The 72,089-nt window shown below is 38.5% G+C and overlaps 1 protein-coding gene across 2 annotated transcripts; it reads right to left on the reverse strand.

Moving 5' to 3' along the window:
* Nucleotides 1-19,549: 19,549 nt before the first annotated feature.
* On the reverse strand, nt 19,550-54,275 carry LOC127656235 (histone deacetylase 9-B). Of its 2 annotated transcripts, none has more exons than XM_052144447.1 (11): nt 54,037-54,275; nt 43,378-43,619; nt 42,865-43,015; nt 41,749-41,872; nt 41,306-41,427; nt 34,740-34,871; nt 34,277-34,392; nt 30,626-30,748; nt 29,395-29,590; nt 25,782-25,993; nt 19,550-21,366 (listed from the first exon to the last, which is right to left on the reverse strand). In XM_052144447.1, the coding sequence occupies exons 1-11, from the start codon at nt 54,146-54,148 to the stop codon at nt 21,037-21,039; spliced, it is 1,860 nt and encodes a 619-aa protein (XP_052000407.1). In that variant the 5' UTR covers nt 54,149-54,275; the 3' UTR covers nt 19,550-21,036. The 2 variants fall into 2 exon arrangements, with proteins under 2 accessions (XP_052000407.1, XP_052000408.1); XM_052144448.1 differs by lacking the exon at nt 54,037-54,275 and adding an exon at nt 46,124-46,314.
* Nucleotides 54,276-72,089: the final 17,814 nt, after the last annotated feature.

Here is a 72,089-nt window from a genome sequence, read left to right on the forward strand (position 1 = left end):
ATATGTTATATTTAATTAAATTTGTTTTTAAGTGTAGTTACATATACCAACATGCCATGTCAAAATTAAATAATTAATCATTCCTATAGGTTCTTTGCTATTGTAAACTTTTACTTTTATTACTTTTAAGTTATTATTAATGTTTTAATGAATCAGGTAAAATAATTTTACAGTCAAAGGATTCATTTGAATTGAATATTTATTTAATATGATTTATGTACATTCAAAAGTATAGTCCTCTTTTAATCTGTGCTGTTTGGCCATACAGCTTAAACAGTCCAAAAATAGCCTTCTCTGAAATGCTTTAACACCCAACATTATAATTATCCCATTTGTTTTACCTTCATTTTGTCATGAGGCCAAAGTATTTTGAATTACTGTATAGTTTTTCAGAGCATTGTTTTAGCCACATGGCTAAATCTTTTATCACTTGCCAAAAAGAATGAGGGCAAATAATTGCGTCCAGATGTGAGGCGCATTGATAGCAGCCTTCATTTCCTGCCTCTGCTTTTTCCGACAACCTATTACACCTCAGAGGGAACTGCTGTTAAAATATACCGTCGTCTTGTAAATCAACACTAACTTTGTGCAAGTGTCATTTAGGAACATTTAAACACATGCCACGCACATCTCTTCGTCTGTTATATTTCACAGCAAGTTTTATTAGAGTTACTGAGAGCGCTGTTTACGATCAGTCAAATATGTGATAAGTCAGCCATACCATCAGGATGTGCTAATCAGACCTCATTAATTAGAGCTGATTAATAATTGGGTTTGCTGTACAAAGACCTGGAAGCTTAGCATGCCTTATTTCCATCCTTAGCAGCTGTATTTATGAAATCGATCTAGCAGTTTTTATTTCTTCCTTCTGGATATTCTTATATCTTTTTTGGAACATGAACATTTGGAAATATGCAAATGCATGCCAAATAAATGCATACTGAGTTTGTCTCTCAAATCAATCTAAATAAATGTATAATTTCATTCTCAGTTTGAGCATGTTGATGCCTGTGTACTCACGTTCTAATTTGCCATCTGTTTAAAATTTGATTAGTTATGTTCCAAATGTTTTAATCAGAAGAGAAGGTTTTAAGGAGGTGCACAGTCAGCATTTGTTCATATCAAAAGGAATTAAGCAGGGACCAAAAACTCAATGGTTTTCGTTTCAATTCGTTCTGAGCAGAAACTGTATTTTTTCATTCCGGTACCAGCATTCCGCTACCTCCTCTCCCATTTGTAACCAGTTAAAATTAAAGTAAAGACTGGTTCTCTGTTTAGGAGGCCTAGGTAGCTCAGCGAGTATTGATGCTGACAACCACCCCTGGAGTCGTGAGTTCGAATCCAGGGTGTGCTGAGTGACTCCAAACTGGTCTCCTGAGCAGCCAAATTGGCCTGGTTGCTAGGGAGGGTAGAGTCACATTTGGTAGCTTCCTCGGGGTCGCTATAATGTGTGGTTCTCGTTCTCATTGAGGCCCGTGGTGAGTTGTGTGTGGATGTCACAGAGAATAGTGTGGTCCTCCACAAGCACTACGTCTCTGCGGAAACGCGCTCAACAAGTCACGTGATAATATGTGCAGATTGACATCTCAGACGTGTAGGCAACTGAGATTCGACCTCCGCCACCCAGATTGAGGCAAGTAACTACGCCACCACAAGGACTTAGGGCACATTTGGAATTGGGCATTCCAAATTGGGGAGAAAAGGGAGAAGTAAAATGTATAATAAATAAATTACGTTCTTTGTTTTAAATGACAGTACAGTGTGGGTGATGTACCAGTTGCAGTGTCACCAGATCTCAAGAAAAAAAAGGACCTGGTCTGTGACAATACGCTCAAAATAAGGAACTTGCCTCAACCAAAATAAGAGATAAGCATTTATTTTATTCCCCATGTGGGAGAAAAGATAGTATAGGAATCATAACAAGCAATGTGTAAAGTAGCATTTATAAAATAACAACATTTCAATAAATGTATTTTTTTATATTAAAAATATCCTCAAAAATATTTCAAAAATACATCTGGCCATCTAAAGTAAATTAATTACCAAAATCTCTCCTGCATGTATGCACATACTGCTTGGGCTTGTTTGGACTAAACGTCATCTTATGCGGGCTGAATTATTTCATTTTAAACGTGTAATAATTATTTAATTGTTTTTATTTTAATAATTTTATTGAATTACAGATCTGCTTTCCATCTAGTATCTGACTAAATAAAATTTGAATCAATAAATAATATCTAACAATAATTCAGTGAAGACTAGGAAACAATTAAGAAATGTACTTTTTACCCCAATATTTTTCCTTGTGTCTGGCTAAAACGTTGTGGTGATGGGGGCGCCGGTTTGTGAATGGAGAGTGAGACCAGAAGATGAGAATGGTAAGGATCATCACCTGGCAATGATTGTCTAACAGCTGTTTGTCATTGCAGTGAGAGTGGAGACAGGCTTTAAAAGTGAGCCAGATGCCAGTCAGAGGGAGAGAGAGTTGCAACCAGCAGTGGGTTGATATGTGATCATCATTTCTTGTTATATGCTGAAAAGCATTATTTAAGTTTTGTGAAGCAGTGAACAGTGTTGGAAAATAAAGACTCTTTTGAGTTGGATCTTGTCATCTCTAACTTCCTCCTTTTCCCTAACGGTGAACATTGTTACAACCGTACTATTACTATACATAGTCATTTTATGTAGTTGTCTAAAAGGTCTTCAGCATGTTACAGAAGGCTACATCCACATGAATATTCATGCAAAAAAAATGTGATTTAGCAGTTTCCTTAAAATATCCTTATGATGTTCAAATAAAAAAAGCGAGGCGCCTAATATTTTGGGCAATAGGAAGTGAAGAAATTCCGAAAATGTACTGTAATAAACCATTTAGACTTTTTTAAATGAAAAAATTATAATATTGGAACGAAATAAACCGGTTATTAACCGGTTACCAACATTTAAAATTAAGGTTTTCACTTCAGAACAATTGAAAGGGACTTTGTTATATATATATATATATATATATATATATATATATATATATATAACTATGATTTTACCACAAAATATCATTGTGATGCTATGGTTACTGTACTTAACCCATGGTACATTTTTGTAAGGTAAGGTTAGAGTAAGGTTTAGGGGTAGGGGTTGGTGTAGGGTGTCTGCAGGACTCTAAATAAACATAATATACATGCTGCATTGATGCCCCTATACTGTATGTTAGTATTAAATCTGCAATACAGAAGTAGCATTTTTCTCTATATATATACATTTGGGGTTTGGGTTGGGGGTTACAATTTATAAATTCAGCTGTACAGCTAATATCAACTCGCTTCAAAACTTCCGTGGACATTTCACACAGAAAATGGAACTAATACGTACCCAAACCGTAGTGTTTTGAATTTCAGTAAGCACAGACCAATTTTAAGAAACGTCAACCTACTACTCCGATTTCACTGTGAGATCAGTCTGGTTGTTTCAAACTCGTATTACTGTTTTTCTCTTCCTTAGAAAAGAAAAGGAGAATGTTCAGTCTTAGTCACATCATTCACTTTCATTATGTGGAAAAAGGCTGCAATAAAAGCGAATGGAGACTGAAGCTTATATTCTGTCCAATATCTTTTTTTTGTGCTGCAAGAAAGTAAGAATTACATTTTTTTATTATTTATTTTTTTGGCTTTGAAACAACATGTAGTAAATGATGATAGATTTTTCATTTTAATGTGAACCATACCTTTAACCTACGCACCTATAAAACTGTATTTATCGGTATTTGTATATACTGTCCAATTTCAAGAAATGCCAGTTTTTATTCTCAAAAATAAACTGCCCAGAGGCAAAATTCCATCTTAGACTGATGTCAAGAATGTTTGGAAGCAAAAGTAAACAGTGGGGCTGCCTATTGACTCAGATGTCATGCTTCGACTGTGATTAGTCTTCACAAAATGAGAATTCCTGACAGAGGTTCTGAGACTGCATGGCATGATAAAATAAACGCACAACTGCACTGTTACAAGACAAGTTCCACAGACCATAAACCTTTTAATCCATAGTCCTGCCTGCCATGCACTCATTGTCTAAACGGGTGGTCGTCCACCTCTTCCTTTCCGTCTCACTCATTTTCGTCTTTTTAGCATGTATATATATATACTCTCCATCTTTCCACCTTCTTTGCTTATTTCCTTCTCTTTCCTCACTCTCTTTCTCCCTTCACACCCCTTCTCTCCATCAGCGTTCATCCTCTATATGGATTGTATTTGTATTGCAGCTTCCTGCTTCTCTCCCACTCACTGTAGAGTGTCTGGGAGCTTACCTTCCCTGCGTGACACAACTTTTGGCCGTGCACTGGGAGATGGTGGAGCATGCTTCACTTCTAACTGTCACTATCCACCTGAGCAAACACACTCTGCCGTTACAAGGGAGAGAGCAAGAGGAATGAAAGAAAAAGAGAGCGACGGCTTGAGGGACTCTTGGTGGAGGGCTGGCAATGGTGCAGCCAATATATCAAAACATTAGTCTTGTGCCTGGACCAGCTGAGATCTCTTTTTGGACTTGGTTCTGCCTAGACTTCACTTTTCTTTTTCTACTTTTCCTTGTTTTCCTTCTTTCCTTTGTATTTCTTTCAAGTAGCTCTCTCCAATAATAACACATACTTGTCATGCCTCGGTGCTGCCTCTTGTTTGTATTTCTCATTACATACAGCATTACGTTTGCATGGCTCAAGGCTGGCCAATGTACACCAATCAATTGGTAGTGGTAATGGTATGTTCAGTTTGGTCCAGGGAATCCTGGTTTGGATAAGGAAAGAGAGATGAAAGACACAGAAGCCTCCAATCTCTCACACTAAGGAGACTGTGTTTTACAGCGGTTTTACCATGGGTAAGGCAAACGCAACATTATGAAAGACACCTAATTATCAACTAGATAGGTGAAATATGTAATGCATGATTTACATATTTATTTCAGCAAGTACAAAGAATAAATGCCGACAAAACTGTTTCGTCCAGGCCTGCAATTCTCTTTGCCAGGAGGTTAGTAATTTCACACTTGAATCACTAAAATCTCTGTTGTGGATTGACTAGTAATCCTGATTCCAGGTTATGTTATAATTCAATATCTTTGCATCTAGAAAACATGGGAAAACACAAAACATTTTCAAGGAGCAAATCACAACATTGAACTGATATAAAGAGATAAGATTGAAGAATTGTTTCAGTTTCTCAACTTGTGAGTATTTGGTGTTTTAGTAATATTGTCATGTAAAAAAATATGATAATTATGTATTTGTTTTTATTGAAGAACATGGATTATCAAAGACCTTCATCTAACTCTGATGTTCTGGACATCAACATCATTGGAGCCATGACAAGTGGAAGTCAAAAGGAACATTTGACTTCAAAACAATGACATAAACAATGTCATAAAAGGTACATATTTTTCTATGAATTCTCAATAGTTTGCATTGCATCAAGGATTTATGATACTAAATAATGGTTCATTTCTGCAGTGGCTCCAGATTGCAGCATTAGTTTGACCATCTTCATACAGATAAAACACAACACTCATGTTCATGTTAGTTTTAAGATTACATTTAGAGAGATGCCAATTTCTTTGTTTTTAATTATTCTGCATACTGACAGTAGGTCTATTTCATGTTTCTCTTACTTACAGAGAGCATTTCATCAAAATGTTGGGGGGGACAATAAACAGAACAATTCTCAAGAGCAATTTTTTAAGGGGACACCAAGGGTTTTTTTGTTGTTGCCCCGTTTGCATTTGTATTATTTTATTTCTTAAACAATTATTTTAAGAATATATCATTATATTATTTACAATACACCTATTTTAATGATATTTTAGGGGGGGGACAACCCTCAGATTTGGACCTGTGGACCCCTAGAATCACTGCCACCTTTCACCCCACTAGCTACGGCCCTGGTTCACGATATACTAATTCACGACATATGGAGCTAGGGAACTGATTGAGATACATCCCAAATGGTTGCATGTTGCGAACCCCTAAAAGGTTCTATATAGAAACTTTCCACCTGGCTCAAAGTTCTTTTGATAGAACCTGTAAAAAGTGTTTTATACTGTATAGAATTTTTTAGGGATTCCAAATATGAAGCAAGAAATAGCACCATTTAGGGTTCTAAATGGAACCTTTTCTTCTAAGAGTGTTTGATTTTAAAGATGCATTCAGTAATTTTTGGTTAATGTTGCAATCGACTTATAGCCCCTACTGACACCCAGTGGCACGGATGCAGCATCAAGCAAAAGTAAATGTTTTTAGTTACCAGTGTTATTGTAGAAGTGTGCTACAAAAGTTACCCATGATTAATTTATTCAGCAAGCAAAAGTTTTTGATAATAGTAGGATTAGCCAGATAAAGCGGTATTTGGCTGGTCATGTGAGGCAACAAAGCAGCATTTAAAAGAAAACAAATTTCATTAGGCCACTGATATGACTTGATTCTTCATTTGAATGTAATGATTTAATTCATGAAACATATTTCTGAAACGTAGTTACTATTCATGTCATTAGGGGTAAAACTTTTTTAAGAAAGAAAACAATATACTGGATGCATCAATAATCATGTTGCATCAACTGTTTCAATGACACAAAGTTTCAATCCCATTTTATTCTCTGGCCTTTAAATCTCAAGCACTTACTACCCTCCTTAAATAAATTAAAAATACGTATACCCAGTTTCAACTTGAAGTTAAAGCTGCATTTCTGACAGGAAGACACTATCTCTGGTGAGGCTGGTGATGTATACCAGTCATAACATGGAGAGAGATCACTCTTTATTGACGGGGATCAACGGATTTGAGTTGTTGAATCCCACAGTTCTCAATGTACTGCAGTTAACACTAGCCTTATTTACATTTTGAAACTCAGCTGGCACTGCCAACTCATACGTCCCGAGGGTACTCTGCCATGACAAATTGTACCTAAAGCCAAGAACTCTGGGAATTGGCAAGAGAACAGGTGCTTTCCTCTACAGCTGCCCTCTATATGGTCAGAGTTCAAATGAGCGTTCTATACATATGAATGGAGGACTGACATTCTTCTGATTGGAATTTTGTTTAGGCCTCATAGGCATGTTGAATGAATGCCTGACATTTCACACATTACATTGCCAACACATCCCACTCTGTCTCTGGTCATGCTCTGGTACATTTGCATTATTTTTTTACACACTTGCCTCAAAATATTAATGATTTAAATTGTAAAATTTTTCCACACATACATTAATAAATAAAAGTAAAAACTTTCTCCAAGGAAAATAATGTAGGATTTACTGATTTCATGTCAACTGAGTGACAGATGTTTTCTCCATTTACTTTATATAATCTCTGTGAAAAATGGACAGAAATGGAGGCCGCAAACTAAGAATAGTTCCCCAATCTCTACCTCCACACATGCTTAAACTTTCACCTGAGCAAAAAAAAAAAAAAAAAAAGACATCACCATATTGCTTTTTTTAGAGAATGTTCTCATCGTAACTTCAAAAGACCTCAGGCACGTTTGTTATCGTTTATTTCTTGGACCGAATCATGTAATTTTCCCTGGATACACAGCCTTAAATTGATAACAGATTGCTTGGGATCCTGTCCTGTGCCGAGAAAGGGAAGGTACTCTATCTCACCACAGCTAATGTGTAACTCTCTCTCTCTATCTCTCTCTCTCTCTCTCTCTCACACACACACACACACACAAGATCGATAAATATCTGTTTGTTTTTCGGCAGTCTTGTTACAGAGATTACACATTAAACCTAGGAAATAACTTCTATTTCACCCTTTCCAAGAATGTTTTTTTATTGGAGTTAAATGTTAGTCCACCTAAAATGATAATTCTGTCATATTTTTTCACCCTCATGTCTTTCCAAACCTTTATGACTTACTTTCTTCTGTGCAACACAAAAGGAGATAATTTAATGAATGTTTGTGTTAGACAGTGGCTTACTTTAACGGTTAATAAAGCAACCAAAAGTGTCATAAAATTAGTCTGATCATCATTCTGAAGATATAAGTTCATTTTATATTTCACACAGACTTTATTTTAACTCATTATACTCTCTGTGGTTAAAACCATTAAAAACCACTGAGTCAGAGGATTGAACATTAGAACCAAATCAGTCGACTCTAGACTGTTCTTTTCAATAAACCACTTAATCCAGGTTCACTCCAGTTCTTAAATTTAGCTCAATGACTCAATGATCTAACCAATCCTTTATAAGTTGCTGACAGAACGCTTCCATGACTTTAAAAGTGTTGTTTGGTGTGATATACCTATATTTTGCATTTGTGGCAGAAAACACCATGAGACAGCCTTTTTAAAACACTTTACAGGTAATTTAACTAGAGGTGCTGGACATATGGTGAGAACAGCAGCGCTTAGTCAGCTCTGTCAATTCATGAAACAGATGTGAACACTCTTTGCTCACACTTTTTATTTCTAAATGGGCTTGACTTTCACTTCCACAACAGTAGATTGATCATGATTTACTTGGTTGCTCTTTGAATTGCTCTTCATCATTGGAAACCCAATCTTTGGCGCTCTGGGTAAAAGCTTCTGCATCTTTGGCAGGCCTCGTAATGTTGTAATGGAGAACTGCATATTCTAATGTCACTCCATATCCATCTAACCAGGTTAGTCTCCAAAAAGCCCTTATCTAAGATCTGCTTCCTTTGGCTATATAATCATATTAACTTGTATGGAACTGCAAAAACAAAATAGGAGAGACCAGGGCTAGTTGTCACATGGGGAAGTTGTCGCAAGGGCTCAGTAACTACTGTATAAGGTTTTAAGTCAAAAGTCCAGCTGCAGTTTTCTCTTTCTTATTTTATTTTTTTCTCTAGTAGTGGCTTTATATTTTGGTCTATATAACTGTATAATTAAGGTAACTTTACGGTATATGTGTATAGAAATGGACTTTCAAAAAAAAAAAAAAAAATGCACTGAGAAATTCACTACACTAGCCTCTTCAACTCTGTAGACCTGCCGATTCTCCAGATACAAATGTTAGGCAAGTGTGATATCGTATGAAAGCTTCGAATCTGAACTTTTCAGAGATAACCATAATTTCTGCATTTATGCTACATAAAATAACAAAATAAGGTCTGAAAACATCCATGTTGCAAATCAGCGCCACCTAGAGCTCATGTGGTAGAAATAAGAATATGAATATAAAAGTATTTTAAATAGAACTATAAATAGACATTTCATATATCAAATGAAAGCGCTCATTCTCAGGAATGTGACTGTATAGTATTTTGTTGCCATAATACCACAGTTCAAAAGATTGTCAAAATATGATTTTTGTAAGACATCAATACAAAAGATCTCTTTATGTGCTGATCAAATAGCAGAAAACGTTGTATCTGCTTTTGTGGAAAAACGTTACTACTTGTCTTTTAGCTTGCTTGTGTAAATAATACAATATAATATATTAGATCTCCAGAACAAAATATGTGGTCCAGGAGAAAAATAATGCTTAACAAATCATCATAAATATATGTTATCTACTCTTGATGATAAAATGTTATAGATCATCATAAATGGGAGGAGCTTTCTAATGACACCTAGACCAAGCTTCTAGTCCACTCAGAGGCCGAGATATTCGATAAAGCTATATAGGTGGTGAAAATTAGACTGAATGTCTATGGACAAGCACATCTGTGATGGCTAAATTGTGTTAGAGCACAACCTGCATTTCAGATCTGCATTTTGTGATGGAATGTGATAGAGAAAAAAAAAATTCCTAGTACTTCCTAGACTTTTGGAGGGAGATAGAGTGAACCGAACCAGAATTACAAGGTTACAAATTTAGGACAACACTTTTTTTTTTTTGGTAACATTTCTATTCATTATAAGATTGTAAAGATAGAAAATATTATTTTATTTTTAATTTATGGAGTTGGGTTAGTTAGAGATTAGCAATTAGACAACAGTATGTGTAAATGGTGAGCGTTTAAATTTGAGTGTAAAAATATAAAGTTAGATCCCTATATCAGACATTTTGTCAATTTTTAAATGCCAAATATATGAATGGACACAATCTCACTATAAACTGTGATGCAGGTACACAGCATATCCCTTTTTATTTTGTGTGGAAAAAGTATGATGTTTGATACTGAGTTAAACAGTATATACATTCTTGATAATATGTTCTAAATTATACAAATTATTTTCTAGAAAAAGCTAAAAAAAAAATATATATTGATTAAATGAACTACTGGACAAATAGATTCATCTATAAATAAAAAAGAAACTGCCTCTTTCACTGTTATTTACATCCAGATCATAAGCATAACTTCAAATCTACATCGTAAATAGCATTATATGCTTAGCTGACACAATACAAAGTTTCATGTGTCTGCAGTCTGCTCCATAGGTGTGAAGACAAATTTAATTGCTTTGTCCCGGAAATACTTATGTTGGGTTTGCCTCTTTATATTGCACATTTGATTTGATGTCCAGCCATTACAGCTGTGTACTAAAAATTTCCTCTCTGCCAATTTTGCCCCACAGAGTGAGGCAAACCTGTTACATTTAATATAAGCTATAGCCAGAGGCATGAGAACACAAACTTTACGGGGGCTTTTATGGTCCCCCAGACTCATGCAGTAACTTAAATACTATGGCTCTGTGGTGCTATCACAACTTTGCTCTGTATATTTTAGTGGCCTGACCAGGCAGTCATAGCGACGTTGGCTTAACAAATCGTTTTAGTTTGGGGAGGTCTGTTTGTTTGACCAATGGTAGACAGAGGGATTACTCGGTAATGCCAATTGCACAGAAATTACACACTTCACCTTTAAAGTCTTCTTTGCTAGGTTGATCCTAGGGTTTCCACCTTATCTCCCCAACTTCTCCTCTGACATAGAGTGGATAATGAACACTCTCCTTTCTGCAGCAAACAAAGGGAGTCATATAGGACCTTGTCATTCTGTTCCTGCTATGCAAAATTTCAGGTAAAATGTATGTGGTATTGCCAGATATCATTGCTCAAACACAACAGAACTTGACAACTCTATTCATCACATTCCAACCTACATTTCCAAAACCTTTGGGCAAATACGTTTTTGATGCTTTAAGTGTGTGAATCTGGCAAAACAGCTAGATTCTTTTCAATTTGGTCTTTTTTCCGTGCTAAACGTCTAGCAGCATGCAGTTCAAGCTGGATTACAGTAAGCTGTTTTGGTACTGGTCTATCTGGTAGCCTTCGCAATACTTTGTTTTTGAAGCTAAGTAGTTTCCCATAGAACTACATAATTTACTGCTTAACCACCTGTAAAGGGGTTCAGGATGGGCAAGGAGGAGGCAGGAACAGTCAGCATAACTTTAATGACCAATCAACTTTAACAAACATAAACACACAGACACTCTAACACAGCGGCTGCTGTGTGTCTCTCTCTCTCCCGAACTGGCGTCCCTGGCTCGTCTTTATCCCTCTCCTGCTGATTGGGCTGATTCAGTGTCGGGCGTCCATCGTTATGGTCCAGCCACACCGTCCTCCTCGCCACACTCCTCTGCCGCCCATTTAGGCCAAAGAAACCTCAGGCATGACATACTCCCCTCCCCTTCCTTCCTAGAGGGGAGGTGTTGCCCTTCTGGCCGTCCTTCTGTTGGCAGGTCTTCCCCGCCTCTCTGGAGCCGTGGGAGATACAAAGGGATGGTGAGGGGAGAGGGAAAGAGAAAGGGGGAGAGAGAGAGTGAGAGAGAGAGAGAGGAGAGAAACAGAGAGAAAAACTTGCTCGCTGTTCCCTGGACATGCCGTCACCTGGTCATTAGCCACTTCTCCACCCTCTGGCAAATGACTGCGAGTACTCTGACCCCTGGTGGATGGTAACGGCTACTCCGCCTCCTGGCAGATGACAGCAGTTCCTCCGCTCCTGGTGGCTGGCCGCAGCGAGGACTCCACAACAGCGCATCCCTCCTTCTTCCTGAGTTTCGTCACCAATGTAAAGGGGTTCAGGATGGGCAAGGAAGAGGCGGGAACTGGCAGAACAGTCAACATAACTTTAATGACATAAATCAAACATAAACACACAGACACACACACAGCATCCACGTGTCTCTCTCTCTCTCTTGAAATGTCATCCCTGGCTCCTCTTTATCCCTCTCCTTCTGATTGGGCTGACTCAACACCGGGCATCCATCATTAAGGCCCGGCCACACCCTCCTCCTCGTCACACCACCATAGCATGATGCATCATTGGAGAAATTTACTAGCTAGTCAACTTTTTCCTGAAACTGTAGTAACTATGTCGCACGTGCATAATTTTAACCACATTGGTTCAATGATACAGAGTTGTCTTTAATGACATTAAACAGGGGGTGGAATAATAACTTCTAACAAATATATCAAACTACAATAGCTAATTTACACGTACTCCAGAAAGATGTTTCATGTGCGAAAGCTGCTGAAGACATGGAAGCTGCATACAATATGTAAATGTGACAGATGCATTGCGCCGACGCACTTGAACATACCCACATGCACACTCTTCAAAAACCTATAAAAACACAACTTATGCATTAACATGATCACATATGCAGTGTGTTTGTGTTAAAGTGCTTTCTCTTAACAGCCTTTAATCCTTTAAATGACAGCATTCGTGTTTACGTGACATTTGAACGGCACTTTCTGCAAAATCCCGGAATAAGCCGTTTCCTTAAGTGATGGTAAATGTGGTGAAATTCAACAAACTAACAAGGAACTATGATTCTAATTACAGATGGAAAGCTGTAGTTACAATCACACAACTTTGTGATGCCGTTTGTGACTGTTTGTTGGAACTATGGTTTCAGGAAATACCAAATCATTTTTTCAGATAACACGTGTACATCTCCAAGATGTCTGTTTTAGATCTTTTCATCTGGAAAGAATCACAATCTAATTAACTTCTGCTAAACAGCTTAAAAAAATCAGATGTGAAAACACTCTAAATCATAAACGTCTCAAAGACATCTGCCGAATGTCTTTTTGACATCCAAGACATATGTCTTGTAGCTGAGGAAACAATGTAAAAAATACATCTTCCAGATGTAAACACACACATCAAATAGACATCTGGGTGATGTAAGTGTGCTATCCGGAATGTCGATTTCCTATGTGATCACAACACACACACACAAAATATTCAACAGATAAAATATGTTAGCATTGCTAGCAGCACACTCTACCAGAAGAGTGTATCACAGTGATTAAAATTATTGTGACATCATTCCCCACTTTTTCAATATCGTCAAGAGTAACAGTGTCACACTGGAATGACAGCACACCTGCCGGGCTTGCTCATAAGTATCATATTTTTTTTATAACATAAGCTCAAGAGCACCAATAAGACTGTTCCCTCAAACATAATTATAGCAGTATTATGATTAGTTCTGAACTCAGAATGGAATAATTTCCCATTTTAATAGTCTGTACTGTCTGCACCCCCACTGCTCCATGATCACACAAGCTGTAAATGGCATGTATAGAATTGAGCTGGAAACTGGATGAAGTTTACATCCCCAGCAACAAGCAGAAATCACAGTCTTAAGAGTCCACCGGGTGCTGTTCCACCTGGCGGTGCATTCAAGCAACACTTACAAAAATGTCCTGCCCAACTCACTTCGGGGGTCCACGGCCAACAGTCTGCTTTACGAGCCCTTGAGCACACACAGTCGGACTGGGAAGGCAGGCACATAAAAACTGCCTGGCCATGGATATCAAAGTCAGTTAATCCCGAGGATATATTCCCCTTTTTCCTTACTCGCCTTCTCTCCCTCTCTTTTACTCGGACTCACTCTTGTTACTGTCTTTCAACTCCACTCCTTATGTTGATCTTTTTCCGAAATTCTTCTTTGTGCAGTCAGCTCTTCCCATGGGAGTCTTTATCCCTGGGTCACTGCTCTTCCTCAGTCTCGCCTATTAGCACGACCAATCTGACTATGAGATATAGCAGGTCCTGCACTCTGCCTGCTATTTGAACATTCCCTCCTCCATTCGCCATCTCATTAAACATGACATGGGAGATCAATGCCGTTAGAGTCAAGATAGTTAGATGAATCTGTCCAGTGACCCTGCTGGAAAGTACAGCTTGAAGAGGGAGTTAATTAAAAATGGAAAATTCGGCCATCATTTACTCATCCTCATGTTGTTCCAAACCCATATAAAATCCTTTCTTATGCAGATCACAAAAGAGGATTTGGGCATTGGTTGGTCAACTAGCTTTAATACCTTTAGACACTGTAGTACGCTGGTAGCAGCAGTGTAGTCGGGTATACGATGGCATACACCGTATGCCCTCCTTTCTCTTTTAGGATTTAGCGTATGCCCACCTAAATTAATGAGGTGATGATATGTATGGCTGCCAGAACAATGAGTAGGCTTTTGACCAGGAATGTTTCAATCTACTAATGGGATGCCACAGCACCATTTATTAATAAAAAAAGAAATTTCAAGCTGGCCTAATGAAGCCTAATAGTAGCCTAAAGAAAGGAACATTAATGACGCCTATTAATTTAAATATATATTTAACACCATGGTTCTTAGTGTTGTACTGTACACTATACCAGCAAAGAACTTACCCCGATTTACATTTTGTAAGTTCATATGGGACTATAATAATTTTTTATTTATGGAAAAAATATATTTCTTACACATTTTACATATGAACTGTATATAAATGTAAATACACTAATTTTACAGGCCAAGTGGATGTTTTATTTTTATTTTATTTATTTATTTAAAAGAAAATGCGAGGGTCTATCACATTATGCCCACCTCTTCAGACACTACTACACCCCTGGCTGGTGGCTGATTTGTTGTTGGTCCAAGATAGTTCAGCTAATGACCATCTTAGACCATCTACCATGTTCCAAAACATCTAAGCTACCAGCTTAAGGTGGATATTCCAGCAAGACAGACCGTCATATATACATGTTAAGTCTCTGTGGGTCAATGTTATTGCCACATTTTCCTTTATAATTGTTATGGATGGGGACTAGAGATTTCCCTAATGGCAAAGGGTGAGATGCAGGAGTGGCTCTCCCAAAGTCTCACCCCCTCATTCTGGCTGCTTGGAATATGCTGAGGTCTACTGAATGAGGACTTGACCATGCAAAGTGAACTGTTGAAAAACCACCAAATAGCTTTACATAATGGGTAATGATAACCTAGCATGAGTCCCAGCTTCCCCATCAAGCCAGTGCCACTCTAATATTTTGCTTTGCTGATATATTATATGTTTTTTGATGAATCCAGTGACAGAAATTCTCCACTGATGTATTGCCCATGATCTGTCAGTTAAGCAAAGCGTGGTTTATTGTGAGTCAATCACAGTCGGCCAACTTGGAAAAGTCTGTACAATTGGACAGCACGGTATGTACATTTGGTTTGACAGTCTGCAAAAATAACACCAACAGCCCTAGAGAACTGGGCATAGACGTGTCTCCAAAATAAATTATTCCACACCAGAGAGGAGCCTTCACACTCCTTTTTCTTTTTTATTTGATAAAAATTTGGATCCCGGGTGGGTGTTTTATAACTCTTTCTAGAATAGAAACACGATTTCCTTTATTTGCTGCCAGCACTGTCTCATGAACATTACGTGACCGTGGCAAAATTTTTGCAAAACGAAATTACGTGCTTCATTGCACGTTTCCTAATGAAATGTCTAGTGGGGGGCGCCAACAGTGAGTGAAATGGTTTCGTAATCAGATGAGGTTTTTTTAAGGTTAATAGGTTATATTAGGTGGAGGTTTAAATGAGTAAAACGCATCTCCCTAACTTAAACTTTATCCTAAACCTAACCGATAGTGTTTTAAAAGCAAATGAGAGGTGAAAAAACAGACATCCTTACCCTTACCAATGCCTAAACCTAACCAATAGTGTCCTAAATGCAAGTGAGAGGAAAACAAATGAGACATCCTTACCCTAAACTAACACCAAAGCATAAAATATATGGTCATTCTGTGTACAAATGTTACACTATAACACTTTTGACACAAGCAATTTGTGCAATTTTTAATTTGAAAGAACATTAGTATTGCACAGCTATAGCAGGGTTTATTATTTATTTGTTATTTATCTTATTTAAGACAAGATGAATTGTAATACCTTGGAAAATTAAACCATTTTTCAATCAAATCCTTAAAGGCGGGATTTCTGCAAATGCTTCTCCAGTTATTTGCTTGCAAATATAGTTGGTCTGTTTCAGTCAATCACAACCATGACAGTTGTTGTTTTTTTTAAACATTTGAGACACTGATTTAAGCTGGTAAAAATGCACAGAAAGGTGCAGAAAGGTGGCACTGGATAGAAAATGTTGTCACATGCTTGGTTCACTTGCTCAGACTGCGAATTGTCTGGGCTCAGGCTAAGCTACTCTGTATCATTGGTTAACTTGGCCTGGTCGCTTAGCCTTTAACCCAGGATATATACCACCATCTTGTGGCTCACTTTATCTTATCAGCTTTATTGCAGACTTAGGGAACCTCTCGTTCACTTCAAACCCTTTTTAGAAAGCCTTCAAAGGCAGAGTCTAAAACCTCTGTATCGCCCTCCGAAGATGGACTCTGGCTGAATTTCGGAAAGTTTATTAAGGGGCCACTGCATTTTATAATCAAAGTTGTTCCAAAGTAACAGTGTGGTCAGTAAAATCTACTATAGTGAATGTGTTTCATATACTCGAAATATGTTTATGTTAAAGGCAGTTTGATTTGTATACATTTTGGGTCCTATGAGTTATGAGACAGCTTAACAATGCATGTTTCCATGTTGATTTACCCTTTTTACTCTGAACATTTATTTTTGAAAGTCAGTTACTGTAAAGCCACATACATTAAAGGGATAGTTCACACAATTGTTCTTATCATTTATTCATCCTCATGCCATCCCAGACTGTCTTTATTCAGCTGAATTTTTAGAAGAATCTTTAGAAGAAAATCTCAGCTCTGTTGGTCCTTTCAATGCAAGTGAATGGTGGCCAGAAATCTGAAGGTCTAAAAATCTGATACAAGCAGCATAAAAGACTCCAGTGGTTAAATATATATCTCCAAAAAGTGATATGATTGGTGTGGGTGAGAAACAGATCAATATTTAAGTAATATTTACTATAAATCTCCACTTTCATTTTCACTTTAACATCTGAAAGTCACAAGTGTTCTTGAGTTTTGATAATCGTATGTGTACAGGTGCATTATTTTTAGATCTTACTAAAGCTTTTGACTTAGTTGATCATTATTTACTTCTAGACAAATTGTACTCTCTTGGTTTGTCTACCTCTTCTTTGCTTTGGTTTAATTCTTATTTACATAATCGTCGCCAGTGTGTGTCCTTTGGGGGCAGTTTGTCTCACTCTACAGGCATTGATAGAGGAATTCCTCAAGGCTCCTCTTTGGGGCCTTTATTATTTTCAATATTTATCAATGATCTTCCGCGTAGCTGCACTGGATGTAATATTCAACTTTATGCTGATGACACGGTTATTTATTGTTCCAAACCTAATATTTGTGACATCAGCACCACATTACAAAATGGTTTTGATTCAGTTCAGAGGTGGCTATTGTTTAATAAGCTTCTACTTAACAAATCAAAATCATTTTCAATGCTTTTAAAACGAAACAGAATTCTTCTCTAGAAAACTCACTAAATATTATATCTTTGGATCAAACTCCTATAAAACTTACTAGCCAGGTTAAGTATCTTGGCCTTTGGCTTGACTCTGATCTTTCTTTCAGCACTCAGGTGCATAATATAACTAATAAGCTCAACTGCTCACTTAGAATTTTATATCAATCAATTAACTGTTTTAACTATCATGTCAGAAAAGAATTGTTTCTCAACTTCTATTGCCAATCTTGGATTATGCTGACATTGTATACCAAAACACTACTGCTTCCTGTCTTCAGTCTCTTAATACAGTTTACAATAGCCTGTGTAGATTTATACTCCGCTGCCCCTACAGAACACACCATTGTGAAATGTACCATCAATTGTCCTGGCTGACCTTATCAAATAGAAGGCGCTTTCATTGGTTACAGTTTATTTTTAAATGCATTTATATGAATTACCCTGTTTATTTAAAACAGTATTTAATTCCATTTAGGTCATCTCATAACTTAGCGTCATAATACCCAAATTTATTTTTACACTCCTCAGATCAATAAAGAAATAGGTAGATATGCATTTCAATATAAAGCACCGTATGATTGGAATAAACTTCCAATTTCAATTCGGTTTTTAACTTCTTTTCCAACATTTAAAAATCATTTAGTTCAACATCTTCAGAATACGTGTGATTGCTTTTGATTAGTATATATATATATATATATATATATATATTTTTTTTTTCTTTTTTTTTTGTTTTTTTCCTCTTTCACTGTAACTTATTTTTGGCATGGTACGTATATACTTTTGTCTGTATATGAGTTTACTTGGTTTAGTTGTGTGTTTTGGTACATATGGTATTGTTTACTTTGTTTAGGGAGGAGTGTGTCACCTTTTGGGTGTCTTGTATGAATGAATGTCTTGTTTGTATGGTTTTTGGTTTATATATTTAAATACTTACTATTACTGTAATGCATGTTATTTGTTTTTTGTTTTGTTATTGTTACGTTTGTTTGACTGCTGCTGTAAGGAGAATTTCTGTATCTAGAATCGAGGACCCCCTCGAAAACGAGATGGTTCATCTCAAGGGGCTATTCCTCTTCAATAAAATGTCAAATAATAATAATAATATGCCTGACTTATGTATTCTGAGACTTGTAATAATGGGTCCTGAGTTATGAGACATCTCAACTATGCATATTTCAATGTAGATTTAGAGATGTCCTGGGCTAGTTCTCACACTTTTTAATCCACTGAGCATTTATTTTTAAAAGTCTGTTTCTGTATACATTAAAGTCTTGGCTACAAAAAAAAAAAAGCATTTGAGCATTTCTTATTTATTTATACTGTTTTGAAAAATTAGCAGAAATCAATTAATGAAATGGCAACAACATAAAGGGTTACGTATAAAATATCTATTGTTTTGGCCAATAAATATTGTAATTAATAAATGTATAAACAAAATGAAAAAGGACTGTAACAATTTAACTGAATAAGAATATGACAACTTGCCTGCCTCGACATGACATTTATGAAAAATAACCGTGTCATAACTTTAACAACTGTTCAACCTTTTAGTTAAAATATACAGTACTTTAATTATAAAATTCCCTGCCTTATTATAGTGTGGTTTTATTGCGTTTACTTATTTATCTGAAAAATGTAGCAAAAATATGATTATATTGAAATTGTGGATTGGAGGATATAATTAACAAAAATAATTCTAATTTATAAGGGTTTTAAACTATAAGATCAAGTTACAAAACATACGCTGATAGAGAAAACACACATTTGTGTAATTAAACTTATGATGCAAAACCTACTTACTGACATATAGGCCCACTTCCTTGTGTGACAACTAGCCCTGGGTCCTCCTATGTTTATTTTGTAAACTCTCTCACTAAACATCTCTGAGTAGTCCAGGGAAAAGATTTTCCAAAGAGGTACAGGATGGAAAAAGAACTTTATTTATAAAAGGTAATCTGTGACAGAAGGCAAGAAGGGAACACATACAGTTACAAAACAAAACATGACATCCTATCGCTAGTGGACAGTTCTCATTAACGTCCAGAACAGTGGAACAGACAACAAGGCTGAAACAGGCCAGCTCAGTTTGACTCACAGGCTATTTGTAGACATAGTGATGGCTCACACCAATTAAACACGTTTTCCTCTGTAAGTTTTTTGCTGTTGTTGTTTTTATGAGGATCTCATATGCAAAAACTAACAATTGTACACCAGAAGTGCAAAATGAAAAAAGTTGACAAGTTGAAAATTTCTTGAATGATCACTTGAAGACAGCCAAAAAGCAAAATCACCTCAGGAGAGGATTGAATTAAAAAGAGGGAACAGAACAATGACCTTATTTTCTCTACTGAAGTAACATCAAGCCTGCATGTCATGGTAAACACATCATGTGGGAATACAGAGAAAATTATTGGTTTTAAATGCCCCCCCCCCCCCCCACACACACACACACACACACACTGTCTCCACACTCACTTTGTAATTTGCCTCAACGTTAAATCAGAGCTCACTACTTGGCCCTCTGACTTCAGCGTGGAGCTGTCCTCTCCCAGCATTCCTCCACTCATGAATCATTCTGATTCCTGGCTTCCACCAGGCATTTCCTCTACAACTCTCTCCCTCTCAAAATTTAGCAAGGAGCAGAGTGCTGCTCACGAACACGGGCAGCTTCAACTTGGGCCACAGGAGATCAAGGAATGAATGTGATTCTAGAGCTTTCCAGAACTCATCCCAACTGTTATCAGTGTGATAAAATAAAAAACCCTTGTGTTGTTCCAAACCTGTATGACTATCAATCTTTCTTGGAACATAAAAGGATCTTAGCCTCAGTTACCATTCTCATTCATTGCATATTTTTTCCACACAATGAAAGTTAATGGTGACTGAGGTTCACATTCTGCTTAACTGTCTTCTTCTGTGTTCCAGGGAGGAAAGAATGTGATTAAATGATGATAGAATTTTCATATTGAGGCAAACTATCCTTTTAATCATATTGCTGTGTGGATTTAGATGGTTACCAACTGTCTCCATACATAAACAATAGCTTTGTAATAACATTCTTATAAAGCAAAATAAAATCTACAAATTCATAGTGCCATGGAAAATCACAGAATATATACATCAAGAGCTTTGTGGTGCAATTCCTCAAAGGACGGATAGAAAGTAGAAAGATAATTTCTTAAATTATTTCAACAAACTTTAACAATCAAAAACTGTTTTTCTTAGCATTTAAAAGACCAAGTCGGCTAAATCTCATCTTCTTCAATTATATATAAAACTTACTAACGTACAATACAGAGATCACTTCACAAATTCACAAATGAGACCAGTTCTGAAGCTCCCAAAACAATGGCTCTGTCATGCATTGTGACCATATTCAACATGTTGTGTGTATGTTGATGCTTCTTGTTTCATATCATGGCCTGTATCACCACCCTCCCTTTAACCTGGTGAATGTAATAGCTTTGCTTGTCTGCCAGGCTTTGAGTGGCCAGTATTTCATCATCACTGGCAATGGGCTCCTCTTTCACCCGGATGACCCCAGGGTGAGTGTCCAGTGGCTCAGTGGGTGAGCTGGAACTGCTTCTGCCATTGATGTCGGGGCAGTACTTCCGAATCACACCGCCAGAGGGCGAGCTGTCCTCCTGCATGGCCTGCTCGTGCAAATCCTCTCCCTCTTCCTCTGACTCCTGCAGGTGGACGTTCGGCTGACGAAGCTGCTCGATTGATTTCGAAAGCATCTATGAAACAGAAAAAAAACATCAGGATTTCATTCTCTCAGTGGTACATAATATCCATTTCAGTTCAGCCGATGAATGATTTATTGTCCCCATGCCACATTCAGGCATACGTTAAACGCGTTGTTATTTGGGATCCACAATAGGACAATTGCGGACGAGACCGATAAGTTGGCATACCAATATATATATAAAAAAATGTAGGCTATTATTTTACCTAAAATAATAATAATAATAAATAGTTTGACTACAAGTAAATTTGGGCATCACAGCATTGCTAAAGCTGGCATACACTGAATCATCATTAACCAAACATTCAACTGTAAAGCTTGAAATAAGTGGAAAAGAGCATCCAAATTTAAAAATATTTAAAATATTTCATATTTTAATGTGGTTTTTATTCATCTCGTCTTCACCTTGCTCCTGTTTGCCTGCCTACAACGTTACATATATATTGTCACTGTTGAGTCAATAGTAGTGTAATACATTACATGTTTAATTCTTGTAATCAAATTAAAGCTACTGAATTGTTTCCTAAAATAATATTAATGTAGAGTGCATACAAATTATGTTCAAATGTACGTCTGTTTTTGTGACAGTTGAAGGGCCCCATAACGAGACAATGTAGAGGAGAAATGTGTTATGGCAGTAAGACTGTGTGCGGCAACAAACAAGGAGGAAATGCAGTTTTATTTATTGAAGCAAAAACGTTATCTAATACCAACTGAGCCTGTGTGAAAACTTATTTGCCCCCTTAGTTACTAAATCCCCAAATCTATGAAACTACATTCATAATGGGGTTCATCTGGACTAGACACACCCAGACCTGATTAATACCAGCCCTGTTCAATCAAATTAACACCTAAATATAACTTTTTAGCAGCATGAAGTTGGCTAAAAGGTCTCACCCAGCACACAATGCCAAGGTCGAAATACATCAGTCTCGGAAGGGTTACAAAGCTATTTCAAAGGCTCTGGGACTCCAAAGAACCACAGTGAGAGCCATTATCTCCAAATGGAGAAATTTGGCACAGTAGTGAACCATCCCAGAAGTGACCAACCTTCCAAAATTCCAACAAGAGCACAGTGACGACTCATCCAGGAAGTCACACAAAAAAAACAAGGACAACATCCAAGGAACTGCAGGACTCTTTTGCATCAATAAAGGTCACTGTTCATGACATCAGAAAGACACTGGCCAAAAATGGCATCCATGGAAGAATGGCTAGGCGAAAACCACAGCTAACCCAGAAGAACTTTAAGCTCATCTAAATTTTGCCAAAACACACCTTGATGATCCTCAAAGCTTTTGGGAGAATGTTCTGTGGACTGATGAGTCGAAAGTGGAACTGTTTGGAAGATAGGGGTCCCGTTACATCTGGTCAAACACAGAATTACACAAAAAGATCTTACACAAAAATTACACATACCTACAGTCAAGCATGGTGGTGGTAGTGTGATGGTGTGGGGATGCTTTGCTGCATCAAGGGTAACAAATTGAGGGAAACATGAATTCTGCTCTCTACCAGAAAATCCTAAAGGAGAACATCCAGTAATCAGTCCGTGAGTTGAAGATCAAGCACAACTGGATTATGCAGCAAGACAATGATCTAAAGCATAGGAGTATGTCCACCTCTGAATGGCTCAAAAGAAGCTAAATTAAAGTTTTGGAGTGGCCTAGTCAAAGTCTTGATTTGAACCCGATTGAGATGCTGTGGTATGAACTTAAATGGTCAGTTCATGCTCAAAAACCCTCCAGTGTGGCTGAACTATAGCAGTTCTGCAAAGAAGAGTGGGCCAAAATTCCACCACAGCGTATGTGAACTACTGATCTCCAGTTATCTGAAGAGTTTGGTTGCTGTTGTTGCTGCTAAAGGTGGCACAACAAGCTATTAAGTTTAAGGGGGTAGTTTGTTTTTTAACATAGGTGAAATTTATTTATTTTTTAATATATTTGAAAACTGTATTTTGTGTTTACTCAGGTTGCCTTGTTTTATCTTCTTTGAAGATCTAAAACAATTTAGTATGAAAAATACACAAAAATAGAAGAAATCAGGATGGGTGCAAAAAAATGTTTTTCGTATCACTGTATATGCAGGTCACCCCGAAGTGACCTGTGCAAAAAAAAAAATCTAAGAGACTTTCGCGTGCGCACGAGAAACTTTCGCGTGCGCACGAGATACTTTCGCGTGCGCACGAGATACTTTCGCGTGCGCACGAGAAACTTTCGCGTGCGCACGAGAAACTATCGCGTGCGCACGAGAAACTATCGCGTGCGCACGAGATACTTTCGCGTGCGCACGAGATACTATCGCGTGCGCACGAGATACTAAAAAGTTTCTCGTGCGCGAAAGTTTCTCGTGCGCACGCGAAAGTCTCTTAGATTTTTTTTTTTGCACAGGTCACTTCGGGGGCTCCGTAATATATACATTGTTTTGGATTAATTGAGCAAATCAAATTCTGTAAAAGGGTGTTAGGAAAGTAATTTGGAAGTAAAGTAATAATTAATGTAATTACTTTACATAAAGTAATCAGTAAAGCAATCTGATTTGAATTTTAGAGACGTAATTAGTAGTGTATTACATTTTGGGTAAATTACCAAACACTGTATATTGTGCATCCCTAGTTTTGTTTTTTTTTTAATGTTCTTTTGTAAAACAAACCAGTTGTCTTTACCAGAATTCCAACTCATGTATACAATGTGAAAACAACTGTGCATGATGAATCGAAGGGGCATATCAACATAGCATACCTCAAGTAAACATAGTATAGTAAAAATGTCCTGGCTTTAGTAAAATTCTTTTTATTATTTCCAATTTAAGCCTGTAAAATCATATACATTTCCACAGGTGACCTATTTAGCACTGGTAAAATGTTCCGTTAATAAACCAGAGAAAGCTAATCCCTGATTTCAGAGGATTCATGACCTAATTTCCTAAAAATCATTTATTGCATTCAGCTACAGCAGTGCTGTGTTATAGATCGTCAAAGGGGTTTATTTACTTATTTAACTTATTTTAAAGCTGAAGTGTAATTTTTAGGTGATTTTAAAATACTTTGTTCTTTACAAACTTAATATGTAGAGACAACTATAAGTAAGCCATTTGTTGGCTGATTCTAGAATAAACACTGTGGCTTTGTGGCACTTTCAAAACATTGCTTTGTTTGAGTATCCTAACCAGCCCGATGAATCAAAACTGTCTCAACCTATGGCTTGGGTTGGAGGCGGGACAATTTGGGTCGGGAGTGTTTGGAGAAAAACGTGTTTAGAAACATTCATTATCACCGCAGTTCCATGCTGTAGTTGCTCAGAATTTACACAATTCACCTTTAACTTGCTATTATTTGCTAATATTTATTTATGCTTGTTTTACTTTTAAACAGGTTTGTTACAGTTTCGTGTAGCTTTAGGGATGCACAGATATGAAAATTTTTGGCAGATACTGATTTAACAATAAACAATAGGCCGATACCGATCTTTTGCCACTTATATCATTTTGTCATCAGACAAATTTTTACTTTGGAACTGTGCTTAAAAATGTACAAAGAGGTACAAAAGTTTTTTTGTTGTTGTTTTAATTTAGTAAATAATTAGCTGATAAATATCAGCAGCCGATACATCGGTGCATACTTTACATCATTTACAAAATACAAAATAAAACAATAAGTAGCTTTAAAACTACAATCACACAACTATACCAGTCATCCAGACCAGACTACTGTTTTAAAAACAGGCCAATACATTAAACCCCCAGGCTTGATGTGGTGCTCCTGGCAACAAAGACCATAACAAAGAATAGGTAACATAAAACATGTACTCTCTATGCACTTTTTATCTTTGTGTCTGAAAATTGCACTTCTAACCTTGAATTTCCCATAGCACTCTCAGCAATAATAAGGCAGATCAATCTGCAAAATCCTGCTAACAAAGAAGTCTTTCACTGTTTGAGCCTCCCATGTCGCTAACCTTGCATGTTCGGCAGAATAATTGCATTTAAACGGATGGCCAGGTCATGGCCGCTGGTGCACAAAAACACAAATATTTTCAAAGTGTAACAAAAGTATGTATTCTATCCACATTGGTGCCCATTTGAACTTGTCCCTCATGCAATTTTGTGGTGATAGCTTTCAACTTATGCCTTAAGTTATGCTAATTCAAGTGTCGCCTTTTGAACCATGTACAGGTTTTTTGCTCACATAATGGAGATGAGTTGTCTGACTTTAGTTCCCATTGCTTCAACTTCATACCCACCTTCCCATGACTGCTTTAAATTCAAAGAACTAAAGTATATTTTTGTAATGACATCCCTGTTGAAAAGGCCAGTATAGTTTTTCACCAGTATATTCTGATGCTTCATGCTGGTCCAAGCTGGTCTTTTCAGAAGGGATTTCTCTGTTGTTTGGTAAAATGATTTTACCTGGTTGATGTGGACTTGTTGCTGATACTGTTTCTGCTTCTCCAGGAAGTTTTGATGTTGCTGCTGAATCACAAGTTGGGCTAGCATGCTCTGGGGCAGTGGAGCAGACTGGGTGCGGTTTAGGGGTCGGTGACGTGGCAGTTTGGGCCGGGTGCTGCTCGGAGAGATGTCCCTCATGGCCAACGGAGAGGGAGGATGCACAGCGCTTTGACCTATATAATGAGATGAATAGATATGGTATATACAAAAGTAATATATTAAAAGATTCACTTTTTTGCCTCCTCTCTATCCTGATTCCATTTAATAAACCTAACCTAGGGGTTAAAGCTCTGGACCACAAAACCAAAATGTAACTGGTTCAAATCCCACAAGGGACAATGCCTCATCTTTTTTTTTTCTCCCCAATTTGGCATGCCCAATTGCCACTACTTACTAGGTCCTCATAGTGGCATGGTTACTCCAGGTGGCAGCGGACAAGTCTCAGTTGGCTCCACCTCTGAGACAGTTAATCAGCGTATCTTATCATGTGGCTCGCTCTGCATGACACCGCAGGGACTCACAGAATGTGGAGACTCATGCTATTCTCCGCGATCCACGCACAAATTACCACATGCCCCATTGAGAGCCAGAACCACTAATCGTGACCACGAGGAGGTTATCCCATGTGACTCTACCCTCCCTAGCAACTGGGCCAATTTTGTTGCTTATGAGACCTGACTGGAGTCACTCAGCACACCCTGGATTCAAACTTGCGATTCCAGGGGTGGCAGTCAGCTTCAATACTCACCGAGCAACCCAGGCCCTGAGAATCCCTCATCTTGTACCCAAGAACAAGGCACTTAACCCCAGGTTGCTCCAGGGAGACTATACCTGTAGCTTCAAGTTAAACTGGCTTGAAAAAAAACATCAGCTTAGGGTGGTTTAAGTTGGTCTAGCTGGTCTTCAGTAGGCATGTGATGATACATGTTTTTATGATACAATACGATATGATGCAGAAGCCTCACAATATGACACAATATTATTATATATAAAAAACGGTGCCCACAAAATATTTTAGATTAAACTTATTCAAGAATTTTGAATACTGTAAATGTATTTTAAATCTTAAGTGACACAGCAGACACTGACATTGGCAATAAGAAGAGCTCTATAATAAAGAAACTTACACAACAATGCATTTATCAGCAGATTGCTATGTGAAAAATTCATGAAATGTTTTTCCTAAGAAAAATTAGTTTGTCTACATTCAAGTAATTTGAATAGCACAATTAATTTGAATAGCACATTTCACAATGCACATAGTTTTAAAAATGCTTTGTAGAAAATCATGCTTTAATGTCTTGAAGCCCTCAGCGAGCAAGCTAAAAAAGAAAAAATAAATCCTTTCAATAGTTAGTGAAGAAAACAAATAACCTTGACCTGACCTCTGGCTATTATGTACATACAGTTGAAGTCAAAAGTTTACATACACTTAGGTTGAAGTCATTAAACCTCATTTTTTAACCACTGCACAGATTTCATATTAGCAAACTATAGTTTTGGCAAGTCATTTAGGACATCTACTTTGCCAACAATTGTTTACAGATTGTTTCACTTTTAATATATCACAATTCCAGTGGGTTAGAAGTTTACATACACTAAGATGACTGTGCCTTTAAGCAGCATGGAAAATTCCAGAAAATGATGTCAAGCCGTTAGGTAATTAGACAATTAGCTTCTGATAGCCTATTTTAAATAAATTGGAGGTGTATCTGTGGATATATTTTAAGGCCTACATTCAAACTCTGTGCCTCTTAGCTTGACATAATGGAAAAATCTAAAGAAATCAGCCAAGACTTCAGAAAAACATTTGTGGACCTCCACAAGTCTGGTTCATCCTTGGGAGCAATTTTCAAATGCCTGAAGATACCACGTTCATCTGTACAAACAATAGTATGCAAATACAAACACCATGGTACCACTCAGCCATTATACCGCTCAGGAAGGAGACGCATTCTGTCTCCTAGTGATGAACTTAGTTTGGTGCGAAATGTGTAAATCAATCCCAGAACAACAATAAAGGACCTTGTGAAGATGCTGGAGGAAACGGGTAGACAAGTATCTATATCAACAGTAAATCAAGTCCTATATCGATATAACAAAATGGGTCTTCCAAATGGACAATGACCCCAATCAAACCTCTAAAGTTGTGGCAAAATGTCTTAAGGACAACAAAGTCAAGGTATTGGAGTGGCCATCACAAGGCCCTGATCTCAATCCGATAGAAATGTTTTGGGCAGATCTGAAAAAGCATGTGCGAGCAAGGAGGCCAACAAATCTGACTCACTTACACCAGTTCTGTCTGGAGGAATGTTCTAAATTCCAGCAATTGATTGTGAGAAGTTTGTGGAAGGCTACCCAAAACGTTTGACAAAAGTTAAACGATTAAAAGCAATGCTACCAAATAATAACAACATGCATGTAAACTTCTTACCCATTGGGAATGTGATAATAAAAGCTGAAATAAATAATTCTCTCTACTATTATCCTGACATTTCACATTCTTAAATTAAGACAGGGAAAGTTTTCTATGATTAAATGTCAGGAATTGTGCAAAAATGTAGTTTAAATGTATTTGGCTAAGGTGTATGTAAACTGACTTCAACTGTAATACAATATTATTTAACTGTTTGTGCAAAAAATGATCGGCACATGTAATTGTTTTTGCCCTCTTCCCTTGGTTTCACTTTGCATGTAAACTTTAACAGTCTTACGGACTTATCCAATGCATGCAAGTGTTGAGCTCATAGCTGTTTACATTTCAGTGTCAAAAGTAGAGAATAATAAGTCTCATGTAATCGTGGGTTTCCTACATTGTCTTTTCTTTTTTTTTTTTTATGAGCTTCTTTGAGAAATATGAGCGTCTTGTGCGTGTGATCATGCCTAGTGTCATCTAGGAGAGGCTGGCTGTTAATAGCAACTTGCTGCTGCTGTTTCTGCCTCGAAAATCCACGATTTGCACAGTGATGCTGGCGTAAATTAAACAACATGTTTGATGTAGTGTAGCACTGGGACATGGACCGTTGTTTGGCAAATTCGACAAGCTGAAATGCTACAATCTACTTGAAATTTGCCAACGGTTTTTGAGCTCTCAATTTGCTTACATTTTGTAGACTGGTTGCTCTGTACGGTATGTAGACTAGTTGCTCAGCACCGCCTCTCTGGGTAGGGGACTGTTTCGCAGCTCTCAGTGTTGTGTTGCTTAGTTTTAATCACACTTATGTATTTATTTATGTATTGTATGATACGTATGATATTGAATCAAGAGCGTCATATCATATAATACTATACAGTAAGTTTTTACACCCCTAGTCTACAAATGATTTAACTGTTTGTCCAACTGTTTTGCCAGCCTTGCCAGATGACAAGTGCCTAAAACCCCTCTTAAACCACCTAACTAGACTTAAGGTGGTGGACCAACTAAACTGACCTTTTAGAAGGACAATAAATAAAGATATATTGATTAAACTAAGACTTCTGAAGATGCCTGCAGTGTTAACACAGTACTTTCTGATTGTTAGATTAAATGTTCTGGAATAGAAATGTTGGGTTTTGACTGCTCTGATGTTCTCACCTGTAGAGAGGATCTTTTGGTGGCGAAGTTGCTCCTTCTGGAGTAGATGCTGCAGGAGAGCATGGTGGCTGCTGCTCACTTTGGTCTCCATAGCTACAGACAAGGGCACTGGACCCAGAAGTTGGGTGGGCAAACCCTGTATGACTGCTGACACCCCACCACCCTCAACGTGCTTCTCCTGAAGTCCTAAAGCAGCCTGACAGGTGATGGAGATATATTATCTATTTATTTCACTTGGCCCAATATCAGATTGCAGAAGGATTTAATATACAGATACTGATTCAAACATAATTTTATCTTCTGTAAACTTAGGGAAATGGTCTTGATTTTCTCTAATCCATAGTTTTTCCTCTTTTTCTTGGATTTATAAAATACAACCATATAAAAACATTTGCTGCAGTGTCTCAAATCTATCCCAGAATGAATGCAAGGTGCTAAGTATGGAGCAATTTACTGCAAATTAATTTAAGATTAAACATTGTTTGGCATTGTACTTGATTATTCTGGCTTGGCTGGACTTAAAACAGCATCAATGGATGAGGTGACTGGGGAGTGTTGGAGTGCAGCAGACACCAGACACTTAAGCACAATATTTATCTAAGAACTATAAAATCCCCCAAGGTCAAAGGCCATCACCCTGAGGCTACACATATCATCTATTCAGTCAATGATGGCTAGTCTTTCAACAGTCAGTACAATATGCAGCTGAGCCATTTATCAGCATAAATATCCATGTTAAATTCAGTTCAAGTGAATCTGTTTATGTGGCTCTTAAATCACACATACAAACTTGTGATTTTTATATAATAAAGGCCTGTTCACATCAAGTCTGATACAACTAAGAGGAAAATATGAAAATTATGAAGTATTGCATTCCGCTACACACAAAAGTTAAAGTTTGGTGACCTCTGACTTGCGAATTCGCATGAGAAGACATGTGACGTCACACACTGACCTCTTAGCTCAATACAAAGCATACATATTTCAAGCTTATATTTTAACATCTCTAATATATTATTATTTGTTATTAAAACCAGAAGCCCTCTTGCTTAACATCATAACATGTCGATTGCGAATTATTTCACAAGCTTGAAGCCTACAATGAATGCAGCTTCATTGTGAAGAAGTTTATAGTTTTTCATTCAGAAAATACAGACTTGGTGTGAGTAGGCCTTAACATGGGAAATGTGTTTGTGAAAGAGTGTGCATAATTTGTTGTCATTTTACTTACACTGATGGGAGAGGAGGCAGCTGACATTCCCAGAGAGATGTTGGGCAGCGATGGAGAAGTATAGAGATTTAACATAGACATAGAGCATTCAGGCCCTAATAACTTTGGCTGTGATGGCCAACGCTGTGAGGGAAAAAGAGAGATGGGGAGAGAGAGAGAGAGAGAGAGAGAGAGAGAGAGAGAGAGAGAGAGAGAGAGAAAAAGAGATATTTTAAAATACCACTATGGACCATTGGAAATAGCAACAGCAACAGAACAATAAACTTTAATGTACTAAGACGAATTACTTTTTTTTTTTCCTGCCACAGTGGAGCTGTATGAATTCAGCTGGAGGAAATAAAACCAAGACGTATAGAGAGGCCCACGAATGCAGAATCCAATCCCAGTCACTATCATATCTCACATTGATAACAACATGGAGGTGTAGTTTAAAGGGATAATTCAGCCAAAAAAGAATGTTAACCTTAGTCATCACTTTCATTGTATGGAAATAAGATGCAATGAAAGTGAATAGTGACTAACACTAACATTTTGCCAAAAATCTCCAATTGTGTTCCTCAGAAGAAAGAAAGTCATACTGGTTTTGTACAGCATCAGGGAAGTAAAGGATGACATAATTTTGGGAGTAACATTTACTCCCTGTAAATTTGGGAGAACTATCCCATTAAGAGTATCAGAGAAACAATGTACGATCAGTTTTAGACTGTACTTCCTCCACCCAGTGGTGTTTCCCATCAGCATGTAGCAGAGGAGCTTTACTGTTTACCCTTCAATCCCTTCTGCCTATTCACTGACGCATATGGATATTCAGCCTTTATTTGACCCAGGGGACCAGTTCCCTCTGAAAGAGGATACCTAATGTAACGGATCACAAACACGGCTTGCTTTCGAAACTAGTGCAGTGTCTGTGGGTAGCACCTCCACCCATCAGTCCTATTCATGAGACCTCAAGGTTATGTAAACACAATAGCGATCGGGCATGTTTGTGTTGTTAGCGTGTATTTGGCTACCAGCGGCTGGCAGAACAATTAAGCTCAACCTCCAACTACCTCAGCCCTGGATCGCGGTGCAATAAGCATTTCTTGTCAGCTATTGCATTGGAGGTCCAAGGGAGTGTAAACAGTGGTGTTAAAGAATACAACTGCTTCTAAACTTAAGCTTCACAGAAGCATGTCACATTTGCCCAGAATACACCTTTTTGTGAGTAAAATCCCAGCGGAACTGAGCCATGAAGCCATCAGGAAGTGAGTCAGAGGGAGCTAATGAGCATCAGTGAAAATAAAAAGCCCTCCAAGGTAAAATGTCACCCAAAAATGAAAATTCTTTCATCAGTTACTCATTGTTGGTTTCCTGTAGCTCAACTGGTAGAACATGGTCCTAGCAACACCAAGACCATGTGTTTGATTCCCAGGGAACACATAAACCGATGCAATGTTCACCTTGAATGCACTGTACTGTATGTCACTTTGGATAAATGTGTCTGTCAAATTCATAAATGTAAATCCTCATGTTCTTCCAGAATTGTATGACTCTTTCTATTAACATTGAACTGGTCGCTTTTTAACATGCAATTACAATGAACGAGGACTGAGGCTTTAAAGTATGACATAGGACGCAAATGCAACATTAAAGATTAATAAGTGGTCCATACGACTTGTGTGCTATATTCCACGTCTTCTGAAGTCATACAATAGGTTTTTGTAAGAAACAGACAGAAATTTAAAGAGGTCATGACATGATGAATACAATTTCCCTCATCTTTTGACATGTAAGAGTTCATTGTACTATAAAAACCTACTGTATGTTTCAGAACTCAAAACATCCTCCTCAATACAAAAAGAGCATTTATTTAAATCAAGCTGCAAAATTTGCTAATTTGGAATTTCCCTACTTTGTGACATCACACAAATGAATACATCAGCACATGAATGCCTCTACTGCAAGACATCAATGCCTACTTTTACATCATTGCACCTTTGGCCTGCCCACTGACCCTCTGTCTGAAAGGTGAAGACAACACAGATGGGCCTACTATTCCTCTACATTAAAGGGAACTTACACAGGACACCTTCTTGGGCCCATTTGGATGATTTTTACAAATTTTTCTACATAAACATTTAATAGACGGACTGCTTTGACCGTTATCATGCATCTCTGGCCTCTTTTAAAAGACACAATGTCAAGTTATCCAGTAACTCTTAAAAGGATATTCCCATTCATTGTTTTGATGTTTGGAGTATAAAAGCATGTACTAAACATGTTCTAGATTGACGTCTTTGACAGTTTTGATGCGTTTCTGGCTATTTGTGCCACGTTTTATGAGTGCTACAAGCTCAGCTTTTAAAAACACATCTGTTCTGACCCATTCCACTGCTGCCACTGGCTGGAAAAAACTTGTCTCTTCTAGAGTAAACAGACCATGGAAGATGTGAGATGTTGTGCCTCTGAAGACCAGTTTCTCGGCTTTGGCCTCAGTTGAGGCATCACAGCATCAGGAAAAAGTGGCTGAAGATTAACAAATTTCTAGAACGAATCAGAGCAAGATGATATGTGTGTGTGTGTGTGTGTGTGTGTGTGTGTGTGTGTGTGTGTGTGTGTGTGTGTGTGTGTGTGTGTGTGTGTCACGTTTCACCATGCATTGCATTATGTTTGTGCCTCACATTTCACAGTAGATTGTATTATGTGTGTTCAGCACATTTCAGCTTGGACTGTATGTGTGTTCAGCTCACTTCAGCATGTATTAAATGTGTTTTCAGCTCATATCAGTGTGAATTGTGAATGTCTCCAAGCCAATCAAACCAATATCAAACTAAGTGCAGTTATAAAATAAGATTCTCAAACTGCTTCAGTTTAAGAGGAAGCTATTTGGTGGGTTTGTTATTCACCCACTGTGCGATTTTCTTTAGTTAACGTCCATTTTAATCATATTAATGATAAATCGTTTGCATCTGTTTAAAAGCTTGAAAGCCTCTGTTCCCAATCATTTGAATTGCTTGGAAAATAGCGACCAATACAATTGTTCAGTCTCTCCATTTGTGTTCCACGGAAGAAGAAAAAAATTCATACAATTTAGAACAACATGAGTTTGGGTAAGTAATGACAGAGTTTTCATTAAAGGGTGAACTAATCCTTTAATATACACACTATAATGAGGGTTAATAGTGAGAAAGTCCAGCTCAGTGTGTTGTTGAAAAGATCATAGGTGAGCTCTGAACTTAATCTTGCTGCTTTTCAAGCACAGAATATCTGATCTACTCTTTGTACCCTGAGGTTTACGAGAGCAGTAGGCAAAAAAAACACATACTATAGCAGTAAAGGTTAGTGGTAAAGAACAGGAGTTTGTGGGAGAAAGTGAACTGACTCTTTATTGCCTGTGCTGGGAGCCATTTTCATTGGACTGAGACAGACAAGCAGGTTATAGGCAGTAGAGACACTTTTCTGTTTTCATAGCTGCACAAGGACAGGCTGGGCTGCTGTCTATAAAATGTATGGGTGCGTCCAGTTGGCCATCAACATTTCAGAAGTTGTACAGTTTCTAATCTTCCAGGAAAGCTTTGATGAAAGTGTTGTGAGAAAGCTTGACTGTTATTAGTCTTTTGTACCCATTGTAAAACAGTTAATGTGAGTGCAAATATGACATTGGAACAGTACCTCTGTACGTGTTGTGACTGGAAGAGAGGAGGGTCCGTTTTCAGCCCCCAAGGCACTGCAGGCTCCATTGGGCGAGCTGGGCCCCGATCCTGGTGCACTGTTGCTGGCTGTGGATTCTGTGAAAAAAAAAAAGATTAAAGGGAAATAAATAAATAGATAATATTATTTCTAACTTTACAAATCTATCTATCGATCTGTCTATCTATAGATTGATCTATCAATCGATCTATCTATCTGAGTGAAATACTATGGAAAACTCTCAAAACCACATTGGATGCTATTCTAGATGTCACCTGCCAGAGCAGATGTTACATAATTATATCGGCACACTGAGCTTCACAAATGACTGCTGTGATTACTGGAGAGAAAATGCCAATGGAAAGCTAGCCAATAGGATGTTGTATTGTTTATTCCCATAGTGTATGGTCTTATTGTAAGATGCATTATGGGATTACACTCCTACCCAAAAGCTCCAGTGCTCTCTTTTTGAAGGGTGTCATGATGCTCCCTTCCTTCCTCCTGAGGAGCGGGCTGCTCCTCCTCTCTGCAACCTTCTGCTTTAACCTGGACCGCACTTTCAGATTGGGCTCTGAGACTGGAGAGAAAACATAATAACGCATGTAAATCAATTTGAATGTACTCCACAAGCCTGGCTAAGAAAAAGGCATTCCTCCTCTATTTTGGAGGGGATATCTGTTTGGTGTTTTCTAAACCATTGTTTCCCAAAAATGTTTGTCTTACATTCCTCTACAGCCCATTCCGTAAGGCTAAAGTAGCCCTTCATCAATTTAGAACCAAAAATGTGTTTCTCTTAACTGATGTCACAGTCTGTCTCACTCTTGTTTCCTAGGACTCTTATTTTGAAGTGTTTTCCCAGACTACATTTCCCAGTATGCACTGCGCTCATCACTGCCATCTGTTCCTGATTGTTTTCAACTTTTTTCCAGTCCCTCATTAGTTTATGTATGTATAAATACCCTCTGGTTTAGTTATTTCTTTGTCAGTTGTTGTTTGTTGTTGTTTTGAGTTTGACTGTCATCAGTTTTATTAATGCCTGCACATAGATCCTACGTCTCCTATTTCATCTCAGCAACCATTCGTTACAACTGACATTATACTGAATCCCACTTAGCATTTATCATTATTATTATTATTAAAATGGACATTAACTAAAGAAAATCGCTACAGTGGGTGAATAACAAACCCACGAAGTAGTTTGATATTTGTTTAATTGGCTTGGAGACATTTGATGGGATGAAATTAGGAAAGAACAACATGCTCGCACATGAAATTGACATGATGCTTCAGAACGTTTATGTACCTTGAAATCGACCCTATTCTGCTGATATACTGATGCCATGCCAATCAGACATTTCAGCACCAATTCAAATGTATTTACTTTTCCCTCTGGCACTACTGATAGTGTTGCATGAACAACCTTGAAGACATGGGATCTGGTCCCATGGGGACCAGGAAGTAATCAAATTAACATACTGTAAATAGCAGTGAGCACGATTTGGAGGTTGTATTTTTGCAACAAAAACTTTTTTTTTATTCCAGACCAATTTCAACTGAAGAACATTTGACCTACTGTTGCCAAAATCACAGTGAGATCAGTCTGGGGAATCACTGGTCTGAAGCCTTTGTTGGGTGTTGCTAATGTTGTTAAAGCATTGTTTTGAGGTATTTGTAGTTAATAAAGTTAGTAAGCCGTCATGAAGTAGGAGAATCCATGCTGTTGTATAGCATTTTTACACTATGATGCTTTGAGATCTGGGATCTGAGAATAGATCTGTGGGCATTTAGAGATTGTTTTCAAAGATCAGAGTTAATTAGGTTGTGTAACACAAAGGTTTTAAGTAGAAAACAATGTCCTCTGCATAAAGACTGCTTATTGCTCTGTTTAGTAGGGCTGAATGATTAATCGAAAGTAAATCGAAATCACAATATGACAAATAAGTAATTAGTTTGCATGTGCTGCTTGCTGCACTTACTGTACTGCATGTGTGCAGCAAGGCTACTGAGCTGAGCATGTTACATTTACAGTGGTCTAGATTCAATAATATGCACATTTGTGTAATTCCTTTCTATGCTTGACCACTAAAAGTTACTTTCCAAATCTAAAGTAACCTAATAACACCAGGGTTTTGTGGACAGAAGAGTGAATGACAGCATTTCTCTGCTATGTCTAGAACGTAACCCAGTGGGCTGTGAAACGGGACATATATTCTCCAGGGCCGATTGTTGTTCCCAGTTTGCCCCTGTTCACATATGCTGTTACTAAGGTTAGGGATAGGTGTAGGTTTTCTGTAAGACTTCAAATAAACACATTAAACACAGTTTGTGAACGTGACATGGGGATCTCACGAGACATAACCGGAAGGTTATGTTCTAGACAAGACCCATTTCTCTGCATTAAACGGCCATTGTCAGCTCTACTACAAAATGTATTGCCAAAATAAAGGCCTGCATAGATGTGTCACATGCAGGAAAATATTACATAAATATGGTGTTGTTTTAATGTTCTACAAAATATATATTTCCATAATAATTTATTTGTGTATTAATAACTTAATAACTTATTGGGTTCCAAAAGAATAATGATGTTGGCAGAGAGCCTTTCACAAAGTGGACAAAAACAGGTACACAGTGAACAGATACATTTGTTTAATTGTATTTTATTTTATTTACTCTTAGTCTGGTTCTTTTTAAGAGGACTCAAGCGTGAACAATCTTTATTCAACAATATTTCTGCTGGCAGTAGATCATGTTTGCCCATGACTTAATTTGGGTTCAAAGGAAGCAGTTTGTTTGTTTGTTTGTTTGTTTGTTTGTTTTTTAATGGTAATAATCATATTGCAGTTCAAATCGCAATCTCAATATTTTTCAAAATAATCGCAATTTAGATTTTAGATAAAAACCGAGTGTGAGAGAGAGAGAGAAATGGACCGCAGACAGGGCTGCTATTTCAGGCCTCTTTAGAAGCAGAACTGTCTGCTCCCATCCAGCAGTGCCGTAATGGGATGTAAATCCCGCTAGCGGAGTGGGCTGAGAGCAAACTGCAGGGAGTCCTCTCCAATCCGCCTTGCACCCCACACTGTCCTGATTGCCTTCTATTTTTATTCCACGCCACAGCCTGTCACCACACGAATGCCACCCTATTGCTATGGAGGTGGAAGCGCAGTTGTTGGTGGGCTCGGTGGAAGGCTGTGATTGTGTAGCCAATACAGCCATGGGAGAACACACCATTCAACTTGTAGTTTCAGTAAAAAAACAGGGAGTCATCGCTTTGACAGCGTGACCGGCCAGACACCTGCTTGATTTTTCACTCACTTTGATATATAGAGGCAAAGCCAAATAGGAATATGTATGAGGCAAAGACTTAACAGGCCCATAAATCAATCACATTAATACTTTTGAAAGCAGTGCTGGAGGGTACACACTACTAAGTTCTATTTATTGTGTTATCTCAACCCAGAGATGACATTCCATTTTCAGAGTGTGTGGCATTCAAATAGAATGTGGTCTGACAAGTGTGAGTGTGTAAGAGATAATCTCTACTGATAATTATTTATTTTTATACAACAGTTCCAGTTCATTGATTGGGCCAGCTGTGTTTCAAGAATGCAAATATTTTTTATGACAGTGCTGATACGCTTCACTGTTTGTGTCACTCTGCTTGTCAGTCAGTATGTTTACATGTACAGTAATAGTCGAGTTACCTCTGGCTTTAGTGTAGTCGAGCTATAGTCTTCATCTGTCTGTCCAAGTTTACATGACACAATACGTAATTGAATATTTATAGGAAGAACGTCAGTTTAGGAAGTGTGAAGATCTACACCTCACATCACCTCTGTATTTTGGAGCATGTGCACAAGCCGAGGCTACTTGTGGTCTGATTAACGTGTATACATGCTGGACAAAGCCAAGCTGCAATCGCATTATCTAGGACTTTTAGTCCGATTTCCCAAACATCAGACTGTTGCGATTTCAATCTGCCAAAACATTTAAATGATATTTAAGTTTTAAAGTGCATGTATATGTACCGACTGTTTGTGGCATTTTCCGCAGGCTGTCAGTCTGTGCATTTCTAGAATATATGCAATGGTATATTTGGTGGTGGCGTAGTGGCTAAAGCACATAACTGTTAATCAGAAGGTTGCTGGTTCGATCCCCACAGCCACCACCATTGTGTCCTTGAGCAAGGCACTTAACTCCAGGTTGCTCCGGGGGGATTGTCCCTGTAATAAGTGCACTGTAAGTCGCTTTGGATAAAAGCGTCTGCCAAATGCATAAATGTAAATGTAAATGTTGATTTTGCAACAATTTTCTTTTAACAAAATAGCCTTACTAGCCATATTGTGTCTAAAACAAACCCCTGTAGGGGTTTGTTTTCAAACTAACAGATTTTAACTTTATTATTTGTATATTCATTAAATCTTTTAACCGTGACCATATAATTTATTTTTGCTTCTTTTCAAATGCCTTTAAATATAGATTTGATTGTTTTACCATTTTCCCTGACCCACACTTTCAATCTTTCATTTGTTGAAAAGCTTTACTCAGGCCTCATTAAAGAAACCCATCTTTGCATGCAACTGATCCTGCCTATGATCTCTCAATACCTTTTCTCTCATTAGTAAAAAAACACACTGGTTTACCCAGGAGACAAGGACTATGTGATGCAACAACACTGCACTTTCAAACCATATTACTTCATCATTGCATCTCAGTTCATTTTTCTTGTTTTTCCCCCTCCTATATCCCTCCAACTCCAGTGGGGAGTACTGGTGTGACACAATTGAGCACACCTGGTCCTGCTGCCCAAAATATCCACTGTTTAAAACACATACTCAAATCCCTCTCATCTCAACTGCACCTGCTCCACATATTTGGTATGAGGGTCAAGACTAAGGAGTTTTTTTCCTCTCTTCAATAAGCTGGGCTATTCCTGCTCATGGCAGAGTCATGTGCCCCTAGACATATCTATTCTGGTCAAGGATGTGGCACAAAGAAGATAGGTGGCAAGTAAACAAGCTAATCATGTGATATGCTTTGTAGACAAATAGCTTGTTTTTCTTTTGAGGAGTTCAATCAAGTATTTCCACGACTGTAAGATTAAACAAAAGCCAAAAAAGAAAAGAGTTTTACATTTGATACAGTTTTGAAGACTCAAAAGAAATAAAGGATTACTTTATGGGAAAGTGTCAGTACCTCTAGAATAAAAACTCACTAAAGAGCGGTGGTCACTGCCTCTTCATTTTCTGAGCTTGCTCTCCGCAATGCTAACCTAACCCCTTGACATACTCTGTGCCAATCAAGAATCTCTGATGATGTCTGCTATGTAGAACAAACACCACCTTTGTGTCGCTCCTGTTGCGTGCCTACTTTGAAAGGAATCTAATTAAGACAGACAGGAAGAGGGGATCATGCATGGGTGTGACCACAAATAGAGCTTGGATCCAGCAAGCAGGAAATGGGTTTTAAAAGGTTTAGGCAATGGATAAGATTAACATGCATATAGAATGACTATTTCTGAAGACTTGTTTGGTTCTCTGTGGCATACTTATAGTAAACAGGCTTTAATTCTCTACAACATAGTTTATTCTAAGTTCTGTTGCTCCTGTACATAAGTAAGTGGTTTTGTGTGCATGTGTATTTAAAGAAACGTTATTTTTCAAATACTGTCTGGATTTAATAGCTCAACCAAAAATGAAATTTCTCATTTTGTTTCAAACCCACATGACTTATCGTCTGTGGAACACAAAAAGCATAATATTAAAGACTCGTAGCTCATCACCATTCACTTTTATTACATATTTGTTCCGTACAATAAAAACTGAATGGTGACAAGCATCTCCTTATGTGGTCCTTCGAAGAAAGTACAGTAAGTTATATGGATTTTGAATAACATGAGAATGGGTGAACTATCCCTTAACTATTGTGTGAGAGGGACCAGAACAGTTCATATTTGTAGTTTTCCTAATAGCAACAGCTAAGGTTTTTTTTTTTTTAATCTTTTCTTGGGAATACCATTGCTTTCTCAACAAGATTTTTGGATTCCAGAAACTTCCCCTCCTTTTAGTTCTTATTTATTTGCTTATGGATATTTGCTTGTTTCATTGGAGCGAAGCAGAAATTTATGCTAAAATTGGGAGGTTATTGTTCAAGAGCTAAGACAATAAACACGTCTCTTTCATGTGTCTATAAAGTGCTTATTTGAACTGAACAACCAACATAATTACCTTAGATTAGTTTACATTTGGCAGACAAAGCCAGCGCAACTCAAGATTAAACCTCCCTTGCTTGATCCCTGAATTGTGTGTATATATATATATATGAAATGCCAACCGATATGCTAAAGTAATTAAGCAGGTATAATTGTTTACTGCCATAATTCAAATGGACACAAAGGGAAAGGAATGTAATGTCATTTCGTGACTTAACAGCACAGTTATGAACAGTTTTGCCTTAGCAAGAACTCATGACTGGCTAGCCAAGTGGGAGTCATAACTCACGTTAATACTGACTTCCCACGAGACTCCCGCCAACACTGAGTCAAGAGTGGTGTCAAGGATTTTCAAAATAGTTAAAGCCTCTTATATTGCTTAAAAATCATTCAACTTTTAGCCCTCTTTTACAGTAAGAGATCTGTGGATCTTAGCATGGTAGGCTCCAAACAGAAGAAGAGAAATGCTACAGTGATGTACTGAAATGAATTTAGTTAAATAGCCCTTAAAAATAATGCAAAAAGGAGTTTATTTGTCACCTCTGGGGAAATGATTTCAATAAGGAAAAATAAAAACCTTCAGTCTAACCCCTCTTTCCATATTTCCATGTGAATGCAGCACACATAATGACTGATTGGTGGTGCAATTGCCAGTGTTGACATAATAAGGGTGAGGACAGATTGAAAGTCTTTGGGCGGGTTTTTTGTGACAGTTGCTAATACAGCTAATTTAAGATTTCAAAAAAATATTTTGGGAGGTCAGCTTTGAAAAACTCTATGAAAATCTGCTTGAGGCCTACCTGTCTTCCTCAGAGGAAAATCATCCCTGTAGTCCTGTGAGGAGGGCAGGGAGAGCTTGCATGAGGACGCAGCTCCTCCCAAAGGAGGTGAACTTTGCTCCAGAGAAGTGTGATGGGAGGCCCTGAACAGAAAGGAGATGCAAACTGAACTCCTGAACTTACCCAAACAGTCATAAATACAGACTCTCAGTCAAATACTCTCCTGTGCTCTGGTACCTTCCACATAGTATCACATTACTGATTATTAGCTAAAATCTGCTGATTTTACTACCTGATGGTGTCTGACTTTAAATGTTCTATACATTCTTAATACGTTTAACTTAAGTACATTTCTAACTAATTAACTATCTATCTATCTATCTATCTATCTATCTATCTATCTATCTATCTATCTATCTATCTATCTATCTATCTATCTATCTTTCTATGTGATGGTTACTTACATGTACCACAATTTGGAGCTCTGTGTGATTTTCTGCAGGGGCCCATTTAATGTGCCGTCTTTGGTGGATTTACTCAACAGAAACTCTTGGAGTTTCTGCTTGACCTCAGTGCTGGCCACCGCACCTGTCAGACCAGGAGACACACATACAAAAATTATGAGTACCCTGTGGTTTAATCCAATTATGTTATTATGCATGCAATACAATTGAGATGGTCCTGGTAATGCTAAACCAACATTATTTGATTGCTTTGATAGAATCACTGTAAACGGAAAGAACGTTTACAGAGCTTGTCTCAGTTTCAAGGCCAGGGTAATATTTGTATTACTGCTACTCCCAGACACAGCAGGACTGGCCTAAATTCAAACAACAGCATCTTTCCTAAAAATCCTCTCAGAAACTTCTGGCTCAGAAAAGATTTCTAGCTGAACATTTTTGTGAACAATTTAAAACTAATGAAAGAATATCTCCCTCTTCTGGAAAACAGGAGTGAGACACCCTTGGAGGGTCTGTTTCAGATAACTTTTAAAAATTCTTCAAAGTTATAATTGATCTATTCATGGTTGAATCTCATGAAACCTGCCAAGAACTTGTCCCAGTCGTATGTTACCCCAAACTCAAAAGAGTGAGATAAGAATTGATAAGAAATAAAACATTTCTTATTTTCTAGAAAATGGAGCCTAATTGGAGGTCTTTTTTGCATTGTGACATTATTTTCACTACAATTTAATGCTGAATTACAAGAATGATAATCTGATGAGACTCACCATTGAGAATAATGGGTGTTACACAACTCAAAAATAAAATTTGGATGGGAAATATGCTTAATTGTCACCTTTGTCACCAATGCAAAAATAAATAATTTTGTTTAATTCTTAATGGTCTTAAAAATAGTTCATGAACTCTGAACCCTTTGCCAGCACAGATCTTTTACCACCAGGTCACACCACCCCAGTTTAAGTCATTTTTATTCTGTTTTGTTCTGCACCTTCTTGCATGAATTTGTGAAAAAGAAATATACTTCATATTATTGTGTCGTTTGACTGATGACATTTTTATGACATTAGAAACATGTTGTTGAGTGTTGTGTGGGTGAGACTGATGACATGCTCTTACTCTCTCTGCTCCGCTCTCTGTTGCGGAGAACCAGCACTTGTTGTTCACGCCGATGACTCTCCAGTTCTCTTTCCTGACTCTGTAGCTCTAGTTTCCTCTCCTTCTCCAGCTGCTCCTGTTGTTGCTTCATCACCTGCAGTTCCTGCTGGAGCTGTGAGACATACGTTTATTACACATTTATTACATGTCTTATTACACAACACAGTCAATTAATGATCGTTGCAATTATTGATATTGGCTGTCTCAAAAGTTGTTTAAGCTGCCTACCTAAAATCTCACCATAATAGGCATGTTCACAGATTCAAAAATGTTCAAAAAATAAATAAAAATAAATTAAATGTTTGAATGCTTAAAAAAAAAATCGAGTTGGACTGTATGTTTGTTTGTTTTTTTATTAATAATTTAATACCATATAAGTTTTAATTTAATTAAAAATAATAATAATTCTCACATGGTTATGTGCTGTGTGGTGAAATGTCCTATTTTAGTGTATAAGTAGGACTGAATGATTACCTTTAGGTGCTCCTGTATTTGGGCCTGGTGCTGGCGGGCCAGGTTCTCGTGTTGTTTCTGGAACTCATTAATGAGCAGCTGTTTCTGAATTTGCTGTTGTTTTTGAATGAGGAGCAGCTCTTGTTGAAGCTGTCTTTCCCACACACTGGAGTCTGCAGCAGAACCCTGCATCCTAATGTCCATACGTAGGTCCAATGGGGAACTTGGATCAAGAGCCAAGGGAACCTCAGGCTTAATGTCCACTAAAAAACAAGAGAGTGAGGATGCAAAGATTTTATATGAAAGTCATCACTATATTTTTTGAGGTTCATTATTGTTAGTCATTCTCAGATATTTAAATGATCAGATATGCATATACTGGTTTTGCTTCAGGAGCCATATTTTCTCACACAAACACAGTACAAGAATTGTTTAGCTTATAAAGGTAAGAACATTTTCATTAAAATCACTGGAACTGATTAATATTTCCATGAACTGTGATTAATATTGTTATGAACAGTATAGGCCTAACAATATGCAAAATTATTAACATGAGATAGGCTGAATAGGAAAATTAACAATGTGGTAAATGCATAAAGTGTGCATAAGACAAAAAACATTGTGTAACAAATATTGTGTAAGTATATTTAACACAATTACCAAGTGAGGAGCTTGCACCAAAATACTGTAGAGTTTTATTGGACACACAGCAACAAAATGTTGGGAAGCATTTTCACCCATATAAATAGTGATAAGACTATCCTAGCCATGTGTGATTATATGGTTTGCTGCAGTTCATTACTTGCATTTACAGTACTGTTGTTGCAGTATTTTCCTTGCTGTCCCCATCATTTGTAGTCCTTGTACAGACACAGTTCCATTAGAATGGCAAAACAGCACATAGATTGTGGGACTTGTTGCCAATAGCAAAGCAGAGAAAATATTTTCCCTCATTTCCCTCTTCATATCAAGCTGAACTAATCCCTGCTCTCCCCAACTAAATCTTAAAGTCATCAAAAGGTTCTGTCTGAATATGGCCCCATAGGAGCCTGATATGTAGAGGTAGAAACAACAAAGCAACTCTACTGTTGCAGTAGCATTTCTTTATCAGAATCCCAGCAAGTCCTCTATTCCATGTGCAATTGTGAAGGTTTTTGCTAGCCATTGGGTTCCTCTGACCCGTCTAGTCTGTATGGAGACTGCAGCGCCGCAGCCTGTTTTCCTGGTAGATATGATGTTTGTGTTCATGCCTCTTATTCCCCCATCATCCTCCCTCGTCACATATTCACCATTACGGAAAATTGCAGCTGTGTTCTTCAAGCAGTGCCTCATTACATGTAATACACTGGGTACGAAAAGCAGACGATATCCCCAAGGCCCCAAGAACTACAGTATATATCACCAAGCAGGCTGTGAAAATCAATAGCAAGCCTGAAGGATAGTGCCTTACAAAGGGGACACATGGAGATGTTGCTCATAATATACTGTGACAACTCTACGCTTCTGCATGGCTGTTGGCAATTACAGAGAGATTGGTTTTGGAAAGTGTCTTTGTTTGCATGAGATAAATGCAGGGTTGTGGCTAAGAAATTGAAATATACAAGCTCAATAGTCATAATTCCCACTTATAACTGCATACACAGCAACTGCTCAAGATATGCTCATGGTCCAATAAATCTTATGTTTCGGTGTGACAGGGCGGAGGGCAGGGCTGGGTCGTGATTATACACACCCGGTCCCTTATCAGGCTAATTAAGCCTCCAAGAGGGATAAAGGCTGATTGCGGACGGTGGTGCGAGGAGAGAGAGATCGTTTACGGACATGTCCATCATGTGTGTGTGTGTTTTTCTTTTGCTTAAGTTAATCATTAAAATATTGTTTATATCGCCAGGCCGGTTCTCGCCTCCTCCTTTCCATTGAACTGCTTTACATTCAGATTAAGAGAAAGTCACATAGTGGTTGTTACACAATTGAGGATGATGTAACAATAGGATTTCCTAAGTAGAAAATAACTCCCTACAATGACTGGTTAAGCAAATGCCTGGAAACATGATTAAGTCAAACGTGTTTTCCTCTTAGGTAAGATGACGGATGAGTAAGCTAATTTTGTATGGTAATTTTAGTTCAGAACATTAATGGCTGCACAGTATGAATAACTGTGAATATATTTGCTTATGATTTGAGGTATTATAGTCTTTGTGGAAGAGTCTGAACAAAATGCTGTCCTATTTTTCAGATGTCAGATAGATAGATAGATAGATATATAGATAGACAGACAGACAGACAGACCTCAGTGCTCACACAGAGGCAAGACCTTTAAACCATAAACCCTATCTACAAACCAGTGTCTCTTGAGCCCTCAAAATTCCCATAATGTGTTGCCATAGCGAGGCACTTAGTGTGATACACACAGAAATTCACACATTAATGGTGAAGCATTTCTGTGCTTGTTTGGTTGAACATAATGTTCTTCACCTTCATTGAAAATGTCTGCTTGCACAACCGATGATTAAAAATAGCAACATAAAAGCAAGTGGTGCAATCTTGGGTTATGACAAAACCCACACCCAATCCACCACCCAAACTGGCTGCCATGGCAACGCTGGCGACATCATAATGACTCCTCTTCCTGCAGATATTGAGCTGTTCTGTTTGGTGTCTCCTCCCTGAGAGCACCCATAGATATTATATATCACCACTAATATAAGTCTGAAACATACACACATACACTGTGATCCAAACAAACTCTTTTTCATTCTGCACTCACAAACGCCGACTAGCCTGTCAGCTCTAGTTGAGGTTGAAGCAATCGTTTGAAGCCAAATTCTGGATGTAAAAATCATCTTGTGTTTTTGTCATGGCAGCTCTTCTTGGTCGGTAGCCGGGTTTGAAGTGACAGCAGCAGCTCTCTGTAGTTAAGCAAATAGATGACCCTAAGCATCCCAAAATGATGGGGGGATTATTAATTCTGACTTGAGAGAGCACTTTACAAAGAGCAGCCTGTGTTCGTACAGCACTCATGGAGTCAGCCAATGAGCTTCAACAATGAGTCACAGGCATTGGGCTCTCTGCCCTAATGGATCTAAAAATAGCCTCAGAAACACCTGCTGGCTTGGAATGCTTGCCACAGTGATATCTCATTTATCTTATGTTTCCCTGCTTGTCCTCCCCGCTGCCATCATTAAAGGTTTACACTTTGATCTAACCATATAACCAAGCTATAGCTATAGAAACCTCAGGTCAAGCCACCCAAACCTCCCTGCTTATCTGTTAGCATCTATGTGGTTGGAATAGTGATATTGACTGGGTTAGAGCCAGTGACTCTAACCCAGACTGTGGCATCATTAAGACACAAAACACACTGCTGGAAATGTAGGCTTTGATGTCCTCGAATGTCATTCATTAGACTTGTATTAGATGTATTAGATCCAATGACGTCATGGTTTTTAAATAGATTCGGTCAATTGTGCTTTCACAATTAGTTAATGGAGTAACAGGCTAGATCTCAACGTGTGATGTTATGGAACCTCAAGTACTTATTTTTTGTCAGTCCTGTCGCTACTTATAATTGCAAGGCAGTTGTTGAGACCGTTGTGGGATGCAGTCCATTTTTGCTTCACCTAACGTCAGCATCAAATCGTTGTTATGAGAAAAAATACGCTTGCACCTGATGTTTTTGGCCTTATGCCAGCTTGAGAACATGCATGTAATGAAGCCAAGAAGAGCTGTTGATGTATTACAAATGCCAGTTGAGCCGAAAAGAGAATCTCAAAACAACAGTAACTGGGCTAAATATAACTGTGTTTCTGAGCACACTCTTAATATAGGGAATGTGTGAAAGACTGTCAATCATGTAGAGCCATCTGGTAATTTTAACATTGGCAAAAATTTAGACCACCCTGGCAAATTTATGTAAGCTCTTGGGCTGCCTGCCCCCACCCCTTAACACCACCACAAACACTTCATGTGTTTTATGCACCTTTTATGCAAGATTTATTAGGGCTGGGCAAAAAAGCTAATTTAGATAAGATATACTGTATATAGCCTATTCGCTCAACATTTCAACCAATCAGCCATTATTCCATCCTGGTCTCATGGAAATATGTTACAATACCTACACTTTTGCAAATGATTTTTACATGGCTTGTTTAACAGCAATATCCTGTTGAAATTAACACTAGATGTGCTAAAACAAGACTTTTATTTACTTTTTATACAAATTACAAGTAAAAGGGCTGTTTTTCAGTTCACAAGCACTTACTTTTTGACCTGTTCCTAACACAATGCTATGTTATTTATCTAAACACTTTTACTATAGAGCATGACTTATGAGGGGATACATTTTAACGTTTAAATCACATGACAAACAACATTTAGAAGCTTCTTCACAGGTTTTGTAATTTTTGGAATGTATTTAAATTTTTTCTTGATAGAAGGATTCATTGAACTGAGACAATACTGAGCTAGTGCCACTCCCTGCAGAAAAAATTTAAATAGTAATAATTATGTAATAAATGAATAACTACTTGCTTGATCTAAACAAAATAGGTGTCATTTTTAAGCTTGGAATCTGGACTAATCCTACCAGTTTTTAAATAATTATTTTTAATTTGCTGACAAATTGTTTTGTTCTCATAATTTGCAAATTTGTTATCTCAACTATTGTTGGAAAGGTCTCAATTAGTAAAATGCAATGAGCAAATTTGTTTTACTCAGAGGCTAAACTGCAGTGAGTATTACTGCATGAAATTCCCACTGACACACATAAATACTGTATAATAAACAGGAGTGTCTTTTTGTCACGTTTTTCCTTATTACGTCCTGAAATACACATATAACATAGTCAATGGCATATGGTAAATTACAGCAGACTATCCCTGTTCAAATGAGATCAACCACAACATAATAAGTAGATCTTGAAAGAATGTACATGGAAAGACGATGCACAAAAGAGCGCTTAACAGGAGTTTGTGTGCAAACAAACATCCATATATGTGCTCATCTAAAAGATTGGGATGAACCAAGGAATATCATTTTGCAAAAATGTCACCACAGTCATACAGTATAATTTTCATGAGATCTGGCTGGTTTCATTAATGAAAATGCAATGTTTGCCATTCCATATTTAATTAAGAGTCACTATTAAAATAAAAGAGTAGCTATTATTACATCTCTGACTAAACGCTCACATACTTGCAAGGTTCGCAAAACTAGTCTAATACACAGTCTTTATGAAACTTGAAAAAATTGCTTTGAAATCATGGGAACATTCACAAAGTTGCTTAATTTTATTTCAGGCAAAATAATTTCAAATCCGTTGTGGATTTTTGATATATTGACCAGCTCTTGGTTTTATGTACCTTCTTAGTCTATATGCTTTCACTTACGAGACCTTTGACTGGAGGGAATTGTGGTGCAGATGTTGCACTGCAAAACAGTAAGCACAAGATAACCCAAAGCAACCTGCTTTATTTTTAGCAGCAAGGGATGACAAGCCTCCTACCCTGTGCCCAAACAGTTCCCCTTCTCCAATGCCAGCCACAGGGGGTATGGTGACTCATCTGCTATACTACATTCCCCATAATCCCTCGAGCAATGCAGCTCCCATAGACTGATGCCTCTCATCACCTCTGAATACAGAGATGATAAAATGTGTTAGTTTGTACACAGACAGCTAAGTGAAAAGGTACTATTGTAGACTCTTAAATAACTGTCTATGTATAGATGTCTTTCTTGGAACCATTTTAGACTTACACAATGATTTTCTATCCTTTCTATAAAACATGTATTCATTTTTCTGTCACTCAATATGCACATACAGCTTTTCAACAAAATATTTACTTCAAATTGAATTGGCTTGATAAAGCGAGTGGTATTGTTAGCCCTCACTGCCTCACATTAAAACAACCTAGTTTAAATAACTAAATGAAATTACAAGGTCCATGACATGTTTTTATGTTCTGTGGAAAACTTCATAAATATTCTCATATTTTAGTATAATTCAAAGCCTGCATACATTAACCTTTCCCACAGTGTGTTTTGCCTGCATATAGTTCATATGCCGTACAGATAAGGAGCAAAATAATCAGATGGCCCTAAATTAGCCTCTGGCACATTTAAATTTAATTCTATTTTTTTTTAACCTTTGTTGTCACTCACAGGCTTTTTGTTTAGGGTGGGGGGGAAGCAGAATGTTGCTTTTTTTTTAGGCTGCATATGCTGCGGTGACTGAGTGCTCATTACGAATGCTGTTATTCTGGGGTGCAGGTGTGTCTAAAGCAGGAAATGCTGCTGTATTTTTAAGTGGCAGTTTATTGCTCACAGCAGGGGGAATCTAGAAGGGGCCTGTCATTTTGTAATATTATAAAAGGTGTAATGTAAGTAGATTTCAGGGGTGTTGTTGCAGAACATGATGTGCAATACTAATGATTTAAAATACAGTAGTTATTTCTTTAGAGTAACACTTTAAAATAAGGTTCTGTCAACATTAGTTTGCACAATAGTTAACAAATAAACTAACCGTTAAACTAATGATGAGCAATACTTTTACTGCATTTATAAATCTATACTAGGTTAATGATAACTTATGCTATACATTTTTTTACAAATTTGTATATGTTAGCATTAGTAAAGGCATTATGAATAAGATGAACTAACAAAAAAGAATATATATAAATTAACATTAATAAATATTAATAAATGCTGTAAATAATAAATAGTAAAGTTAATTGTTAGTGTATGACATCTAATGCATTTACTAATGTTAATGTTTAAACCTTATTGTGAAGTGTTAGCAAAAAAAAAAAAAAGATTTGGTAAACATTTAAAAAGTATTGATTGATATGAACTGTTTCCTTTGAAATGTGAAAATAAGTTTTTTTAAAAAGCCTTTTTTTCCTTTTTTATACTGTAAGTGTACTCACACCCCTGACATTAAACACCAGATAGAGAGTTGTTACATTCATTTTGTAGCCAAAAGAATATTCCATCCAGAATATCAGCCCAACAAAAGGTTCAATTTTCTCTACATTATACACATGATCAGCTTATCACATCCTTTTCCATATACAAAATATAAAGATAAAGATAATTATATATAATTTTTATATATATATATATATATATATATATATATATATATATATATATATATATATATATATATATATATATAATTAAAGGTCTGGGAGTCTGGGTGCTTTCCTTTAAAGTTTACAAAGTAAAGCACCAAGATAGTACACAAACCATTTATTTGATTTAGAAGCATGTAAAAATTGTGATGCTAATGTTACAAATGTTATACTCAAACTGGTGAGGCTAAGGAGATAATTTAATCATCTGTTCATTAAAGCTTGTTTAACAAACGCCTGCAGAAACAGGTGTATAAAACATTATAATCTCTTTTGATAATCGCACACCTGAACCACAAATGCTAGCGCCGCAGCATTGTTTATCAGTTGGGTTGCTAGGAGACATCTCTAATGAGAGTCAAACCCCTGCTGAGCTAACGGGAGCATTGCAGTTCTGAAAATCGGGGAATGCAATTCATTTATGGTCGGAGATATCAAGTAGGACTATCCCAAATCTATCTTGAATAGAACGCAGCAGAACAGTGTACCCTGACAAAACAAAATCTATTGCAAGCAACATTTAAATCGCAAATATTATTTCCAGGTATTATAGACCTCCTTGTAGATTCATATGAAAAATTATGATTTATGAATGTCTGTTCAGGAGACGTTCATTTCATAAAAACAGTCATGTGGCAGTTAAAATTAGACTTGCTCAAGCATTAAGTGTCATTTCAAGTTCTGGCTTTCATGCTTGGATATGTTTTTAAAATGTCAGTTGGTATTACTAATTAGCTGTGACATAATGTATGATGCCCAAAGGCATAGGGTGTCTTATTCACTGTGAAACTGTGTTTTCTTAATGGCATGAATCACACTGAAGGCCTAGATATTTAATGCACGGCCCACCACTGGTTCATTAACTACTTTTTGCTCATTCAATACAGCATTTAGCCTCCTCATATGCATTTGAAGACTGTCTTCAGAGGCTGTTTATACTGACAGTCACTGCACAATAGCATAACGATACACATCTTCAAATGGCAGCATTGCGCACAAATGTCTGCCTTGACTCTGATTATATTTTTTCAAACACAAAGCTTTTATACAAAGAGCTGATTCTTTGAGCACTGTTAGTGCTTTGACATCAGTTGTAGATTACATCCTCTCGTCTGCACTCTTAAAAAATTCTTAACTTAACCTATTTACCTTAGCTAAGACAACAAATGAACATCTTTGTGATCACACAGTCAAAAGATCACAGTCAATGTTGTAAGAACTATTTCAAATGAGCAGAAACATACTTGCTTGAAATTTTGCTTCTGTGGTGTTCCCATCAAAATGGCAGAAATTCAATGTGAAAGAAGAAACAGGGATATTTTTAATAAGCACACTTTCATTAACTATAGCAGATGTGAAACCTAACCACATATCATATGATGTCGAATGACAAAACTCTGTTAATATATTTTCCAGTGTATGGTTAAATTAAGAGTGTGTGGGGATGGTGTGATAGCAGAGCGCTACGGTAGCTAATCTTAGCACTCTAATGCTATAAGATGAAAATAACATACTAAGAATAGCTGACCCACAGAGCGAGCAACAGGCCTGCCTCACTCAGATGTCTGTTGTTTAACCACATACTTCTGTATAATGCCATGCATGCCTGTATGGGGCTTTCACTAGACAGATGAACATTAATTTAATCGCTCTGTGTCAGGGTGGAGGAGTTTAACTCATATTCTAAGGTCATTTCACGGGATGCTGTGCAGAATGGGGTGTCCTACTGCCCTGGATGTTTGGACTTAGCTCCCTAACAAGTTGCTCCAGTCTGCTAAGACTTACTGAAAGAGACAGCTCAGTCTTTGTGCGCAGTAACTGTACAAATGAGGGCAAAAACTAAATTTAGAAGAGCGGGATTGTGTTATGCCAATTCTCATAGAATCTTTACATTTTTCTTTACAATACATTTTTGCATGGCTCATAGTACATATCGCATACTTGAGATGCTACAACAACATATTCCTTTTCACACAACTCATGAGAAAAATATCTGATTATCAGTTAACAAATACATACTTTTTGCCCTGTTCCTCTGAAGCTATATAATATGTAAGGTGATACATTTTATAGTTTGCATTACATTACCAAGAACATTTACAAGCTTGTATGAGAGCAATCACTCAACTGATAGTGTTGCACTTGCAAAGCAAAGGACCAGAGTCCTTGAGCACATGAGTGGACAAGTGAACCGAAATTGTCACATCATCACCACAAAACGACGTGGTTGCTTTAGTAATTGCATTCGTTTTTATGTCACAAAACTCCTTAAAAACCATAAAAACACCATAAAAAACATCATCTGTTTTTCATCTCACATTTGCTTTTTATGACACATTCGGTTAGGTTTAGGGTAGGGATGTAGATTTTGTTTATCTAAAATTTGATTGAGCCTTATCCTTAAAAATCTAATTTATTTGTGAGAAAATGTCACTCGCTTTTTGCGCCACTCACCTCGGAACTGCTGCAATACATGTAAGGAACCACGTAATATCATTATGCAAAAATGTTGCAACAGTCATGTAATTTTCATGAGATCTGTCTGGGTTATCCCATGTACATAGATTATGTGTGTGTACTGATTTGTAAATGCTGATAGAGTGAAAAATAGAAGAGCAAACTTGAGTTTATGTCGCAATGAAGCTGAAATAATGCAGACAATCTGTTGAACTTTAGTCATGATAAGGCAATTTAGTGCAAAAAAGAAAAAGTCAAAAGTGAAGCAATCTTCTGTTCTTTCAGGAACAGAAATGACTCCCAACTGTTTTCTTATTATACATCCACCCCCCCCCCCTTAAATTTAAATTTCATGGATTTCCCAGAACACTACGTTCTAGTGATGCTAAACTGGTCAGAGGTTGTGACAGCAGCTTTCTGGCACTAACCGCAAGTCAAAAACAACAGTAAAGAGCAAAAATTAGTCATGCTCAGAATTTAGACAATAAAGCAAACACGTCCTCTCTTGGTGATGTCAGCCGTGAGCACTCTGCAAAAAGTGTCAGGTCAAAAATAGAACGCTTCATTGTCTTTGGCAAATATTAAAAGTGTAGTGCCTTTAATGTTGACAAAATGTTTCTGTCAAGATGTTTCCTCTCCCTGAATTAAAGGCTAAAGATGCATAACATCCTGTACACTCCGGAGTCTATGTTCTTCGTTCTGTTTTGATGTCCATAATAACCTGTGCTATACTTTACTGTTGGCAGCCTTGCCGAAATGACGTCTATGACAGGATGATTGCACGTACCTCAAGCCACCCATTTTTAGTTTAGTGATGTAAGGTTAAACACACTAATAGACATCAACAGAACACTGCTCTCCTTAAAACTTTCTCAACAGAGACATAAAGAGCAGACATCCACAACAAACACTTAATAGTTCAACACCAGATTGGTTCACTTACAGTCAGTCTTAGAAATCAAATACACTTATGCAATTGATCTGGCAGCCTTGCATCTAATAAAATCTTTTGATGATGTTGTCACAAGTTTAAGATGAGATCCTTCTTATAATGATACAGAATGGAAATGGAAAAGAGATAAAGAAGAGTTACCTGAGTTGTTCACGTTGTGCATATCGGAGTTGTGAAGGGTCAGAGGCAGCCAGTGTTTGCTGATGCCGTCTGCAGAGAAACAAGTGTCGGCCTCGTAAATGGTCTGGAGCATTAGTACTTCAGTTAACAGCACATCGCCTGGCAGCCCTGCTCTTCCTGTATTGCTGTCAGCTTGTTCCCTCCTCTTCTCTCTCTGTCTCTGTTTTTTTTTTCTCTCTCTCTCTCTCTCTCTCTCTCTCTCTCTCTCTCTCTCTCTCTCTCTCTCTCTCTCTCTCTCTCTCTCTCTCTCTCTCTCTCTCTCTCTCTCTCTCAAGAGCCCAGGAACATTCGCCCCTGCCTCCTCCTCCTCCTCCTCCACCTCCTCCTCTTCGCAAGCAACACACGTAGAGTAACAGAGCTCTCCCTCACTAACACTAAAAGCTTCACTCCTCCTCTCTTCTGTTCACTTCTCCAGTCAACACCTAAGTGGCTCTGAGAATCAGCAGGAGAGTCTCTCTGCCTTCCTCTTGTCTTGACAAAACTGCTTGTTATTTTTTCTCCAATGTGTCAGATTCACCATTTTACGTCCTCCCTCTCACAAACAGGTTTTTTTTTTTACTCCAATGTGGCTGGGATCTTCTTTCCGGCTGAAGGGTTGTACCTTCTGCATTATTGTCTTTTTCTCTCCTTCTCTTTTTCTGTCAGGTTGCTCGCTGAGAGGAGGAGACTGATTTGCATGTGAATCAGCAAGAGCGTGGCCCACAGGTGACAGAAATAGAACAATGGCCAGCTCGGGCTATAAATAGGTCAGACGCGGTGCAGGGATTGGAGCAGCATTGATGCGTTTAAAAATACCACTCCAAACACAGCTGTGGCCCTTATCTTCAGCCAGAAGGCATGTCTATCTTTCCCTCTCTTTAGTATGCTGTCATTCTTTTTCTCTTTTTCATTTACTTTCTGTCTTTCTTTTCTGCTTTTATTTAAGTCAACATGGAATCAACATTGACACATTTTACTTTCTTAAAGGGATCTAAATGAAAAATCTGAGGCCATTTACTTACCCTCATGTAGTGGCAAACCAGTATGACTTTATTTCTTAGAACACAAAAGCAGATGACAGCCTCATTCACTAAATTATGCAATGAAAGTGAATTGTTACCAGGGTCAGAAATAAAGACAATAAATAAATATACAAAAATGTATTATTGATATTTTTGTTGTTGTTAATGTTGATTGAATGTATTTTTATTTATTTATTTATGCCAAGCTACTGTAGCTTCAATGGCTATTTATAATACAATAAAAGGTATAGTGATTAAAAATCTATAGAAGGTTTTATTTTATTTGAGAATTTGTGTTAATTGTTTTTATTAAAAGGATGATACCATTTTTATTTATTTTTTTTAGTTAGAAAAAAATTGGCCCTTATAAAATGCTTCTGAAAAACAAAACCAGGGGGCAGATTTTGCCTCTTAATGGAAAATTGAATTTCATTCTGATTTTGACTGAGGTTGTGGGTCGCTAACATTCTGCCTGACATCCCATTTTGTGTCATACGGGTTTGGAGCAACATGAGGGTAAGGTGAACTTTCCTTTTAATGTATGTTTCCAGTGCCATTTCTAAGCAAAAGTGAAGTAGGCTGTCACCTATTGTGCCATCAGATGATCTGTTGGCCACATTCAGGTTTCGATACATTCTGGTATGGAACGCTCACTTTTCAGGATGGATAAAAAGTACCACTCTGCATTTTCTTTTTTTGTCATTGAATATAGTGTTTGAAGATTTTAACTCTTTCAATCCATCTTCTCACCCTTTTCATTATTTTCCCTCTGGCATTCATTAAAATAAACACACACACACAAACACTACCAGTTTTTCTTGAGATATAAATATTATCTTCCAGCATTTTGCTTGACATGTTGCTCCTCCATGCTGTGCTGCAGAGACTCTCGCTGGGTTTATATGCTCAGCATTCAGAGCTTGTACAAAATAAAATGCAGCATGTCTGTGGTTGTCAAAATCTACAAAAACAATTGTGGGGCAATGTAAGGGCATGAATTTACAACATGACTAGTGTTGGGAATCGTATGGGATTTTACGATTCTGATTCCTCTTAAGGATTCTGGTTCCTTAACAGTTCCAGTAAAGATTCCAGTCATTCTTTTAGTACTTTTTTTTAAAAGAATTATTTAGAAATGAGAAATGCAATTCTTATTGCATTTACTATCTTCTACTGTCTGTTATCAAATAATGAGATAATTTCAGATTTGTACAGAGTAGATTGTTTCTGGTGCGGTCGTTACCTCTTCACCTCTGATGGCCATGATCTATCTCTGTCTTACGTGTCTGGGCCATAAACACGTTGAGGAAGCATTCATGGAGGGTTCATGCTCTCATTGCTAGAACATGATCATGGCAACGTTGCAGTCGCAGCTTTCTCTCTTTCGGGGGAAAGCCACTTCAGCCGCCCCCCACGCAGGACCTTCTACCTACGTGTAAGAGGCCGGCCCGTTTGACACCGGAGGCGAATTAGGGGCTCTAATGTGTTCGGCCTCCAATGGGTTCGGTTCTGCCGGGTAATCCCCCTCGGACTGCTCATTCCCCAGCACGCTCGTTTGTTCCCATCCAGTTCTGGGATGAGACAGGCAGCTTGCGTCACGATGCACGACGAGCTGACAAGGTCGTGGAGGACACCTTTTACAGTCCAAACCCGATCCCTCAGCTCGTCTGCTCTCACTACCCTCGATGGCGGGGCGGCCAAGCGTTATGCCATGATTCCTCAGTTGGATAAGGCACATGTGGTGCACTTGTGCCCACAAAGCGCCACCACCTGGCAGAGTCACTCGGCACACCCTTCCAGGGCCTGTAGGACTACGTCGTCTCTGGTGGACAAATCCTACAGTGCCGCTGGCAGGCCACCTCCGCCCTGCATGCCATGGCCCTCCTGCAAGTCCACCATGCCAAGGGACTGAAAGAACCGCTCCTCCAGGCGATGAAGGTCACGGTGCGGGCTTATAAAAATACTTGTACATACATGAATGAGAATAAACCTGAAATAGGAATTTGTTTCTGTCACAATGCACACTATGTAGTTTAGAGATGATTTATAGACATTTAGAATGTTACAAATGGCTAATTCTATTTTAATAAATGTTGTATTCTTTAAATGTTCTGTTTGTCCAAGAATCCTCTTGCAGCAATGCAAGTCTTTGGCATTTAGACGCTGCTAGTTTAGGACCTGTGAGGAGTCTTTGTCTCACTGTAATTTACTTGTCTTTTTGTTATGCATCTGGCCGTCCACTTCTCTCTCTATCCTAGTTAGAGATATAAAAATTTTCAAAACAGTAATGCGGAATATCCTTCATATTTCTAAAATAATTGACTTTTGGAAAAAGATGTTTCTTTTTGCCTACTTCTAAAAGCAGAATTTGACTTGCAAGTGTAAAGGAACTTGTAAGATCTCAATACCTCAGCAAATTGGGGAAAAACCCACTGTATTGTGATTTGCGCATGGTAGCGCAACCATTTTAAATGTTTCTAATTATAAGAACATTTTCTTGTGGACCAAATTTGCACTTTAGAATGCTTTTGTAAGGAATTGGTGACACTGTATATGTTTGCCATCACGGTTAAAGAAAATATGGAATAAATATTGATTATAGATATTGAAATATTGATAGATATTGATAACCACTTAAATCAATTATGTCAAACCATAATAATAATTTGCCATTAATGATTTTGACAGTATTTTTGATCAATTTAATGCATACTTGTAAAAGGAAGCATCAATATCTTTCAAGAAATAAAGTTTTTGGGTTCTAAAAATGGAAGCATATATACTGTAATATAATTTTCATAAAGTAACTTGTAACAGAATTACTTGAGTATTTTTTTCAGAAAACTACTTCTTTACTCTTACATGAGTCATAATATTTCTCAGTACTTCAACTTGTACTCCATTGAATTATAGCTTCAGTACCAGTACTTTTACTTAAGTAAAAATAATCTGTACTCTTTCCACCACTGGTCATTTTTACGATGTTGAAATACTTTCTCCTATCCCAGCTTAATATTTAAAGACTAAACGTGAGCCATTCATAGGATGATTCCCTCAAATAGTGTAAACTCATTTTCGAAACATTGGGTGCGTCCTAAATCACATACTTCTGCATTATTCCATGCTATTTTGTAGTGTAAGTAGTGCGAGTAGTGTGTTCACATTGAAAATCCAAGAAAAAGAAGTGTACTACGAGTACTTGGATGATGTATTTCATGAACCACAAAACAATGATTGTGGAATATTTGGCACTTCCTGCATTTAGAGGTCTATGTAGTTTAAGGGTCATGGTTACCTGGCCGCGATGCTGGCCTGACAAAACAATTGTAATTAATGGTAAATGTGGAAACTAGTGAAAATGATGTGCACCTTACAAATAAGAGTTCCATCACACCATGCTGTGTGAATATGTGAAATGTGTTGTTTTATATTTACAGTGGAAAGAACAATGATGTGAACCCTTTGGAATTAGCTGGCTTTCATTCATTTGGCCATACGATTTTATCTTCATCAAAGTCACAAGTATAGACAAACACAATGTGCTTAAACAACACACACACAATTATAATCTTTCATGTCTTTAATGAACACATCCCATTAAACATTCACAGTGCTGTGGAAAACAACTCGGTTACTAACGTAACCTCGGTTCCCTGAGAGGAGGGAACGAGTATTGCGTAAGTAGCTTACGCTATGGGAAAACTCCGTTTCTCGAGAAATATTGAAGTCTTTATGTAAAATGCATTGCAGCTGCACAGCAGACAGCAATGAGCGAGGCAGCTCGGGCATTGGCTGTGCTGCGGCAACTTGCTCGAACCAATGACGGGGCGACTCTGAACGCGCGACCAATGAGCGCGCTTCGCGCCCGCGCGCTCAGAGCCCGCCAAGATGGCCGTGGCTAAGGCTATGTATTAGGCGCCCCGTCATGAGAGGTCTCTCCTATTGCGTAAGTAGTTTACGCTATGGGAACACCATGCAAAACGCCGTGCGTGCTGACTTCGCTCTATAAAGCCAGAGGCAGATGCCTGAGCCTTAAAGCAAAGTGATTATTCAACGAGCCGGCCAACGGCGAGCTATATAATGGGATAATACAGAGCGCCTTTGCCCCAAGGTGGCCCATGGTGGGGCGCTCATTGTAAAAACACAAGCACATATCTTATGTTCTGATTTTTCTATTTACTGATATGCATAAAAAACTCTCTAAGTCAGTCAGAGACGGACCTTATAAGGGAGGAGATAATGCTCAGCATATACGTACTCCAGTCCATACTACAGTCAGGCTGATAGAATGGGCATTGAAGGCCCTTGGCTTCATAAGCCAGCGCTATAGCATCTACTATCCAGCGGGATATTCTTTGCTTTGAAACTGCAAGACCTTTAGTGCGGCCGCCAAAGCATACGAATAATTGTTCCGTCTGTTTGAGAAGAAAAGAGGGCAGTGCGCATTTTCCCTGGAGGCGAAGAGGTCGATCTCTGCCTCGCCAAAGGTTTGCCATAACCACTGAACCGTCAGGGAGTGGAGAGACTCTCAGCGAGCGCAGGTTGTGCTGTGACCATAAGATGAGCTCCCAGGCCATAGAGTGCAGGGAGCTCGACCTGAGTCCACCCTGGCGATTTATATACGATACTACCGTCATGTTGTCCGTTCGGACCAGGACGTGTTCGTTTTTCAGGTACGGAAGCAGGGCTCTGAGAGCCAAGGCGACCGCTTTCATTTCCAGACAGTTTATATGTAGGCGCTTTTCCGGGTTTGACCAAAAATCGGAGACAGGCCTGCCCTCGTAAAGGGCCCCCCATCCTATTTTGGAGGCATCTGTCGTGATCATTTTTCTCCGTGTGTTCACGCCCAGACTCACGCCGGTTTGATACCAGTCGACGGCCTTCCAGGGCGTCAGGGCTTTTATACAGCCGTGATTCGCTCTGATTAAAAAGTGGCCCGAGCGCCACGCGTGAGTGGGGTCACGGCTCTTGAGCCAGCGTTGGAGAGGACGCATGTGCAACAATCCTAGCTGGAGTACAGCTGATGCCGAGGCCATGAGACCGAGCATCCTTTGAAATCGGTTGACGGGGGCGCGCGCGTCCGCTCTGAATGATGTTGCAAGGCGCCGAATAGCGAGCGCGCGCTCTGATGAGAGGCGCGCCGTCATCTGCACTGAGTCTAGCACTATTCCCAGAAAAGAGATATTCTGGCTGGGGGATAGCACGCTCTTTGCAAAATTGATTCTCAGACCAATTGATTCTCTTAAAACGGCGTTTGATTGCAGGTGAACGAGTTCTGTGACTGGCCCATTGACTGCTGTACAGACATTTCCAGCCACCTGTAAGGGGACTGGGTAATGTTTTACACGTTTTGGAGAGAGTGGTCCGGCTTTTGCGAGACACGCACTCTCTCTTTTTCTTCCTATGGCTAGGAAGACTTTTGAGGCTCCGGGTTCAGCACGATCTTGGGCCGAGGTCCCCGTCGCTCAGGCGGCTGCTTTCGGTTAGTGGAACGCGAGCGGCGTCGAGCGTCCGTTTCAGGTCTGGGCTGGGAGACGGGAGGCGCCGCCCTGGCTCGCTGCTGCAGCTGAGGCGGTCTCTGGCAGCTCTGTGACGAGCTGGAGCGCTTGGGCAGGAAGTGACGCATAGCCTGCGAATTCTTCCGGGCTTCAGTGAAGCGTTCAGCGAACTCTCTTACCGCCGGTCCGAACAGGCCGCTTGGAGCGATAGGCGCATCGAGGAATGGCGCCTTATCCGCGTCCTTCATTTCTGTTAGCGTCAGCCACAGATGGCGCTCAAGGATAGTCAGGTTAGCCATGGCCCGGCCGATGGATTGGGCGGTGGCCTTTGTGGCTCGCAGGGCTACATCAGTGGCGCTGCGCAGGTCCTTGAAAGCCTCAGGTTCAGGTCCAGACTCGTCCATGGTGCGGAGAAGTTTGGCCTGATAGACCTGCAGAACAGCCATGGAATGAAGCGCTGACGCAGCTTGGCCGGCGGCGGCATATGCGCGACCGGCGAGAGCTGAGGTAGATCGGCAGGGCTTCGAGGGATGAGAAGCTTTGGCTTTCCATCCAGCGGTGGAGGGTGGGCACAGATGGTTGGCCATAGCCTCCTCGAGGAGCGGGGTTCCCTCGTAGCCTCTTTCTCTCACGCCGTCCACCGAGGAGAGCGAGGAAGAGAAATAAGGGGAGGGTCTCTGTCGAGGGGCCTGCCGGCGCCCTTGCAGGAACCACTCGTCCAGCCGGCTGCGGGCGGGTTCTTCCGGAGAAGACCAGTCGAGCCCGAGGTCTTCCACGGCTTTAGACAGGATGCGGACAATCTCTGAGTCCATGCTGGTGCCCCTGCTCGTGTCCGCTAATGTCGACGGCACGGGGTCGAAGGCCGAGGGGTCGAAGGCATCGGATACAGCGTCAAGGACAAAAGGACAAAAAGCGTTGCAGAGGCGAACACTTGCAAAGTAGCTTTTAGTAAAAGGATATCAAGGTGATGCGCGCCAGATGGCGTAGCAGAATTCTTTGAAGGCGGCTGAAGGTGCCGGCGTCCTTGTAGCAGTCCTGCTGTAGGCTTGTCGACGGCGGGCGAAAAGACTCCAATAATCCAGAGGATCCAGCGAAGAGAAGGTCTTTGCTGAAGGAGATTAAATCTAAAGAACTCTCATGACGGGGTGCCTAATATATAGCCTTAGCCACGCCCATCATGGCGGGCTCTGAGCATGCGGGCGCGAAGCGCGCTCATTGGTCACGCGTTCAGAGTCGCCCCGTCATTGGTTCGAGCAAGTTGCCGCAGCACAGCCAATGACCGAGCTGCCTCGCTCATTGCTGTCTGCTGTGCAGCTGCAATGCGTTTTACATAAAGACTTCAATATTTCTCGAGAAACGGAGTTTTCCCATAGCGTAAGCTACTTACGCAATAGGAGAGACCTTTCGAAAGGGAAAGTAGGTGAATCCTTGAATTTAATAACTGTCCGATCCACCTTTGGCAGCAATAATCTCAACCAAGCATTTCCGGTAGCTGCGGATTAGACCTGCACAACGTTCAGAAGTCATTTTGGGCCAGACACACTTATAGAACTGCTTCAGTTCAGCCATATTCTTAGGATGTCTGGTGTGAATGGCGATGTGTGTTTGGGATGGGGCCATCTGCTTATCTGGCCAATGGTATTATTTATTATACATACTTTTGTAATATTTACATATTTGTTATTATTGTTAATGACCAGAAATGACACAATTCCCCTTTAATAGATGTATTTGTCCATCAGCAATCAATACTCACTGTTCAAATATTAGGTAGGAAAGCACACACGACTTCAGATTTGATGCTGAGTTGGAATCCCAAATCTCTCCACATTTCTCATTCTCATTTATGCTGAAGGTTTGGTATATATCCCCAGCAGCCATATAGGCTTTCAGCCAGAGCTTTTTTAGACATGGACATCTCACTGAGAGAGGCTTTTTGTAGTTGTAGAATGTTGCTGCTGAAATGTAATGCATTTTATAAGCTCGGCCAAACCAGGAAAAAAAAAAACACATCACAAAAATATTTGAGGTGTCTGTTGCAAAATTCTACTTTATTTCCAGAAATTTATAAACTACATTTCATTGCTAAAAAATTATAACAATATAAAAAAATAACTGTTGCTAAATAGACACACAAAATATTTAGTGAACAATTTCCACTTTAGCTAAAGCTACATTGAAATTGTAGTTTTTAAGCTACAGGCTTTTCATTATTTGAAGGAGCTAAACTACAGTCAAACTTCCCTTTAAAAAATATGGTAGCTACACTACAAGTTACAAAAAAAACTTTTCCACCAGTGTAACATATGTGACAGAGGAGAGTGTCCTACAAAGAGAGCAAAAATAAAAAAGTTTACCACAAATTTTGGGTTGCTTTTCACCACCAGTGGTTAACTGGCTGCAAACCTTTGACAACAATGAACAGTCAACAACAGCTGTTGTGTCTGAATGTTTGTGTGCTCAAACAGAATCTAGATTGGAGAAAGTGCCTTAAAATTATTTTCCAATAAATGCACCCTTTTAATGTGCATATATATATACACACTCCACTCAGAAAGCACTGGAAAACATGAAGTGCACACATACTGTATGTGCGGTTTACTGAGGTTAGCATGATGCTGGCTCATTATTGGTCCTTAATTGGGAAGGTAATGCTAATGCCTCAGTCCTGGCCTTAGCGCCTGTTTCTATGTTGAGTAGAAGTCAAGTGTATGTTGGGGTATCTGGAATGCTGCTCACACACACAGCACTCAAACACCAACACCCACCATCTGTCCTCTAGTCTCATAACACAGACCTACAAAGAGCTGGGTGTAAAATGCACATATTAAATGTAATGGCTAATGATTTTAAGGTTGAGCTCAATGGGAGTTTAAAACAAGCTTGCCTGGAAATGGTTACTAATACTGTTAATCATTATGGCAATGAGCTTAAGCACTTGTTAAGCACTTGTAACTCAAAAAACTATAGCATAGGCATGTGTTTATATATAACATGCACAGTATCAGCCTGACAGAACATATGTAATCATTTAGCTTGTCAGTTAATCGTACTTTCTTCTACAAATATAGTATACACAACAAACCAACTACTGTATACTTTCAAGGAAGGTTTATTTCCAAGAGCACAACAGAATTAGACTTGCTTTGCCTGCTCAAATATAGTGTGAGTCATCTAGCTTTTTTCAATAAAGCATGTTAAAAGATAAGTGTGTTATTTTTGCTCCACAAGTGCCAATAATTGGATTTGCAAAAATAATGATTTTTTTTCAGACAGGTTTTTTAATTGGTCTGACAAACAGATAGTCACACCCCAAATGCACACCATTGCTTGAGCCAATGTTATGTAGGGCTGAACGGGATGCACAAGCAAAAAGATGTGCCATGGTATTCACATGTTACTCCAAGGTACTTCCCAGAATATCATGTTCAAAAAAATCATGGTGGTACTATGGTACTTTTTTGTAAGTGATCCTATGAAAACCAGCTCTCCTGCTGATAATCACCTCAAAGACCCTCAATGTAGAAGATATTTGTAAAGTAACCTAAAAAATGTGCTTCATGTGATAACATTTAAAATAACTGGTTTTAAGCACAGCAAAAAAATAATTTAATCTGTCTAAATCAACCCAACAGATTAGTTTATGCCAACAAAGGTATATTTAATAGGTTAGAAGCAGTATCAGAAATTAACTTGTACATTTAAGGAATATTCTGGGTTCAATACAAGTTAAACTCAGTCAACAGCATTTGTAGCATAATATTGCCATCAAAAATGTATTTTGACTAGCTCCTCCTTTTCTTTAAAAAAAAAAAATCTGTGTTCCAGTGAGGCACTTAGTTACAATGGAAGCGAATGGGGCCAATCCGTAAACGTTACGAATCACGATACTTGTTTCAAAAGTATAGCCACAAGATGTAAACAATAAGTGTGTTAACATGCTTTTAGTGTGATAAAATTGCTTACTAACCTTTAAATTATAGCCAATTTTACCACAAAAAGTAAAACAACTAAAATAACTGTAAAACTGAAAATGTAAAGTGCCTCTCTGCATTTTTAAAGCAAATATTTTGTTGTGGTTATCAGTATTGTGCCACAAATGCTGTTGATTGAACCTAACTTGTATTGAACCCAGAATATCCCTTTAAGGGGCAAAACTTGCCGACCTAGATTTGATTTTCATTGGCATTTATTTTTCCAACCATTTAAAACATAAATTCTGTATAATCGATTCATGATTACAAATTCTCAAGATTACCCTAAGAATCAAATCAACATTAAATCATATTAAATTCCATAAAATATATAACTAGGACTTTGATATAATACTAAAAATCATATGCAAGAATTAATTACAAGGGCATTTTTTGCCACCACATTTTTTGAGCCCCCCTAAATTTCTTACCCTTTTAGTAGTAGAAATATATTCTTGACCTAACAACTGGAGGTTACCAATTTTTTCTTTTGTCTGCTCTGCATCTAAAATATTCAGTTATTTGCGCACAGATAACCTGTACTTTGATAATTGCAACATTTGCGTTACTTCCTGTGCTGAATTTTGAAGGAATATTGTATTGAAATGATTTATTGTATTTGTGGATCTGAAGAGCAACTAGCCCTGATAGATGGACAGAAAAAGCTAAGTGGCAGGGAGCCCATTATAGCTCACCCACGTCAGCTGTGGCCTTTATTCCTTCTAGTCTTATTAAAGCATTTAAGTGTAAGCGTCAGAGTGTCAACTGCAGTTACACATGTACACACACTGACAAACATACAAATACACCAACCCAAACACACTCACAGACAGTGTTGTCACCTCCCTGACATGAGCTGGATCAAACAAAAGCTTCTAAACATTTTCTGAATTTAAATGTGAGCTAAATTCAGAGCTCTCAACAAAAGAGTGAAAAAAGAGAATGGGAGAGCACTTCAAAAGGGAAGGTCACCACAATGAACTTTGTGTCACATCACAGACATCGTGCTTTGCATTTACATAGCTAACAGCCAAAAGGTGATGGAGTTCTTTATATATTACAGCCTTTTGCATTAGACATACTGTATATTTTTCTTTGAATACCATGGAAGACTCAATCGTATTATTGAGTACATACATTTCACTCCTTGCACATTATAGAAATGTTTCCAAGGGCACTAGTTGTGTTTATTCTAAAAGCTCTGCACTCTCTTTGGTTCCTATGAAAGGCTTTCCTTGCGATCGTCTCGCTCCAAATAAAGGCAGCACTGCATTAGCTGTCCTCCGGGTGAGCAAATATTGCTCTTTAGTTAATTAGATCAGACTGCAGCGTGTTTTTGTTCCATACTGGATGATGACCACTCTGTGTGGGAGAGGAGGTGTCAGTTCCAGAGTGTCTGCTCACTTGTTTTTCTTTGCTTCATAGATTGCAGACTTTTTCCCTGTCTCTCATGTCTGTCTGTCTCTCTCTCTCTCTCTCTCTCTCACTCACTGTGACTCTTTTTGGATCCAATATATGGATAAAGAATAGTGTCTGACCAAACATATTTTGACATCTGAAATAATATGTTTTTTTATTAATGGTTTGGGTGTGTGTGACCTAGCAGTAGCTTTGGGAAAAGAAAAAAAAAATCTAATAAGCTAAGGACATTAGCAAACTTCTTTGGCAAAGTAAATGAAAAATGACTAAATAATGTCTTTATTCATGTTATTCACAAGTGGTATTTAAAGTTTGATGGCCGAAACACGCTCTAATTAGAGCCCGTCTGGAGGGGGAGCCTACAAGGTTAGCATAGAATAGCATAACGCAGCGGTCCCATAGACATTCAATTGTTTGTACACTGGCAAGGAGAAAGGAGGTCGCTCTTTTTGAATGGACGTCAACAGAGGAGATGCTTCAGTGCACCGAACATGCGACAGGTATGTGTCACTTTACGGCTCTCCCCGTTCATTTGAATGGTATCCGCATACTGTCACTTACTATCGTAACACGCTAGTTGAATGTCACGCCCTCTCCTATGGTAAAAACACAGAGATTGTTATCTCAGTATAGAAAATCTCTGGTGCATTTCATAACCAAACGCAAGAACACGTTGCATTCTCAACATTGCCACAAGGGACGCTATAGCGAGATTAGTTTGATCTGTCCACTTCTATGGTAAGTTATCTCTTTCAACTCAACTACTGTCATGTTTGAAGAGAATATTGCTGAGCATGTAAGTTTAATGTAAGAAAAAAATACATAAGTGTAATCCAGTTTAATGGCAAGTTTGAAGGTAACTCAATCGCCCCTTTGTGTACTGAGGTTTGTTCCTGTCACTGTAACGCAAGAGCAAATGTTAAGCATGTTCAACTGGACCGCGCATTGGCAACGTGTTGGCCAAGTGATCACATCTGTGTTCATGTACTTGCGTAAAGTTTCGATCCTTAGTTAGTCTTAGAACTTAGCTTAATTTGTGTGCGTCTGCGCTGTTTTTATATAGTTTTTCTATGTAAAGACACACTGCATAGACGTCTTTGACCATTGCATCACATCTCGCTGTTTGTTCAGCATCTCGCTCATGACTGCCACATTTTTTATACATTGTGTCAAGTTAAAAAGAACTAAAAAAAAATTTCAAACAAATTGTTTCATTTGTTGCGCTGTCTAGTTTTTTTTAGTGCAGACTTCACAAAGATTTGATATTCTGAAGAAGTTAAGGTGAATGTTACATAGGGCTGATACGATTAGTCAACATTATCGACAACGTCGACAATAAAATAATGTTCTTTGTCGAATAGTCATTTGATCTCATTTAAAGTGACATGAGATCACATGAAACTCCAATGATGGCGCGAGAGGAGCACTTCAGTTTGCACCTGATTGAAGAAAGGAAGACCACAACTCACAGACGCACTCCAAACTTTCCACACAGCTGCAGGTGATTGGGATACAGAAGTCAAAGATTGCGTGTTTTGTGTCTTTAAAGGAAACACTCCAGTGTTATATTTTTAATGCATCTTTTATTAAAGTTAAAATAATAAGGAAGCAGGTCATATAAGTATAAACTCTGAAACTGGCATTTCTCTGTGCGGTCAGCGCTGCTTCTATGAGTCGCATGAAGAGACCCGATCTAAGGGGGAGAGATTGAAACTGCACCCGGCTGATGTACACTCGGGGGCGGGCACACTCATCCCTCGCGAGTACACTCGCTACAGCTAGATTATTACGTGATGCTCGTAAGTTATTTAATCATAATCTACACTGTAGATTCTACAGTATGTGTAACTGTTTGTTTCTTATCGTAAATAAAATCAGCAATAGGCAGCTTTATTAAAAGGAGAGAGTTTGTTTTTTGTGAGTTAAAGATGGATCGAAGTGAACAAAAAGTTGAGAGAGGTAGACTTCTCCCCATGTACTGCAACAAAATAAGTTTTTGATTTGTTTTGTTTTTTGCTGGTTTTCTTATATACATATCTAAAACACCTTTAAAACAATGTACCTTTACTTTAGGAGCTATACTACAGAAGATTTTTTTTTTTTTTTTAGCTGATAATGTTGATTATAATATAAAAATCAAATTTTTACAATTATCTTAAAAATCCTTAAAAAAGATGCATTCACCTGAGAAGCAGCATATAAGATTGCAGAGCTTTCAGAGAATATATATTGAATATAAGTATAATTTATCTTTGATGCACTGGTAGAAGTATACTGTAAACATGTGTAAAATACACTTATATTGAAGATACATTCTCTGAAAGCAATTGTTAATATCTTATACATTGCCTTTAAATGAAATGCATCTTGTTTTAAATATTTTTAGACAATTTTAAATGGAAAACAAACAAAAACACTTGATAACAATAGGATTTTTCAGCAGTATAACCCCCCCCCCCCCCCCCCTTAAATCAGTGAATGTCATTTAGAGGTATTTTTAAAAGATGATTCTGTCCACTTTATTGTTATTAATCACGTTTAATACAACCGTTTAAGTTGAGGCACAAGCTGAATGGTCAGTTAATGTAACCCGGACACACACACACAAGATGAGACAGTCACAATGTAAGTCAAAAACTGCTTTTATTGTAACAATAAAAGCAGGCAAAAGTACAAACGGGCAAATCCAGTGAAGAGTAGTCGAGGGAAGCGTAGGGTCAAAAGCCGGGGAATCAAAGAGAGTAAAGGGGGGCAAATCCGGGAGAGTAGTCGACGGGAGCGAGGGTCAAAGCCGGGGTAAACAGGATCGAGAGGCGGGTAAACTAACAAAGGGAGTAGACAGGGGTACTAGGGGAACGAGGAGCTGGCAAGCTAAGGGGGTAATCAAGAGGAGTTCAAGAGGAGAACGAGAGGAGGTCAAAACTAGACGAGACTAGCGGGGGCAAAGACACGGGAAACTAAATACAATAACCAACCACCGTGAGACGAAAGGGTAGTGATATATATAGGGGCAAGTGCAGGTGTAAACCATGACAGGTGATGAGACGAGTGCAGGTGAAATGAATGTGCAGGAGTGCAGATGACGCGAGTGCAGGTGGTCATAATGTTCTGGGGGATTGGAAACGCGTGAGAAACTCGAGGGAGATTGCCTACGAGCATGTGAGCGAGTAGGAGCAAAGTGGGCGTGAGGGCTCGAGCGAGCAAAAAGAGCGTGCGAGCTCGAGGGGGCGGAACGAGCGTGGGAGCTCGAGGGGGCGGAACGAGCGTGGAAGCTCGAGGGGGCGGAGCGAGGGAGCTGGGTTCGTGACAGTTAAGAGCTAATGATTAATCGTTGCAATAATCGCCAAATAGTCTAATAATCATTAGATTAATCGATTATCAAAATAATCATTAGTTGCAGACAAGATTTCTCTTCACCCCTTAAAATTTCAGCGCTTGATAAATGGTAAGCCAATGTTTTTTCCCATTTGATCTGATGTGCTGAAGGGATGCCATGTTTACTGTTATGATACTGTTACGAATGTTGCTCACAATACTCCAAAAAGTACAGCCTGTTGCAACAAATTTACTTGCTTGGTGAATAAATTAGAAATAGAGTGAGCGATTTCAAGTAGGGTTCGGGCTTAAAATTTAATGATACCTGTTAGGTTCAGGCCGGGTTAGGGATTCAACTTTATGTCCGAACAGACCACTAAATATCAAAACATTGCTCTACTAGTTTGAACATCCCTTCCAGCCTGACACAGCAACATGAGTTTGGGGTGGGAATATCTTCATCTTTTTTTTTTTTTTTTGCAATAGTCAATAGCTTTGTGATTCTGTTTGGCTACACTGGTGGTGCAGAAATTACAAATTTCAACTGTAAAGTGTCTGTATTTAGCCTAGTCGTTTCAGGTTGCCAGTGGCAGGGGAGCTCTGTGATTTAGGTGTAGGTGTTCTGGAAACAAATGAGAGATCTCTGGCATCCCTTGGGCCTCGACTCATCTGGGGAAACAACCCTCACAGAAAGACTGGCAACATCTCAGCCTCATGCTCACATACTTGCATCAGCTCTCCTTCTCTCCTCCCACATTATGCTGAGGTTTACCCTGTTCTGCTCCTGCCACTGCCTTTCTGTCCTTCACTAAGAGCTCCAATCTCCCTCTGTCTGTCCACCCCCACCCTGACACAAACACTTTAAAATTTGACTTAAAATGGATGAGATTGAACAAAATGTATATAACTATTGATAAGTTTATGTGAACACATATGTGAGAAAGCAGACTACATGTGAATAAGTAGACTACAGCTCAGCATGTAACACCATAGTGCCCTCCAAGCTTGATGAGAAACTCTGAGCTCTGGGCTTAAACAGCTCGATGTGCAGCTGGATCCTGGACTTCTTGTCAAGCAGACACCAGGTGGATAGAATGGGCAGCAACATCTTCTCATCACTGACCATCAACACTGGAGCCCCGCAGGGCTGTGTTCTCAGCCCACTCCTGTATTCCCTTTACACACATGACTGTGTGGCAACACATAGCTCCAATGCCATCATTAAGTTTGTTGATGATATGACGGTGGTAGGTCTGATCACTGACAATGATGAAACAGCCTACAGAGAGGAGGTGCACACTCTGACACGCCGGTGTCAGGAGTACAACCTCTCCCTCATTGTCAGCAAGACCAAGGAGCTTGTAGTGGACTTCAGGAGGAAAGACAGAGAACACATCCCCATCACCAGCACTGATGGAGAGAGTCAGAGCTTCAAGTTCCTCGGTGTCCACATTACTGAAGAACTCACATGGTCCGTCCATAATGAGGCCGTTGTGAAGAAGGCTCACCAGTGTCTCTTCTTCCTGAGACGGCTAAGGAAGTTTGGAATGAATCACCACATCCTTACACGGTTATACACCAGTACTGTAGAGAGCATCCTGACTAGCTGCATCACCGCCTGGTACGGCAATAGCACCGCCCATAACCGTAAAGCCCTGCAAAGGGTGGTGCGAACTGCCAGACACATCATCGAAGGTGAGTTTCCCTCCCTTCAGGACATATATACTAGGCAGTGTATGAAAAAAGGATCATCAGAGATTCCAGCCACCCGAGTCATGTGCTGCTCTCACTGCTACCATCAGGCAGGCGATATCGCAGCATCAGGACCCGCACCAGCCGACTCCACTACAGCTTCATCCCCCAAGCAATCAGACTTCTGAAATCTTGATCTCTCACAATTAAAATAGATCAGCACTGCACTTTATTAATCTTACACTGGACTGTCATAAATTATATTCTCTCTTAACAACACACTGGCAACTGAATATCAACCGACAGCCGGAATGTCAATACAGAACAAAACAACCTACTGTATATTTTATAAATACAATGTTTATTGTATACTGTATATTCTATATTGTATACTTTACATAGTGTATTATTATTTGTATGATGTGTTGTGTGTAATTATGTGTATATTGTGTTGTGTAAATCTAATGCTTTTTGTAAATTGGTATATGTCTCATCACTGTCATGACTGCTGTTTTGCTTGGAACTGGACCCAAGACTTTCACCTACTGTTGCACTTGTGTATATGGTTGAGAGACAATAAAGGGATTTGATTTGATTTGATTTGAAGTTTAGTTACACTTAATACAATAAAAATGTTTAGTATAAACCTGTTATCATATGGAGTATTTCCATACAGTAAATCAGCTCTTATGTTTATTATGCCCAGGACATGCAGGTCATATGCTAGGATGTGCAGTTTAGCCTGTACCTCCTGGAAATGTACTATATATATGCCAGTTTTAGCCACAGAAAGGGGAAAGCATTAGTGAAGTTTCAGGAAGTTAAAAAATGGATAGTGCATTAAGTGAGTAAGTTTTTTCTAACATGTCAATGTATTTACAGAATTAATAATGAATATAATAAAATGCAATAAATAATGTTGGAAATGCTATCTACAGAATTTTTATTGAATTTAATTAATTATATTTATATTTGCCCAACCCTGGATCAGAGACAGCTGGATGGAACACAACAGAATGAAGGGGTCTTGAGACCTGTTTCTCAAATTTGAAACTAAGCATCTTAAAAAGCAATGTTTAGGGAGTGATTCATATCATAACTGAAGATTAGTTAAA

This window comes from Xyrauchen texanus, chromosome 15, assembly GCF_025860055.1.
Source record: "Xyrauchen texanus isolate HMW12.3.18 chromosome 15, RBS_HiC_50CHRs, whole genome shotgun sequence".
In the NCBI taxonomy this organism is placed as follows: domain Eukaryota; kingdom Metazoa; phylum Chordata; class Actinopteri; order Cypriniformes; family Catostomidae; genus Xyrauchen; species Xyrauchen texanus.

Bases quoted from the DNA above. Each gene is read 5' to 3' on its own strand.
- LOC127656235 (XM_052144447.1), bottom strand. From the start codon at position 54,148: ATGCTCCAGACCATTTACGAGGCCGACACTTGTTTCTCTGCAGACGGC. The intron at 29,591-30,625 runs GTAAGTAAAATG...ATCACCTGTCAG, and splicing joins CTGCCTCCTCTCCCATCAGT to GCTGCTTTAGGACTTCAGGA. The intron at 25,994-29,394 runs GTGAGAACATCA...CTCATTATATAG, and splicing joins CCAAAAGATCCTCTCTACAG to GTCAAAGCGCTGTGCATCCT.